Source organism: Tenrec ecaudatus, chromosome 5 (genome assembly GCF_050624435.1).
Source record: "Tenrec ecaudatus isolate mTenEca1 chromosome 5, mTenEca1.hap1, whole genome shotgun sequence".
Taxonomy (NCBI): Eukaryota; Metazoa; Chordata; class Mammalia; order Afrosoricida; family Tenrecidae; genus Tenrec; species Tenrec ecaudatus.
The window spans coordinates 1,554,285-1,615,232 of record NC_134534.1 but is presented as its reverse complement, the minus strand read 5'-3'; the positions used below and the strand labels follow the sequence as shown (position 1 = coordinate 1,615,232).

The following is a 60,948-nucleotide window of genomic DNA, read 5'->3' as shown; positions in this document are numbered from 1 at the left end:
TTACGTCCTGGTTGGGCTTCCATAGACTCAGCCTCCACTGAGTTCCTTCTGGCTGGTACCAGGCAGCACAGAACGCTGTGGGCTGCGGTGATGCCCTGGCCTGGCCCAGGCAGGTGCAGCCTTGTCTCAGGAACTGGCCTGGGCTTGCCCGGGATGGAGCCCAGCGGCCTGACTGCCTTGCTTGGATGCCCCCGACCCGACCCCTTAAGCTTTTCTACCTGCAGTTATACACGTGACCCCTCTACGGCCCCTTCCGCTGCCTCTGTGTCATGGCCGGCTGACTCGTGACTCTGGGACAGGTGCCTATATCCCACGCCCCCCATTTCAGCAGCCTCTTGACTGTGGCCCCTGGACCCCATGAAGCCCTGGTGCCCTCATCCAGATGAGCCGACTCTGCCTCTATTTGTCTATCCTGTCCAGGCCTCCATAAAGGGTCTCCGTGGATTAGATTTCAAGGCGGGGTCTTTCTCCCCGGAGTTACAACACGATTGCGCCCCTACCACAGTTCCCCAGGCAGGGAGCCTGCAGAGAGAGGGACGGTCTCCCCACCAGCCATCTCTGGTGTGTTCGTGTATTTGCAGAGTCAGACCTGAGAGGGCCTGTGCCTCCCAGGCGTGACCCAGGGGCTCCGCTGCCACTGCAGGCAGGCAGGACGGGCCTCCCAAGGGTCTGGCGGGCAAAGCCATGAGCGAGCGAGCGAGTGTGAGTGAGGGGACACAAGCCTCCTGTCCGATCTGTCCGTGGATTTGGAGACAAGCTCAGGCCGGGGCCCTCAGCCTGCTGGAAAGTTCCAGGGAACAGGGGTGGGGTCGGGCGCCAGGGGGCCAGCTTCCGCCTGAGAAGGACCCTCTGGGCCTGGCCGGTTTCACAGCTTTCCCTGCCGAGCCCCCGGACCTTGGTGTCAGCTTCTGCGTCAGGGCTGGCACCTTCCGCCTGGGCGTCCCCATCCCACCTGCACTGAGTTTTAGCCTCCACCCCACCCCCTCTCTTCTGAGGCCCGAACCCTGCCTGGCATGTGCCTGGGGAACCTGGGGGTAGCAGCCACCCTGCAGCACCCCCGGGCATTAACCTCCTCCTCGCAGAGCTCCAGGGGGAAGGAAACCCCTGGGAAGTGAAGGGTGTCTGCCTGGGAATGTGGACCGCAAAGGGGCAGGCTGGTGGGCACAGGCAGTGACGGGACTCCCCGGGCCTCAGCAAGGAAGGGGCGCCAAGGAGCCAGTCTGGCGGGGGCAAGGAGGAGAGAGGTGAAACGGGGACGAGGAGGAGGATGGTCCATTACTGAGGGCTGGGGTCATGGCTGGGGGGTTTGAATGCCGCAGTGGGCTAGACATCGGGCAGCTGACTGCAAGGTTGGCGGTTCAAACCCATTAGCTGCTCTCATGAGCAAGAGGGGCCTGTCTGCTCCCAGAGAGTCACAGTCTCAGCATCTCTGCAAAGGGTGGCTGAGAGTCGGAATCGTTGGATGGCAGAGGGCGGGTTTGGGGTGAGGGGGCCAGGACAGGGGCTGTGCACTGGGCTGGGGTAGTCAGACCCGGCCCCCAGGATGCTACACTGCCCCCAGTGAATGCTCCCAAGGACCCGTGTCAGGGGGCACATGGAGCAGTGGGCACAGCCAGGAGGTCAAGGAGCCACTGGAAAGCAGCCAACGTTTAATAATCAAACAATTGCAGTGGGAGCTGTGGCCAGCTTGGGCCGTGGGCTGGCTCAGGTCACGGATGGCTTGGGTCATGGACTGGCCAAGGTCATAGGCTGGGGTCACAGACTCAGGACACGGGCTGGCTCAGGTCACGGATGGCTTGGGTCATGGGCTGGCCAAGGTCATAGGCCGGGGTCACAGACTCAGGACGCGGGCTGGCTCAGGTCACGGGCTGAGCTCAGACCACATACTGGGCTAGCATCTGGAGGCCCTCTGACAAGTTATGGTAGAACCTGCGACTGCAGCTGTCCTCATCCTCATTCAGTGTTGTCAGGCCTGTGGGGGTGGGGCAAGGGGGCCTGCAGCCGAGATGGGGTCCTGGCGCAGGGTGGGGGGCGCGGGGCCTGCAGCCGAGATGGGTCTGGGCAAGGGGTCAGGGCAGGGGCAGGGGTCCTGCATGTGTGAGTTCCAGCTCCTTCTCTCGTGTGGGGTAGTGTTGGTGAGGAGACCTCCCCAGGGCCCTGCTGTGAGGGGTGCATGGGGGCAGCTCTGCCTGGCCACCCTTTGCAGAGACCCCCCCGCCCCTGCACTTACATTTCCGGATGAAGCTGAGGTCCTCCCTCTTCAAGTAGAAGCAGAGTTCAGTGAAGTAATCTCTCATTAACCCTTCTGGGCAGTTGGGAGGGGAATTAGGGCCCAGGACCCCTGGGGAGCCAGGGGCTGAGAAACTGGGGGCATGGTGGCACTGGGAGAAAAGGCTACTGGGGATTCTAGGACCGGATGAAGGATGATGGGCAGGGTTCTGCAGGGACTGCTGGTGAGGAGGCGGGCACAGGTGGGGAACAGGGCAGGCTAGAGGCCTGGCTGTTCCGCCTTCGTGCCCCTGTAGCCTGCAGCCAGTGGCACCCCAGAGCAGACCCAGGGTCGGGGACTGGGGCTCAGAGCTGGGCAGTGAGGCAGCCTACCAATGAACTTCATGGCCGCCCGTTTCAGGTTCTGGTGGGGGCTGCCCAGGTACTGGAAGGCCTGTGTGAGGAACTGGTTGAAGTTGCCGAAATTGCTCTCCATCTGGGTAGGGCAGGGAGAAGGCAGCGTCTGTGGTCAGCACGACCTGACACCACGGCCCTGCTCCCCGCCCCCATAGCAGAGGCCCAGGTCCACTGCACTCACAGGCTCCTCCCATCTACCTCAAGGGAACACAACAGGCCCAGCAGGACCCAGATGACCCAGGGCCGCCCCCATGGTACCCCCGCAAAGCAGGACCAGGACAAGGAGTGCTGGCAGACATGAGGACAAGGAATTCCTGGGAGGGGCACCAGCCAAAGCCTGACCAGCTGCCTTTCCTCCGGAAGTTTCAGCTTCTGAAAGAGGAGTGAGTGGGGCCCCAGGAGAGGGTGGCCCCAGAGGGTCCAGAAATGGATCCCATGGAGGTGGGGGTGTCCCCGGGTCGCAGCATGGCAGGGGGTGCTGCTCCCCTAGCATGTGGGCCACAGCGCAGGCCTCACCATGTAGATGAACACGTCATTCTGGGCCCCCTTGCCATGGCCCCAGGCCAGCGTGCAGAAGAGCTCCTTCCGGAACTCCCAGTGCAGCAGGATGGCGCAGCGCAGGAATGTGAACTTGGCCTTCTGCCAGCACAGAGGGGCAAGAGGGGAACCAGGGGTCCCACATGGCCCCTACACACACAGACATCTGGCCCCCAGCCCCATGAGGGATCCCACTGGGCCTGTGGGTATTCAGGAAGGGGGGTACCAAGACAGAGGACCCTTGGGGACAGGAAGCCCTTTCCCAGGACAGTGGGGGTCCCACTGGGTCTGCAGGACCCCTGAGGAAGGAGGTCCAGCTGCAGATTCTCCCCTCCTGAGCACAGGGGTGATTGGCTCTGAGACCCCAAAGCAGGAGTCCTCAACCTTTTTAAACAGGGGGCCAATTCACTGTCCCTCAGACCCGTTGGAGGGCCGGACTATAGTTTAAAATATATATATATATGAACAAATTCCTATGCACACTGCCCATATCTTATTTTGAAGTAAAAAACAAAGGGGGCAGAAACACCCGGCCGGCCGGATGAATGTCCTCGGTGGGCCACGTGGCTCGCGGGCCATAGTTTGAGGACGTCTGCTCCAGAGGCTCCCTTGAGACCTCCCTGGGCCCTGGGGGCTGTGCCGCCTACAGTCACTGTCCAGACCAGGCCTGGAGGTGGCCCCCTCCCCAGGACTTAGCAGGTGGGGGCACTGGGGTGTGGGGTGCAAAGCTGACAGCATCCACTCTCTCCTCTCTGTAGCACCCACAGTCCCGAGAAGAGGACCTGGGTCCCCACAGCGGCTGCAGATGCCCGGGGTCACTCACCGCCACCACCCGGGGGCACGGGTCAGCCAGGTGGAAGAGCAGGGGCACCAGAGCCTGGAAGGTGATGCTTTTGAACAGTTCACAGTGCTTCCTGCTGCGGCTGTAGATGATGTCTCCAAACAGCAGAATGGCTCCCTCCCGCACCTCTGCCCTGTCCTGCCAAGGCCGCCAGACACCACACATAGCCCGTCACCTCCTCCCCGTCCTGCTGAGCACCCCCCCCCACCACAGCTCCCAGACACACCACACACAGCCGCTCGACGCACCCCCTCCGTCTCCCCCACCATCCTCCCTGAAGCGCTCCTCCGGGTCCACACCCAGGCCCTTTCTGGTAGAGCCTGGGCCAGGTTGTCACCCTCTGCGACCTTAGGTGTGGGAGGAAGGCAGCCTCTAGAACAGGGGGCTCCATCAGGCCCCTCCTCTCAGTTCGCAGCCAGCACCCCGGAACAGATCACCCTGCAGTCCCCAGCACCTCTCTGCTCCATCAGGAATAGCTCACCCTTGACCCCTGCACTGGCATGCCAGAAAGATCCATCCCCCACACCCCCTCACTGCACCCAGCCCCCATCGAAGGCCTCCGTGTGAAGTGCTTAGCCGTGAGGGCAGCGATCAGAAACCACCAGCCACTTCACAGGAGACAGATGGGGTTATTCTCTGAAGAGCGAAGATACAGGGGCAGCTCTGCCCTGTCGGATAGGGTCACCGCAGGTCGGCTTCAGCTCAGCAGCAGTGAGTTTAGGGGGGTTTTAAGGTCCCTGAAAACGAGTCTCCCTGCCTTAGGACCTGCGTCCTTCAATCCACTTTCCCTTGTTGCCCCCACACCCCATTCACATACACACAACAAACATTGCATTGGGGCTCTCCCTCCCATCGCCCCAGTTCCACGTGCCCCCTGTCTGACCACTTTCTCTCCCTGCCTGGGCCTGACAAGGCAGCCTAGGGCCTGGTCTAACCAAATGCACTAAGAGCATCCAGAAAACCAAGCTCACTGCCACCGGGTGGAGTGTGGCTCGTGGGGACCCTGCAGGACACGGTGGAGCTGCCCCTGCGGCATCAGAGATGGCCGTGCTCGATGGGAGCGTGAAGCCTCCTTTTCCTCCGGAGGGGGTCTGGTGGCCTCAAACCGCTGACCTAGCAGCTACCAGCTCAGTGTGTGGCCCACAAATGCAAAAGAATAAAAGGGCATTGATGAGCAGGCCAGGGGAGCCCATGGGGGTCCCCCTTCCTTCCTGGGGTACAGCCGTTGTCTGGCAGGGGCAGCAGGTGTCCTTCCTTCCTAGAACCCTGTCTTCTCACATTCCAACCGGCCCAGGGCCCTGATCACGGACGGGGCCCCAACACTGACCACGGACAGACCCCAGGGCACTGACCACAGATGGATGCCCGACACTGGCCACAGACAGAACCCAGGGCACAGACCACAGACAGATGCCCGACACTGGCCACAGACAGAACCCAGGGCCCTGACCATGGACGTTGCCCCGACGCTGGCCACGGACAGACCCCAGGGCACTGACCATGGACGGACCCCCCCCCCGACACTGACCACGGACAGACCCAGGGCACTGATCATGGACAGACCCCAGGGTGCTGACCACGGATGGACCCTAGAGCACTGACCACGGACAGACCCCAGGACACTGACCATGGACAGACCCCAGGGCACTGACCATGGACGGACCCCCCCCAACACTGACCACGGACAGACCCAGGGCACTGACCATGGACAGACCCCAGGGCGCTGACCACGGATGGACCCTAGAGCGCTGACCACGGACAGACCCCCGGACACTGACCATGGACAGACCCCAGGGCACTGACCACAGACAGATCCCCGGACACTGACCATGGACAGACCCCAGGGCACTGACCACGGACAGACCCCAAGACCCCTGTGAAACAGCAGCTGCAGCAGCAGCTTCCCTGATTGGTGGGTTGGGTGAGGGACCTTGCTGGAGCTCCCCACATGACCAGTTCCCTCCCCTTCACCCTAGAGTGCCCCTGAACATACACACATCCTCACCGAGCCACTCCACGTGGCCTGGTCCCTCTCCTCTGCCCTCTGTCCCCTCTCACACACACCCTATCCAGGTACCCCATGTGGCCCAGCTCCTTCCTCATCCCTCAGGGGTACACACAGACACCCACACACACCGTCCCCACATGGCAAGGCCCGGGCTGCGTGCTCACATCCTCAAACAGGAGGAGCAGGTGCTGAGCAATCTTGAGGCTGAAGGCGCTGTCCCTGTAGGGGCCCAGGCTGTGCAGGACATAGCCCAGGATCTGCATCAGCCCCCGAGGGTCCTGGGGGTCTGGCTTCTGCAGTCTGTTCAGCAGGGTGGCCGCCCGGCTCTCCAGCAGCCTCACCTGTGGACACACTGCCTCCTGACCAGGCCACTGCCACCCAGGGGTCACCCTCCCCACCCCACTGCCCAGAGAGGCGGTTCCTGACGACAAGACCCTCACCTGGCCCTAGGCTGGGCGTGCCCCCAGCAGGACCCCCAGCGCCTCACCCTGGGGCCGGACACCCACCTTCTTGGGCTGCATCAGGAGGCTGCTCAGGCCCTTCAAGCTCATGGCCTGCACCAGCCTGCTGTGGCTGCGCAGGCCCAGGCTCAGGAAGCTGTCCAGGGCCCTGTGCGACACGTACTGGGTGAGCTCCTGGCTGGTGAGGAACTGGGCAGGCCTGCATGGTCAGCCCCTCTGCCAGCAGGGCCACTCCCCACCCTTCGCCCCTAGCTCCCAAGGAACGCAGCCTGGACCCCAGCAGGAGGGCGTGGGGCTAGACACAAGGTCCTCCAGGCGACAGGCGGAGGGGCAGGGTTGGAGCACACCGGCTGCCCCGTGGGAAGATGATGAGGCCGTCCACTGGGAAGCCCTCCACGTGAGCCCTGCCTCAGGGGCAGCCAGTGGGGTGGGCGAGGGCGTTTTGGCTGGGCTGCTTCCTTAGGGGCCCGTGGCACGGAGGTTGAGCGCTCAGCTCCTGACAGTAAGGGTCGCAGTTCAAACCACCACCCGCTGCCCGGGGCTTGGGCCTCCTCCGAGGAAGAAGGATGCAGGGGAATAGAGAGGTCTGGGGCCCCACTGGGCATCCCGGAGGTGTTCGGGGGCCCTGAAGGCAGGGGGTGGGGACCGACCTCGACCAGGAGGAAGATGGCCACCACGTTGTCCCGCTCCGAGGAGCTCTTCAGGGAGATGACCACCTGCCCCAGCACGGCGCTCATCTCGCAGTTGTACTGTGCCATGGCCCTGCGGGGCGCGAGGTGGCAGGGGCAGCAGGCTTGACCCTCGGGCTCGGCCGGCCCCGGGGCACTGGGCCCCCACCCCAGCCCCAGCTCACCTGGCCAGGAGTGTCACGCCCTCGGTGAAGGTGTCTTGGCGCTCAAACAGCTCCCAGCCCCCTGCCAGCGTCAAGTAAGAGAACACCTCCCAGTAGTTGGTGGTCCAGAAGAGACCCTTCAGGGCCTCCAGACACGTCCTGGGCAGGGGCAGGCAGCGAAGGGCTGGAGCCCTGCGTGGAGGCAGGGCCAGCCTCTCCCCCCTCCTCCCACCCCCGCTGGGCCCTCACCCTTGATGTTGCCAACTGCCCTGATCCCACCTGAGCTCAGTTGTCTCAGAAGGTCCCACCTGGAGGGGCTGAGGGGCTGCTGTTCCAGGGTGCTGGGCTCACAGGCCACCGAGATGCCCTGGACACAGCCCAGGTCAAACAGGTAGTGCAGCTCCGTGAGCAGGCCCAAGAGGATGCCGGCGAAGGCCCAGCGCACCGTGGGCTTGTATGGGGGCGTATACAGGAGCTCGTAGATGGTCCTCATTGCCTGGTGGGGGGGGGGGTTCATGAGGCCCTGCTTGCCTCCAGGCCCAGCACGCAGCCTCCCAGCCCCCAGCTCCCCAGCTCCAGCTCAGCCCCCACCTGTGCCTACCACATGGCTCTCAATGACCGCTCTGTATGTGTCCCTCCCATCTTTGGCTGCCATGGGCCATCTGAGTGGGGCTGATGACAGGTTCCAGGAGGGTCAGGTGGGGAGGGGCCGGGGTGCCCAAGGGCCCCCAGGGGACAGATCGAGCAGCTGCTCACCAGCACAGACACAAGCTGGGCCTGCTGGTTGGGCCTGACCAGCTCCTTGTCCGGCCGCAGGCTCATCTTCATGTACAGCACAGTCACCACCTTGCGGGCCAGCCTGGCATTGTCACCCAGGGCCCTCCACAGGATCAGGGTCTGCCTAGGGGTTGCAGAGCCGTCCGCCGCCGCCGGGACCGTCACACACAGGGATGTCCCGTGTGCCCGGCCTCTGCCCTCCCAGCACACCTCCCCAGGGGCTGCCAGGGAGCTGGAGGAAGTGAGTACCCCCAAGAGCTGCCAACAGAGGGGTTTGGGAGGCTCGGCCCTGCATGCCCCCCTGGAGCAGGTGGAGGGTCTGGGGCTCTGCAGTCGGAACAAGCCCACTCCCTCCCCCATCTGGGACTCGGCCTCTCTGGGGTGCTGCCTGGGTCTGGGCAGCTGGTGGGCAGTGACCTGGGGACTGCCCCTGGCCAGCCTCTGGCATGAGCAGCCCCGATGGGCCTGCTGGGGCCCTCCGGGCCCCCTCTCAAGTTCTCTGTGGGGAGTCCACGGGAGGCCCACCTCTCATTGGGTGGGCTCAGAGCAAGGACCACCTCGACCGTCTCCTGAGTGTGCTGGGTCCCCAGTGTTGTCACAGCCTTGACCATGGCCAGCTGCACATCTCGGAAGACAATGCCTGGCAGCTCCTGGAACAGGCTGTGCAGGATCTCAGGCACCTGGAGCAGGCAGCGCAGTGGGCCTGGGCACACCCTCGGGCCTGAGGCCCCTTGGCCACCGCCCGCCTGCCCCAGGCCCCACCTGCTCTTTCCTGATGCCGGGCCCCTCGAAGACGAGGTAGAGCAGCTCCGAGGCCAGGTCCGAGCACAGGTGGCTGCCACGGGCCAGGCCTTGCAGGAAGGTGAGCACCAGCTGCGTGTGCTGGGCCACCGTCAGGTTCTTGTCCAGAGCCTGCACACATGGCCATCACAGGGGCACTGTCAGGGGCCCCTCAGCCAGACAGCAGGGAGCTGGAGACCCAGCCAGAGCCCCAAAGCCCCAGGGCGGGCCCAGGGGCCCAGCAGCCTGAGTGTGGCTGCACACTGCTCCCTTCTCTGAGCACCTGTCCTTAGGAGGCCAGAGATCAGGTCCGTCCCCCCTCTCCAACACCCCCACACACATTGAACACCCCTCCCCTTCCCAGAAGGGATGCTCCCTAGCCTCTCCTGACTGGAGCCCTGCAAGGGCTCTGCTTTGGTAAGGGGGGTGTCCAGGGACCCAGGCTGGTACCCCACCCAGGTGTCAAACAGATGTCACCTCCTCCTGCCACACCCTGACCTTACAGGTCCCAGCCAGGGCCCCAGGCCAGTTAGGGGAGGAGCTTGGAGTCAGGGCCACCCTCTGGGCTCCTAGTCCTGGGGGCAAGGAGGGTGGCAGATGGGACACCCCAGGAGGGTCCCCTAGCCTACCTGTACCAAGGGCATTGTCACTGGCTGGGCTTCCTTGAGAGGACTCTGGAGGTTCACAGAGCCTGGTGGGGGGCTCTGAGCACAGTGCATGGGGTTCTCCCCCTGCTCTGCACAGCCAGTCCCCCGTGCTCCCGCTGGGGCCTCAGCCCAGCCCAGTTGCCCGTGGGGGCCCTGAGCACCCACCTGCACCAGGTTGTAGAGCAGCAGCTCCCAGTCCCTGTGGTCTTTGCTCTCCCAACTGCGCATCTTAGTCAGGTAAATGGACTCCTCTTTAGTGGGCTCTGGGTGAGAAGGGGGCTGTTGCCCGCAGGGACCACCGCCCCCACCACCCCACCTCCTGGCCAGCAGGAACCACCCCTCCCAGTCCACCAAAGACTTTGGGAACAAGAGGCCTACTGGCCCACCCGTCCCCACTGCAGGACATGGTGCCCCCTCCCACCCCCGCCCGAGCTCACTCCTTTGTTGCAGCAGTATCTGCAGCAGGAAGTAGACGCAGTGCCGGGAGTGGGACTGGATGAACTCATCCTGGTCCCTCCACAGCAGGGTCAGCAGGCCTATATAACGGCCCAGCCTGGAGGGCGTGGCACAGTCCTGAGGGCAGGAGGGCAGCCCTGAGCACCCGGGGCCTGGCCTCCACAGCCCTACTGCTGCTCCCGCCACCCCCGACTGCCTGCCCAGCTCTGAGACTGGCTCCACAGCTGACAAAGGGAGGCCCTTCCCTCTCTGTGGAATGGGTCAGGCGTGAAGGCAGGTGCCCAGTCCACCACCTGACCTCCAGGGCCCCTGGGGGATTGCTGGACTTGGTGGTCCAGCCTGGGCTGGCTCTGCTGGCTCCGCCCAGGGTGTGCGTGTGTGTGTGCGCGCACGCGCGCGCGCCCCGGGCCAGTCAGGATTGTGTCCAGTGTCTCCGGAGGGTGTCTCCTTTGAGCTAACCCTCTGTTCCACTGAGCACGATGTCTCTGTCCCTGTCCGGCCGTGGGTCTTACCTGGTCAAGGGCAGTCCCCTCACCCTGGCTCCCCAGGAGCAGCATGCTGCTTGCGTCCTTCCATTTCATCAGGGGCCCAGGGCTAAGGCAGCCTGACAGCTGGACAGGTGGATGACATCTCCCCTCCCCTGGATCAGGAATGAGTTCCTCACCCTTGGCAGTCTGGTGGTTATGCCTTGGGCTGAGATCCACATGGTCGGCAGTTTGAAACCACCGGCAGCTCTGAGGGACAGAGACAGGGCTTCCTACTCCTGCCTCGGGAACCCAAAGGAGGTCGCTGTGGGTCAGCGCTGCCTGGTTGGCAGTGCGTGTGATTTCTTTTTTCCCTACCTGTGTTACACACGCTCTCCCCTTGGCCGGGTCTCAAACCTGACCTCCCCTCCAGTGTCCTTTGATGGTCTGAGTTTTACATTTTTATCACCGTCCACCCTCACACAAACAAATAATAACACAAAGCTCCCTGTCCATGGAGCTGACTCTGGCTCATGGTGCGCCCACCAGGGTATCTAAGGCTGGAAATCTCGGGTGGGAGCAACACAGCCTTCTCTTTCCCCTGAGGAGCAGTTGGTGGGTTCGAATGGCCAACTTTGGAGTTATCGGAGGAAGGCTCACCCGACAGCCCCTCCAGGGCTCCGTAAACACTGACGCACGTCGTTGACATCGACCGTTCCGCGATGCTGACCCCTGACATGGGGTGACTGCTGGCCCCCCTGGCTGCGTTTGAAAAGCCCCTGGTTTCCGAATGGAGACTTTATGGTTCTGGCTCAGGCCATCTTGACTTGGTTTGGGGGTGCCATGGATCAGCCCTTCCTCCGTCAGCGCTCTTCCCCAGTGCTTCCCTCAGAAAGCGCTGTCCCTCTGCTGAAAACCAGCTGACCTTCCTCCCATGCTGTCCTCTCGCTCTGTCTCGGCCTCCACCTCGCTGTCCCGGCCGCTGCTGCTTTGCGGCCCTGGGGCCCGGGCACCTGCTCACTTTGGGGCCTCACACCTGTGGTTCCCTCCACCTGGGAACCGCCCACCCAACCTTCCTGCAGCAAGTCTTTGCTCAGAGGCAACCTTCTCCTCAGGACCCCCTCGGCCACCCTGTGTGGACGGCGCCCTCCGCCCAGGACTGGCCTCACCCCAGACTGTTCACTGCGAGAGCCAGTGACCGTGGCCAGAGGGATACCAGCTCAGAGAGTAGTCTTCCCCCAGTCACCCGCTGTCCCCGAGGGCTGCGGGCACCCACCGTGAAGTTCAGCTCCACGACGTACTGCAGCATCAGGAAGATGGACTGGACCACCCGCTTCCGCTCGTGGCTGTGCTCCGACTGCAGCCAGGATTCCGTGTGCTGCCGGGAGGGGCCGGGGCTGTCGCCACCAATGCCTGCCTGGCCCTGAGTGGTGGGGGAGGGGCTCGGGCAGGGTTGGACACTGGTGGGTGAGTGGGCCCCCAGGCTGAGGGACCCCGGGCTGAGCAAAACACACCAAGTGTGCCCCTGATTGCAGTGAAGGGGTGCCCTTCTGGCTATGAACCCCACCCCACAGGTTACACATCCCCAGAAAGCAACTTCCCCAGCTTTCGGAGCCTGCACCCCAGGCTGGTTCCACAGGTTCAGCCTGCCAGGGACAGGCAGTGGCCAGCACAGGCCCTGGCCCGGCCAGCCTTGGCTTTTCACTGGCACTATTGGGCCCCTGCATCCCTCAGCCCGGCTCCTCTCGGGAAGGGGCCCACCTGCAGGCAGGGCCTGGGTCCTCATGAGCCAAGAAAGCCACACACGGTGCCCCCAGGAGCCCTGGGGATGCCCCTCCAGGTGGTGCGGGGTGCACGGGAATGCCCAGCACAAGGATTCTGAGCCCCTCGTTTGCTGTGGAGGCTGCACCTAGCAGAGCAGAGCTGGGCACCCAGTATTTTCAGAGGTCAAGCCCAGACCCTGCCACCCAGGGGCCTGCTGGGGGACTTAAGCCTGAACCTTGTGACCAGCATCTGGGTGTTTACACTGCCAGGAGCCTCCACAGCACTCTGTACTGTTGGGGAGCTGGCCCACCTCCAGGGCCGGTCAGGAAGTGCCCTCCACACATGCCCCTGGCACCCACCTGGGTGTGCCTATAACTGAGAGGGTATGCTGAACTGGACCTTGTGGTCCCCGTACCCACCTGCTGAGGTACCTGCACCTGAGCAGGGCTCACACACTTTGAAGAGCTGTGTCCCCAAGCCCCCGAGAACCCTCGGGCCCTTCTAGAGGGGATGGTTTCTATTTCCTGCAAAGGCCCAGAGGGTGAGACCAACATGCGGCACTGTCCTCCGTGGGAGCCTGGCTCTCTGAAATACCCACCTGAGCCCCCTTTCAGAATAAGCGAAAGAGCCAGGACTTGGGAGTACGGGGTCCGTGGGGGAGGGAAAACCCCGATGGCCTTGACACCTCCTTTATGTGGCAAACCCCCCCCCGGGGACCCCTGACACCCAGGGTCCCTCGGTGTCAGCCCTGCCCCACCTGCAGGAGGAAGTAGATCTCATCCATGGTCTCATTCTCTGAGATGAACTGCTGGAGCAGCTGGTCCAGGGCCTGCATGGTCTTGTTGTACAGCATCTAGTGAGGACAGCGGCCATCAGGCACCAAGGCCAGCCCACACACTCACCTGCGCCCACTTCAGACACCCTCAGGGACATGGGCCTCACGGAGCGGCTGTGGAGGGGCCACCTGCCCTCCTGGGACTTCAACATCCTCATCTTCAATGGAAGGAAGAGCAAGTTAGCACCAGCAAACGGTTCCAGAATGCAGGAAAAGATCCAATGCAGCCAAACTCCTGTCATGAAGCACCTGCCACCCAGACAGCCAAACCAGGCCAAGACAGGGCCGGGCCAGAACATCACAGACCAAGACCTCTTGTGGGTGCAGACGGCATGCATGTCAACACAACTCTAGCTAACAGAACTCAACAAACCATTGTGTCACAAATTTCGATGATTATATCCATCGATGGATAGGACGCTTTTGATAAATAACATTCATTCTTGATTAAAAACACACACACTCTCTCTCTCTTAGTAAAATGGGAATGGAAGGGACATTCCAAAAGGTCGTACATGCACAGCCAACCACCAGCCTTTCTGCCAACGGAGAGCAATGGAAAGGGGGACAGATAGGGGAGTCCTTTATCACCACTCAAAGTCCCGGAGTCTCGCCCAGAGCTAGAAGACTTCAAAAATATAGATTTAAGGCATCCAAACTGTCCAAGAAGATGCACAACTCTCTCATGTGCAGGTGGTGTGTTCCTAGATGCCCAGAACCCAAAGGCTCAGCTTTTTGAAACTGCTGGAAAGCGTGGTAAAGAGACCAGGCAGTGGCCGGTAATGGGAAAGACGAGCTCCGGGGTCTGAAAGACTTGTCTTCAAACCAGCAGCCGTCTGAGTGTGGCACAACCAAGGCTACTGCAGCCGGTGTGAACAAGGACTGTAACTAATAAAATCCAAAGGCAGGGGTGGGAATGGTGTGAGAGCACTAGTTCTGAACTCTCGATGTGCAGCAGGCTGGGGAGGGCAGTGGGAGCCCAGGTCCCACTTACCTGGGTCCCCGCATGGGTTAAGGCTGTGATGAAGCCATCTGAGGCCTGGCTGCTGGACAGAGAGCACCTTCATGTGGACGGTGGGAGCTGCGGATCCTTTAAAATGCAGCGCCTTATCACTTGATCTCCCTGACTCACTTTCCATGGTACTCTATTCAGATTTCTGTTCTATTGAGGCATCCCTGATTTGCTTTGTCCTGGGTGTTGGTTTTTTGTTGTTGTTTGTGTTTTATCTTATCTGCTATGTGTGAAATCCAGGGTAGGTAACTGTTGAGACAGTACATGGATTAATAATTACCTAGAGGTGGGGCAGGGAAGGCTGGGGTGGGGGCAAGTGTGACACCAGCCTGTGCGGTCATGAGGTGTTGATGGAATCAGGTAACAGGCACACAAAACCAAGCCAAACATATTGTTGAGAAAGCTGGGCGGGGGAGTCGGGTAGAGCCCCCAAACCCCTCTGTAGACAATGGTACATCCCCTCACAGAAGGGTAACAAGGACGAGTCAGCCAGGGCACCTCAACACATGCACACACACACACCCACTGTCATGACCCTAGCCCTGCCTTTCACGCGGGCTAGACTGGAGCATGTACACTGTTACAGATTAGACGGAATCCAGGTCAGATAAACCCCTCAGGAACAGCAATGGCAGTAGTGGCTTCAGGAAGGGAGGGGGTGATGGGGGCGGGTGCAGGGGTGGGGGAGAAACCATGGGGGTAGGGAGAAATCAGTAGGTGTAAAATATTAAAATAATAATAATTTGTCATTTATCACAGGGTCATGAGGGGGCAGGGGAGGGAGGGGAAAAAGAGGAGCTGGTCCCAAGGGCTCAAGTAGAAGGCAAATATTTAGAAAATGGTGATGGCAGCACATGTACAAATGTGCTGATACAACGGATGCGTGGATCAGCATAAGCGCTGTCAGAGCCCCAATAAAATGATCTCTAAATTTTAAAAAAGTGTGAGAAGAAAACTGACTTTGGTGATGATCACACCCTTCTTAATACGGCTGAAACATTAAATTACGTGACATGGGAACGACATGGGGATAAACCCATGGTTTTTAAATCTGCAAGAGCCCCAGCAGGCCGTAGATCAGCATAAAGACCATTACAATAATGCCCAAAGGTAGAATACTCAGGGCTGGGACTACACGGAGAAGCAAAAGGCTTGCAGAACCGAAAGAGACGTGCATGAATGGAAAAGTGCCCCATGCTCGTGGTTAAGAAGACTTAAGATCATGAAAATGTCAACATTAGCAAAACCACTACAAAAACTCAATCAATCGTCATCCAAATCCCGGCAAAATTCTTCAAGGAAATTCTTCAAATTCTTCAGAGTAAAAATAACTCCCAACTTTACATGGGAAGGAAGGGAGTCCAGGATGAAGAAAACACGGCTGACAAAAGAAGCAGGGGGAGGGGGGCCCCTTCTTCCCTGATTTCAAAATGTGCTCTGCAGCTACGGTCATCACAAACATTGGTGCCAGGAGAGACATGTGGATCCACGGATCAGAACAGGGAACCCAGAAATATAACCAAACGCCAATGGCCTTCAAAGCCGGCTTATGTGGTTGTGAAAACCAATTGGTCCCAGCTTTCTTGCCCCCCCTCCCCTGTGAAAATGGTGTCATTGATTATCCCTGAGTTGGGGAGGAGGGAGAGGGAGCAGGGAGGCAGGAGGAGGGTAGAAAGGGTCATACGGGGGAGGGGGTCACTCACAGCTGCTCTGATAAGCTAGGCGAAGACCCTGTGTTTGCACGTGTGTTTGTGTTTGACAGCTGGAGAGAGAGAGAGAGAAAGAGAGAGAGAGAGAGAGATGCCAGGACCTGGAACACCCTCATGAGACCCCTTCCCATCAAGTCCAAACCCTGGTCCGAGGGGCAGACAGGGGAGGGAAAGTAGCATCCAGATGACAGGTCACTGCTTTTGTGGAAGGCGGGCTAGTTTGAAAAGAACCAACCACATGAGCAGAGAGACAGACTGGGTGCTCAGCTGTGACGGGGGGAGGGTGGGCGGGGCTGTCACCGGATGGAGGGGTCTGCCTCCAACCTCCGGGAGCAGAGCTGGGGAGGGGACCAAGCGTGCCCCCGCCCTTTGCTTCTCTGGGCCGGCCACCGCCCACTGTTCTCTCGGGAAACCCCTCCCCAGGCCCTCATCAACCCTACCTGAGAGGAAGCCCCCCACCCCCCTTTCACTCATGGGTCTGTGCGGGGAACTATGTACAGGTTCTCACCTCAGGAGGAAACGCATCTGCTGTTGCTACTTGCTAGGAAGTCCACTGGGGGCGGGGGGTGGGGGGTGGCTCAGACTCCATAGGGACTTTCAGCTCCGGGCCTGTCTTCCCAGGGCAACTTGGCTGGCCTCTAATCACCAACCTTCTGGCTGGTCGTCAAGTGCTAACTGTTTGTGCCACAGGGGGCTGTTTCCCCCCAGACTGAATGCCACTCAGATCCCATAGAACAAAGCTTCAAAAGCAGGGTCTGAGAAGATCCACGTGTCTAAAAGTAGCTTAGCTGCATGTCAGGAGAAAGTTCACGACTAATTACAGGGTAGCAAAAATATTGAGCACCCAGTAAAGTATAATTTACAATGCCTGACACCCAATTAAATGGATGTGTTTAAAATCAGCAGGCACGCCAAAAAGCAGGAAACTATGGCTTGTGGGGAAGAGAAGTATGGGTCAACCGAAAACGGGCCAGAACTGATACGGCAGGAGCGCTCCGAGGGGGTCAAAGAGGAAGACACAGCCTTGACCATCATCATTAGGACTGCATCCTATATGTTTAAGAAGCCAGAGGAAAGATCAAATGTTCTAAGTAGATGAATAAAAGATAACCAAAAGGAAAAGAGAGAGAGAGAAAACGTAAAACCCAGAGGGGTAAATTGCAGGGCACTAGAGAAAGGCGTCAGAAAGGATTAGTGGCAGTGACATCATCCCGTCAACTCACGAAGGGGTGGAGTCTAGCCTGTCAATCCGGTCACAGCTTGATGACCTCATTTATAGGTGCCACTGAGATAAGTAGCTCACTGGAGGCAGGCGCTCTCTCTATCTATCTATCTATCTATCTATCTATCTATCTATCTATCTATCTATCTCTCCTTTATCTTCCTGCTGACAAGACCCATGGAGCTATGCTAGAGCCCTGGAGCTGGAGGAGCCGCATGGGGACCCACGCCAGCACTGAGATCCACAAGACTTTCCACCCACTGGCCTGTGATCTTCCTGCACTTGGTGTCAATGCATGTGTTTCGTGAGTCTAAAGAGGACTTTATAGACTGGGATCGGACATATGGGCTAATATCAGACTTATGGACTTTATCTGGGCAATGTTCCATTGCTCTTGTCTAGAAAGCTCTGTCTTGTACACAGATGGGTCTCCCTGGATCTGTTTCTCCTGTCCACCCAGACACACAGGATTACTGGCAGATTAGACTGGCAGCAGAAAAGGCTGGTGACCTGGAAGATACAGCCAAAGAAACCATTGAAAACGTGCCCAGAAGAAAACATACAGGAGCACATCTAGAGATCCGTGAGACAAGGTCAAGTGGCTGGACGTGTGTGTGATCGGAGGCCCTGCAGAGGGTGGCGGGGAGAAGCAAACAGAACATGTGTGAGGAGGCCAGGGCCAGGGATGTTCAAGGCTGGATGAAAGTCACAAACCTACAATCAGCCTGGTCTCGTCCACCGTAAGAACAAGGAGCAAGCCACAGTGTCGGCATGCCATGGAGTCACTGCACTGTCCACGGGGCAGGACAGGGACTCCCCACAGGCCCCGGGGATGGAGGGGTGCATAGACGCGGCTACATGGCAACCACAGAATTGGACCTATTTCTCAAGAGCACCGATGGAACTGCCAAACACTGCATGAGATGGACGAAACTGGAAGTCAGTCAGTCCAAACACAGCAGGCCCTGCAGGGGCCCACCGCTGTCAACGAAAAGCAGTGTCCACACCAAAAGGAGACTACTTGGATGGGGACGGAGGGAGAAAAAGGACAGAGAAGGGATGGATGGATTTTTAGAAGACACAGAGAAATACCGATAGAGACACACACAGAGAGATACACAGATAGAGACACACACAGAGATATGCAGATAGAGACACACACACAGAGATATACAGATAGAGACACACACAGAGAGATACACAGATAGAGACACACACACAGAGATACAGATAGAGACACATGGAGAGATACACAGATACAGACGCACACAGAGAGATACACAGATACAGACGCACACACACAGATATACAGATAGAGACACACACACAGAGATACACAGATAGAGACACATGGAGAGATACACAGATACAGACGCACACAGAGAGACACACAGATAGAGACGCACACCCTCAGATATATGGGGAGACACACACATACACGTATAGAGACATGCACATGGGCAAACATAAGGGGGAAATAGTAACCCTGATAGATACAGAGATAGAGAGATGTTAAGAAAGGTTGACCTGGCCAAAAACCCAAGTGGATAAATAACTGGCTAAATAGAGAGCTCCATGCTGAGCCCAGTGATGGGCACCCGGGAGGGACTGTCTTGTGATGGGCTTTGCTTTGTGTGGGAGGAGGAGGGGACCAAGTGCGGCCCTTTCCCCTGTGAAGCTCGTGAGCCAGGACCAGACGTGTTGGCTTGGCTGTTTGCACTGCCAAGGAAGGTGGACTCACTCCCCAAATCAATCCTGGAGCAGCCGGTTCCCACCTCAACCCTCAGAAGGGCAGAAGAGCTGCCAGCAGGGCCCTGCCCTCTTGCCCCCAAACTTGTCAATTTTTCTTTCTGCCCCCCTCACTCCCCGCCCGGAATCAGCCAATGGGGCAGGTCCCACGGCTGGCCAGCCTCTGCCCCCTTCTCTTTTCTATGTGGGTAAAGTGTGTCCCACCCAATCCTGTGTGACCCGTGTCTTTTTTGGTGTCGCACTTGGAAGGACGGAGTGAGTCATCATTCCACCTCGGCTGGTGAAAGCCGGCCCACAGGTCCCTTGCTTCTTGTGATGACACTTCCCCCTGAGTTGAAACGAAAGGCATTCTCTCAGGAGGGGCGGGGAGGGCTGCATGGGGCGCTGGAGGGGAGTTGGGGGAGCAAACAGCAAAGGCTGGAGCTGAGAGGGAGCGTGAGAACTGATTGTGATGATGTCAACAAGTGTTTCGAAAAGCATTTAAACTATGGAAGTGTATGCGGTATGAATATTATATAAAATACTTTAAAAACATGGGTGAAGGTGGAAGAGTTTCTGCTTCGGGCCCATTGAGTTTAAGTTAGCAGTGGTGGGATGCTTTGGACAAGGGTCTCAGGAATGACTGTCTAACACCAGTAATGGTTGAGTATATGTCATCAATGGCACGGACAACTTGTGGCGCTGGAGTAGGTCTTGCTGCGCGTGTTTTTGCCAGAGTTAAAAACAGTAATAATAATAATAACCACACGAATGACAATTGAGTACAGGGACGGAGAAACTGTTCTAAAACGGATGGGGGTGATGACGGTACAACTCCTCCGGATCGAACTATCAAACTGTAGGACATTTGGATCAAGTGCCAATTAAAGTGGATTTTTTGTTTGTTTTTTTAAGGGGGGGTGAGAAACTAGAAGCCTCCAGGTCAAGTGCGATGGGATCAGAGCTTGGGCCTTAGAAGACCCTTCCCTCAGGCCGCCCGTCAGTGAGCCGGACAGAGACCTTCCCGGCTCTCCGTGAGGACTTACGCTGCGCTTTGCCCAGCGGAGTGGGAGTGGGCTTGGAGGCAAGCTGAAGCCAAACGGGAAGGCGTGGAGGTGAAGCAAGTCTCTGTGGACACTGGCCCCGCCTCCCTGGGATGGCCCCGCCTCCCTGGGATGGCCCCGCCTCCCTGGACACTGGCCCACAGCCCCGGATCCAGAGAAGACCCAGGCACACCCTCCAACTGGAGGGGCGACGCGCTGCTTGGACACACACGTACTTACGTAACGGGGAACAAGCAGCACGCTCGCTGCGGGCTACTGAGACTCCGGGGGTGTTCGTGGGTGCAACGGAGGCAGACCAGTGCCCAGCTGGGAACGCTGCACATTTTTACAGGTTCTTCACCCCTGGTTCCTCCCCCATCCGGATGTCACAAAAGCCCGAGCGAGGGAGCACCCCGGAAGCCAGAAGCCTTGTCGGGAGGGGGCCATCCAAGGACCTAGTGGTTTTCTAAGTCTAAGGTCCATGCAAGCCAGTGGTCCAGGGCGTCACCTAGGCCCTCAGCTCTTGTCTCAAAGGCACCCTCCTGCTGCCCTTGGTCACCGTCCTTGGCACCCAGCACCCGCCCCTGGGGTGACCGGGAGGATGCCCCAGGAATGGGAGAGTCACCATGACATCTGGGACTGGCTTCGGCAAGGCTACGCTAATCTTCATCTCCATGGGCGGAAGTGGGTACAAGCTCTGTAGGCAGGTCTGCAGGATCCTGGACTTGACCATGGGCTTGAGGTGCGGCCGCAAGGTGCTGGAAGAAGCACAAAGGAGCTGCTGCGTCTCTCTGTGGCCCGGGCAGGCCTGGGGGAGAGGTCTGGCCGACGAGGTGTGAAGGCCTGCATGTTGGGCTGGGAGGGGCACTGATTCGGTCTGGGAGGAGTGTGCGGGGGAGAGGGTCCAATCAGGACCACCCTGACTCATTGCCCACTTCTCTTTGGCCTATTGGCTCTTTTCTGTGCCACCGCACAGGTACTACCCCGGTGTCGTGGCTGTGAACTGCGTCGGCGCTCAGTCTACACCCGGGTCAGAACTCAAGGGTGGCAAAAGCCAAGACTTGTACAATCAGGGTCAACGGCCAGCCATGACCGGGCTCCGGTGTGACCGGGGGCAGGGCCCAGGGTGCGAGCAGGGTCAGGGCTCAGGCTGTGCCAGTGTTGGCAATCTGTTTAGGCTGCAGCAAGCTACATGGACCATCATCTCTAGGATGTGGGGCTAGCTGCTTCCCTACTTCACCCCTCGCTCCCGTCTCCCCACCCCACCCCACCCCACCCCCATGCTCTGAGAACCAGGTCCCGAGGAGGAGCTACCTCAACTCCAAGATGACCAGGATGATCTTTTGTCGCAGGAGGGTGGCCAGGATGTTGCGCTCCTTCTGAAGAATGCTCTAGGGCCAGAGGAGTTAGCTCAGATGGTGGTGTGTGTCCAGCCCGGTCCTTGGGCATCCTTGCCCACCCTGCTAGTCCCGGGATGCCACGCACCAGCAGGCACTGGACCAGCTCAGGAATCTGAGTGAACCTGTAGTCCTGGGTGCTGGACTCAAACTTGAGGACCTTCGCCAGCATGCTGGTCGCCGAAAGGAAGCTCACTTTTAGGACACTGTCCTGTCCGTGCGCAGGCAGGGTGCAAAAGTCGATGGAGAGTCCCATGGTCACCCACTATATGGGACCAAGTACCCCCTGACCAGGGTACAAGTATCACCGCCCCCCACCCCACCCCCCAGCACACACAACAGCATATCCACATCCTACACACACAGAGCACACAAAACATGCACACACAGCGTATGTGTACATACCACACATAAGTAACCCCACATACATGCAGCACACACACCATCTAGACAGCACGCACACCTGTGCATCACATATATGCCATACACGCCACCACCACTGCCCCATCTCACTGTCCTCCACTTTGGCTGGTTCGTAGGCCAGTGGGGAAGTCCACATTCATCCTCCTTACGCACGTGAACGGGGTGCTGCTTGAGTCTACTGGCATCCTCGTGAGACCTGGGGTGCCTGCCGGGGTCTAGCTGGGGTCAGGGCTCAGAGCTCACCACGTGACTAGTGCGCGCCCAGGGTCAAGGCTCCGTCTCTCATCAGGCTTAGAGATCACACCCTGTCAACAAAGCCGTGACCGTCTGGACTGTTTGCCCACATCTTAATGGGGCCAGTTGTCTTTTTATTACTGACTTGCAAGAGGTCGGTGTGGTTAGGTGCCATCACCCGTGTCCTACAGAAAGACACACTGCCTGGTCCTGCACCAGCCTCACCACTGTTCCCATGCTTGAGCTCATTGAGCTCGTAGCCGCTGTGTCAGTCCATCTGGTCGAGCGTCTTCCAAGCATGATGTCCTTTCCAGGGACTGCTGTCTCCTGATCACACGTCCAGAGTCCCGGAGACAGTCCCTCAGTTCCCCTGCCTTTGAGGAGCGTGCTGGCTGCAAGACGGAGCTGTGCGTCCTTCATAGTCTCCCCCCATTCAAACGCATCGATTCTTCTTCGGCCTCCTTTATTCAATGTCCAGCTTTCACATGGAGACGAGGCCATTGGAAACACCGTGGCTCGGGTCAGGCGCATCTTCGTCCTCAGAGTAGCGGCCTTTTCAATCCTCCACAAAGGCCTCGTACAGCTGAGTGCCCAGTGTCATGTGTCCTTTGATCTCTTGACTGCTGCTTCCATGACCTCGGAGGTCCAGGGACAGTCTCAGACCGGTCCCTCATCACCTAGCTTCCATGTATTTCCTGCCTACTCTGTTGGTTTCATTTCATGTTTGCAATAATGCTCTTAAGCGTACACTTTCTATATCAATAACGTTTGCCTATTGATTGCTGCTGCCGCAGTTGCTGGCTCTTCCCATGCCCCTAAGCGGCCCTTTGTGAAACCCCAGGTCGCCAGCGCTCATCTCTGTCTTCTTTGACCTCCGTCTTTTCTCCTGAGACGTCGATCATGGCAACTCTTACATTTCACCCTGTGATGCGTTTTCAGCTAACTCTTTTGTACGGTGTGAGGTAAGGATCCAAATCCATTCTTCTGCGTGTGGCCCCTCCGCTTGTCCATTTATTGAAAAGATTGCACCCTCCCCCCCCATGGAATGACCTTGGCTCCCCTTTAGAAACTCGACTGACCGTGGACATGAGGCTTTCTTTCAGGGCTATCGATGGATTCTAGTACAAGTGACCACTCTGCCTCAGGTACAATAGCTTTGTAGTAATTTTTTGAAATTCAGAACTCCAAATCCCCCTACTTTGTGCACGTTCGGTATTCTTTGGCTAGTCAATGTTCCGTTCTTTCCCGATGAATTTTAGTCAGCTTCTCAATGTGTGCGAGGAAGCCGGGCTGGAAATCGGGCGGGGATCGCATTCAACGTGTCGATCGTTTAAGGAGAATCACCACGTTGGTGATGCTACCTTCTGACCATGAATACAAAATGCCCTATTTGTTTTCATTTCTCTCAACAAGTTCTGTAGCTTCTAGTGAAAATCAACTGTCGCTTAGTTTGTTAAATGTACTCATATGCCCTTTATTCTTTTTCTGTTGTCATGGACTTGCTTTCTGAACTTCGCTTTTTAATTGCTCATTGTAATATGTTATGGAGAGGGATACCGTCGGTTTTGCATATTAATCTCTTCTCCTGCAGGATTGCTGGACACATTTATTTGTTCAGAAGGGACCAGTCCCTGGGTAGACACCATGCTTGGTGACATACACGGGGAGCCAAGCAGAGGCGGACTCTCAGGGAGCCAGGTTAGCACAGCAATGACTGTGAGGACGGAGCAGGCCCACGTAGCCCTCCACGCTCTTGTGCACCAGGCCGCCATGAATCTGAACCAGCTCCAAAGCACCTCGCAGCAGCAGCTGTGATGTCTCGGTGGCTCTTTGGGACGCCCCGCAGAGGAGATCAGATGATGTGCGGAGGGAGGAACTTCCGTTGCTTCCCTTCCCATCTGGATATTTCCCCCTTGTCTTATTGCCCTGACCAGAGTGTCCAGTGCAATGTTGGGCCGAAGGGGTGCCTTGCTCTTGATTTCAGCAGGAAAAAGCATACCCAGCCTTTCCACCATCCATTGGATATTCGCTGCGGGTGGGCGGCCCCTTTCTCGGGTCGAGAATGATGCTTGCATGTTTTTGAAGCTGAATTTCTTGTTCTTGCTGGCTTGTGATTCTGGAGGCAGGTGCGCTTCAGGGTAGAACTGCCCCCACAGGCTGCCCTCGGCCAGCCGTGCTCTTTACAGAGGTGCATCGCCGAGCCTCTCTTCCTGCCACAGCGCAGGGGCTGGGTTTCGCCTGCCAACTGTGGTGTTGCTCGGCACCTTGTGCTGCTTCTACCACGAAGGAAAGCTGCCTTCTTTGCTCTCGAGAGTGCGTCCTGCACCAGTTGACGGTTTGGGGTTGTGCTTTTTGCTTCGGGTTTCTCGAGGTGTGTTGTTGCTCTCTGGGTGTTCAGCCAACCTTGCACTTGTGGGGTGAATTCCATCCCTTCCTGGTGTTTAAGGCCTTCAACAGGTCCTGCATGTAGCCTTCTGCATTTCACTTGTTGCGCACTCTTGCGCCCGTCACCGTGAGAGACGTCGGTCTGTCCTCTTCTTCCGTGTGAGGTCCCCAGCATGTTCGGGTCTGAGGCCCAAGAGTCGGCTTCACAGAATGCCTTGGGAAGGCTCCATTTCTCGGAGCAGCTTGAGAAGCACTGGGGGCAGGATTCAGCCGTGGAGCCAGCTGCCCCGGGGCTTTGCTGCGTGCGTGGCTTATTCCGACGCGTTAGGAGTTCTGCCCCTACTGCTCACGCCATGACCGTCTATCACCCGGCATTTCCTGCTCACAGGAGGGGAGACGCGGGAGGACTCTGTGGTCATTATAAAGATGGACATGGCTTCAACAGCTGTGGAGGGTCCCCTCGCTCGCTCGCTCACTCGGGTCTCCTGGAAGTGACCTCTGGGAACCTGGCTCATACTGCCCCGCCGCTCCACTCCATGCTGCCAGCTGAGGAACCATGACCAGCTGGGCCTCTGGGCAGATGTCCAGGTGGCATCAAGTCAATGGGTGCTTTCTCTGGGTCCCCACTTGTAGATAACCTGGAGCCTTGCAGCTCACTACTGCTGTAGGGTGGGGAAGGATTTGGAAGACGTGTGGGTGTGTTCAATGCCATCCTTATCATGGTGGAGCCGGCAGGGGTGCAGCCAGGCTCCCAACAGTCGTGCAGGGAGCCCCAACCTCAGAGTGACATCCCTGCGGTCACCAAGTGCTGGGCTTGCAGGAGTGGGCTGCTCCCTGAGGGACACTCTGGCCCCGCCCAGGGGGAAGGGGATGCAGCAAAGCTGTGGGCTCGCCGTCGCACGGCCCAGCTTGGTCCAGCTAGGTCTCTTCCAAGTCCCCACAGGGAGAATCATCCAGGTCAGGATGTGTTACGGGCCCACACATCCGCAAATCTTAGCTATTACTATTTCTATGAACAGACTTTCTAAATTAAAAGTCAATCAGGCAAAGGAATGGTCTGAAAACGGGAGGTTGGGGACCCACCATTCATTTCACATCGTGCCAATTTTCACATAACGGCCTGGTCTTTAGAAGTTAGCCTTTGAACGAAATGTGTTGGTAAATGAAGCTTTCCATCTCTTCTTGCGGATTCTTCAGGCTGTTTTTGTGTTTGTGTTTGGGTACTTCTGTGTGTGTGTGTGTGTGTGTGTGTGTGTGTGTGCACGCATGTGCGCGCCCGTGTCTCTCTAGGAAGGGAATCGGGGTTTGACAGATGCAACCACACACGTCTGAAGGGAAGAGTCTGCAGGCCTCACCTGAGAACGACAGGTGAGAAATGTGAAGTGCCCAGCACAGAGCGGGAGTCACATCAGGTCTCTACCCATGTCCACAGAGGGAAGGGAGCACACAGGGACGCACACACTCACACTACCCACATCCCACCTCTCCACCCTCACATACTACCCATGCATGACACCTCGCACACACACCCCACTTACACATACCACCCCCACATCCCACCCCCACACCATTCATACATACGACCTCCTCAACACACCACCCTCACCCACCACTGATCCATATCACACCCCCCACCCACGTATGGACCCATCACAGACCACGCACACACAGCACCCGCACACCCCCAGACAGCACATGTATACCTTTGGGCCACGTAGACTACACCACACACACAAGTATCCCACGATCAGTGTGTCACGTCCACCATGCCTCACACACTCACACACATGTATTACACGCCCACAGTGCCACGTACACGAAATCGCAGGCGTGCCCCACAGACAGACAGCGCATCAGGTCATGGCACATGCACGCATGCCCAGGCACCCCGGAGAGGTGGCCACGCACGTAGCTGCTGCTGGAGAAGTAGTAGACCATGCGGGACATGATGTTGTCCACCCAGGGCAGGATCTTGGCCTTGGCCCGCATGGCCATGTGCCCAAAGCAGAGCAGCATGGTGCTGCTGGACCACTTCCAGTGCAGGCTGGCCTCTGGCTGTTGTGGGGTTGGAGGCTGGGGCCTCAAAGTGGCCGCTGGCCCCTAGAAGTGACCCGTAGCCCCCACCCCGGCCCCAGGAATATGAACCCTCAGACCACTTAGAGCCTTCTGTACAGGACAGTGGACAGTGTCCCCCAGCCCACACACTCCCACAGCCCCACACCCACCTCCCTGCCCCTCACGTCCACACCCCTGCCCTCAGAGCTGGCCCTCCACCTCACCCCCACACCCCACACCCTGTTGCGCCTCCTGGGAGACTCAGTGGCCAACACCTCCTCCAGACTCCCAGGCTCAGTGGGGATCCCCCAGGGTCAGGACCCTTGTCCCCACCCCTTAACCTGACTGCAAGCCTCTTCGACTCACATGCTCTCCCCACCCTGCCCCTGAGGCCACGCACCCCCACCCAGTGCAAGGGGGTACGGGCCTCTACCTGGCTGTTCTCGTCCGGGAAGCTGGGCTTCAGGCACCTCCTCTGGCCCAGGTGTTCCAGCATGATCCACACCTCCTCCAAGTGCGAGGTGGACGCTATGCCCACGGCCAGTGCCATGCCCTGCAGGGAGGGTCTGATAAGGCTCAGCCTAGCTACCCCTCCCCGTCCCCCAGCAGCCTCTGGGTGTCCAGCCCCAGACCTGTGGCCTCAGGAGCTCAGAGGCTGTGGGCATGCAGGTACACACCTCCCGCTGCCCAGAACCCTGGTGGGACAGCTCCAGGAGGCAGGGCAGGTGCTCGGCCATCAAGGACCCTGGAGATTCCTGCAGAAGCAGCCCGAACAGGTGGAAGGAGATGGTCTGGCCGAGGGAGGGAGGGGCCTGGTGAGTAGCTTCCTCTCTGAGGCCATGACCTGGGAGGGAAGCTGAGGAGGGACACACGGCCTAGGGAGCCCCCAGGCTCACTCTCCCAGTGTCATCCACATCTCAGGGCTGGGAGGCTGCCCCTCCCAGGTGTCCACAGGGGTCTGGGCAGGACAATGCCAGCTCCCATGGCCACCCAGGCCAACTGGTCCCACGAGCCTGGAGCGGAGCTGGGCATGACAGCCACAAGGGGAGCACAAGCCCTGAGAGGTAGCATGCTCTGCCCACCGGCCCCTTCCTGGACACTCAGAGCCACGCTACTGGCCAGGCACTGACCTCCTGAAGTGAGTGCCCAGGGGCCGTGTCTGAGGCCATCAGGAGATCCTGGATGAAGGCATCTATGGCTTCTGAGCCCAGCTTCCTCCTCCCGACACACTGCGGCAGAGCATGTTCTCAGGGACAGGGCCACAGCAGTGGGGCTCGGGGCCCGGGAAGGGGGAGGGACTAGGGGCTCGGGTCCGTGGGGACTGGGGGCCACAGGGGACAGGAGGGGTCAGGGCCCAGCCTACGGCACTGTCATCCTGGAGAGAAAAGCAGATGGTCTTCAGCATCAGTCTCCTCTCGTCTACCGTCATCTGTCGGATCTTGCTGGCCAGCTCATCCTCCCAGGGAGGGTGCTCCGCAGGGGGCTTGCCCAAGTCCATCCTGCTGGCATGATCTGTGGAGGAGAGAGGCTGAGAGGCAGTGCCAGCGGTCCTAATACCAGAGACAGGGTCCCGGCTCTGGAGGTGACAGGGATGCTCTGGAGCCCTGTCTGTTAGCCCTGGCAGCACTTCCAGAGGCTGCCCCATTCAGCTTCTCCGTGATACACCCCACCCCACCCCCAGAAACCCTGAGAGCAGCCCGATCAATGGGAAAAGGGGTCAGGGTCAGAGCATGCCCTCTCTGCACAGCTGACAGCATGTTAATCACAGGCCAGCATGCCCGCTCTTCATAGAACCCGGCTTCTCTGATGGTCTGTCTGCTCGGCAGATCGAGGAAGCCAGACGAGAGGACCCAACTGCGAGGCGCACCTGTCCTGACTGTAAACCGTGCAGTGTCCCCTGGTTCTGCTGCACACCTGCCTCTTTATCAGTGAGCAGGTTCCGCGTGAGCACAATGAAATGTTCTGGGGCCCCCGTTCTTCTCAAGGCTAACCATAGTTTGCTATGACCCACCTAGTCGCCTGCCTTGGCACAGGCAAACAGCTTCCCGGGAGCCTCTGCTTTCAGCTAAGCTCCATCTGACATCAGCAAAGAAGACGCTTGTCCCACGCCGCATGCTGAATCCTCAGGTCTGGACCTCAGGCAGCTCCCGGTCAATGCAGTGCTGCGGCTGTTGTTGGGGGACCGTCAGCAACGTTTGGCTTGCGTGGGATCGCAATGACCGAGTGCTGTAATTCTATTGGTCTCTTTTCTTTGGAATTGATAAAAGTATACATCTCTTCCAGTCAATTGGCCACGTAGCTGTCTTCCAAGTTTCCTGGCATAGATGAGCGCTGCCCAGGCTTTCTCGGCTTGTTGAAACATTTCCATTGGTGTTTGTGTCAGGCTGGGTGGACTAGAGAAACAAATCCAGGGAGACTTGGATGTGTGTAACAAAGAGCTTTATACACAAGAGCAATGTGAATATTGAGAAAACATCCAGCCCAGTCCAGGTCAAGTCCTTAAGTCCAATATTAGCCCCTATGTCTGATACCAATGGATAAAGTCCTCTTCAGACTCACCCAACACATGCAATGATGCCGAATGCAGGAAGATCACAGGCCAGTGGGTGCAAAGTTTTGTGGATCCAGTGGTGGTAGAGGTATCTCAGTGGTGTCAGGGGTCACCACTTGGTTCCTCCAGCTCCGAGGCTCTGACTGCCATCAGCCTGTCTCCAGGTGGCTTGTCAACAAGAATGTCTCTCTGGGAGTGAGCATGTGTCCCACCTCAAGCGAGCTATTTATCTCTGTGGTACCTCCAAATGAGATCACAAGCTATGACCTGACTGACAGGCTAAACCGCACCCCTTCATGCTTAATCCTTTCAAATTGACACCAGATGGTAACTACCACAGTACTCCATTGGTTCTTGGAGCCTTGCTTTTGGCTAATGCTTTCAGTGCAGCTTGGCCTTCTTCCTCAACACCGTTGGTTCTTGCTCATACGCTACGTCCTGAAGTGGTGGGATATTGACTGGTTCTTGTTGGTACAGTGGCTCTACTCTTTTAATGCGTCTTGCCTCATTCAGTATTTTGCCCACAGAATCTTTAAATGTTGCAACTCGGCACTTGAGTTTTTTCTCGAGTTCCTTGAGTCTGAGACATGCTGATACTGTTCCTCCTTCTTGGTTTTCTAACTCGGCATTCCCACATTTTATTTTCATGTTTTATTGTGCCTTCTAGAGCTGCCCTTGGAGACATGCTGTCCAGCTCTTTCACATCCTTCATCTTCGCTGCTCTGTGATTAAGAGCAGGTTCCAGCGTCTCTTCTGAGCCAATCCACTTAGATCTGCTCTTCCCTCCCGATCTTTCTAGTGACCTTGTTGTCTTCGTCATGCATGGTGTTCTCGATGTGCTCCCACAGCTCACCAAGTCTGCGGTCATTACTGTTCCACACGTCCAATCTGTTCTTGAGAGGTTTAGAAAGTGGGTGGGATCGCAATTGATGGTCCCTTCCACCGTCGGCTCCTGGCCTGCTTTTAGCTGCTGACATTGAGCTTGTCCACTGTCTCTCCCACACAGGTTGTCAGTGTGGTTCCTGTGTACTCTGTCTGGAGAGGTCCATGTCATGGTTGCCTTTTGAGTGGTTAAAAAAAAGACATGTGTCGCCAACAAGTCGCTGGTCTCCCAAAATTCCACTTCATCTCCATTTCTATCACCACATTCTCCACATTTCCCAACTTCTGTTCCTTCCTCTTTGCCCCCAACTTTTGCATTCCAATTGCCAATAACTGTCGCTGCATCTTGATTGCACACTGGATCCACTTCTGACTGAAGATGTTGGTAGAATTCTTCAAGTTCGGCATCACTCGTCATTGGTTGGTGCCTAAGCTGCATGTATCGCAACTCAGTGTAAAGGAATGCAGAATGCTTGCAGCAGTGCATTGGCAGGGAAGTGCCGGAAATTCAAGCTGGAGTAAGAAGAGGTCATGGAACCAGGGTTCTCTCTCTCTCTCTTTCTCACTTAGAGCTTTGGGGGCACCTACTACCCCCAGGTACAAAATGTGTGTTAACATGCCCTCAGGGAAGGGAGGGCTGTCTCCCCCCAGTGTTCTCCCCAAACCTAGAACAAAGCTCTGTTCCCATCCACCCTCCCTCGGATGAAAAGGGTAGCCCCGCCCTTCAACAGAAAGGATTGATGTGCAAGGCCAGGACCCCATGTCTGACCCGCGGGGTGCCTGCTTGCCCTCTCTGGGCGATGGTCTCTCATTGGGTGAAGGAAGTCAGAGACAGGGGTGTGGAAAGGGCACAATGTCAAACTCACCTGCTAGTCTCTGCTGTCAGAAAAGTGGGTCATCCCGCCCACCCCTCGGAACACTAGGCACCTTGTCCACCTAGTGGCCTTCAAAGGGCCCGTGGAGCTGGTGTCCAGAAACAGGCCCTCCTGCTGCACCTCATCCCATGAATACTCGGCATTGATGCTGTCAACAGGAGTGGGGGTGGTCCTGCGCCTTGTGATGGGACCCCCATCCCCACCTGCCTGGGCCCCAAGTGGAGCCCCCTGCTCACCCAGCATTTCCCGCTCCAGCTGCAGCTCCAGCTCCTCCTCAGGGGAGGACAAGCAGTGGGGCAGTGGGCAGTTGTCCAGGGGCCCAGGCCTCTGCAGGGCCATGAGTACCAACAGGAAGGTCAGCTCCCAAGGCAGGGAGGGTGTCTCCACCAATAGAACCTGCCAGAAGCAAATCTCAGACTCACCACCATCACCCGTCCCCACCAGGACCCCCACACCACCATCACCCTGTCCCCATCTGGGCCCCCATACAACTCTCTGAGAACAAGTCATCCTTTAAAACTTCCAACTTGTGTGCCATGAACGTGGCTACGGGGGGGGACTACCCCCTGCCATCAGGTCCATGTCAGCAGAACAGACAACCTCATCTTTCTCCCGTGGAGCGGCTGGTGGGTTCAAACTGCTGACCTTGTGGTGAGCAGCCCAGCGTGTAAACGCTATGCTCCCAGAGCTGCTGATCGTTATGGGGGAAAGGTGTTTAATTAAAACAAAAAATGATGTATAGGTTTGGGCGCTTTTTGTTTTTGTTTTTTAAGGAGAAGAAGACCCATCAGCAAAGTTTGCCTGAGCTCTGAAGAGCCTGGGTCCTGAGAGGCTGCTGTCGGCTGGGACTCTGGCTTGCCCGGCACCGGGTCTTTGAGGAAAGTGCCAGAGGCCGTGGCTGGTGAAGGGTCTGATGGGAATGTAAGTCAGGCCCACAATTGCCTGTGGGACGGCTCTCCCACTGAGAACACAGGCCGGTGGGACCACACGCTCAGTGTCCCCACAGGAGAACCAAGCAGGCCCATGACAAGGCCAACAGATACTGGGGATCCGGGACCCCTGGGTGAGGCTCTCTCTCAGCCGCTTGTCCCTGGAGGACCCTCCTACTGCTGAGGGGCAGCTGGACCGAGGGTCTCCCATGGGGCTCGGGGCTGGTGCTCCAGACTTAGACCTGGCCTCCTTCCTCAGGACGGCTCTGCCACGCAAGTGGGGCCCTGGGGTGCGGCGGGTAGATACCTCGGGAGAGACGCCCCAAGTGACCAGTCACTGTGTCCGGGGCTCAAGGGGAGTTTCTCTGGTGAAGGAGAAACCAGACCCAGGTCTGAGGCTGGGAGGCTCTCATCTCCCATCAGCCACTGGGGTGGGGGTGGGGCAGTCTCACGGAGAACTCTGCCCTCTAACGGACGCTGAGGGTCAGTTGGAGGGGCCTTCCCCAGCCAGGCTGCCTCTGTGGGGCAGTGACGGACCGCCCTCCCAGTGCCCCCACAGCAGGCCAGGTCGCCTGTGGCCTGACTGCCCACCCAGACAGGCTCCCTCCCCAGGCTTGAAGGGAACTCCCTGCAGAGACCCCAGAACAGGGCCCCAAGGGGCCCCTACTCCCAGCCACCCTGAAAGGGCCGTCCACTCACTCCCCAGATGGGGGTGCCACGGGGCCCTGAAGTTTCTCCCTGACCTTGGACCGTGGGGTTGGGTCTCTTGGGGGGCGGGTTGAAAAGCCCAGCCACTATGCCCCCCAGCTCCCGCTGGCAGACGCTGGTGCCCTACAAAGCGCCAGCATGAGGCTTGCTGGGGAAGCACATTTCTAACACCTTCAGTGGATTTGCAAACGCCCCCAGAAGGGCAGTTGAAAGGGGGGCCGTGAAGTCGGGGGGGGGGGGGGTGTTTATGCTGACTCATCGCCATCAGCGGCCTTTCTAGGGGAACGCTGAGTCGACTCTGTGGTGGTGTGTGGCCCCTTAGGCACGGGTGACCCAGGAATCCTCCCCACGGGGCCTGGCGGGTGCCCCAGCAGGATGCACGCCTCTACCCGCCTCGTAGCAGCGCCCGGGGGGTGGGGGTGGGGGTGGCTACCCAGCCCCACAGGCAGGCTTCCCTTCCCTGAGTGTCTGAGACTTGCCTGTGAGGAGTCCGGAGAAGCTGCTTCCCTGAGAGTGGCTCCCCTCCCTCTCGGTTTCTCCCCCGAGAAATCTCCCTGGAGACAGCCTGACCCACACCAGCCTCCCTCAGGGCCCCTGGGAAGACTTCTTCCTCCAGAGAGAAGGTCTCAGCTGAATAAGAATCAGGAGCCTGGGAATTTCTGGCCCAGAGCGAGCCTTTGTTCCCTAAGGATTTCCCACCTGGATGCCCCAGGCTCTTAGAGGAAGAGGGACAGGCTCCCACCCCTATGGGCAGGACAAGGGGGGCTTGGGGTGAAGTCCACCCCAGGTGGGGTTGGGGGTGTGCAGAGTGAGGCCTGTGGGTTTGAAAAGCAGAGCTGGACAACGATGAACTCCAGGGACAACTTAAAAGACAAAAACGTGAACTGCCACGCTCTGAAAGGGCGAGTGAGGGCCTGGGAACCCTGCCCAGTAACCCCCACCAGAGGGTCTTCTGCAAGGGATTTCCACCATAAGCCCCCCCCCCCCCAGACTGGTGGCTGCCCCCAGGGAGATGGACCCCAGGCTTCTGAGAAAAACAGGGTCCGTCGGGTCTGTAGGAAGTTGGGCTGAGAACCAGTCTCTGGGCCATCGGACAGTGGGTCCAGAGAGGAGGCTGGTGGACCTGGAGAGAAGACTCCCAGAAGGACCACCCCCCGCCCCGTCTCCCGGCTGTAACTACCCAGGCGGCCATTGTGAGGGTCTCTGTCCCTGAGAGGACCTGTAAGGGCAGCCTCCTCCCCGGCCCAGGAGGGGGGAGGGTTGTGGGGTTTCTGGGTTCATGCGGTGTTCTGCAGGGAGACAGCTCCACTCCTGCCTGAGCGGAGGCAGGCTGGCACTGCCATGCTCTCTGTGACCCTCAGCCTTGGTCCTCTACCAGGCGGTTGGGCTATCTGAGAGGGGAGGGTAGGACTTGGGGAAGGCAAAGATTGAAGGGGAGGTCCTGGGGGGGTTGGGGGGGGGGCTTTCCTGACCCCACAAAGCTTTCCAGTATGGCGTGGTGGCCCCTGGGCCAGGAGACCGAATGGGCCCCAGTGCACCTTTGAGAGGTGTGCCCCCAAACCTACGCAGTGTACGCTGGAGTCCCAGGCAGGCCCACCCCCAGGGAGCTGCTGCAAGTCTTGTTTCCATGGCAACAGGACTGCTGGGGGCGGGGCTCCTATGCTCAGAGCAAGAGGCCAGGGTGACTGTGAGCAGCCTCTTCAGCGGCCAGTAGACCTCATCCCCTTGGTAGAAGTTCCAGAACCTTCTCCTCCAGCTGTGCTGTACTGGGCCATCCAAATCTACAGGTTGGGGGTGGGGTGGGGAGTGGACCCTTCAAAGTACCCCCACCCACGGCAGCCCTGTTCAGTGACCCCATCTCCTCAGCTGGCTTCTCCCAGTGTGTGAGCCGCAAGCTTGCAGTGGGGGGCCGGCATCAGGCGGGGCACCTCATCCTGCTCCCCTGTGCTCTGGCTCCCTGTAGGTCCTGCCTGAGGCCAAGGAGGAGAAACAGCTGGCGATCCAGGGGCCCAGAGGTGGCAGGGGGGTGGGGGGGGCGAGGGGAAGTGGAAGTGAGGGTGAGGGTGGGGGGTGAGTATGGGGGTGAGGTGGGGTGGAAATACACGGCTTGTGTGCTTGGAAAGGGCGGGCTTTCCCTCTCCACGGGGACTCCAGGAAGGGGCCACAGGGTCCAGGGTCCAGGTTCAGGCCATGCTGACCTTTCGTATACTGAGTTTCCGGTACCTGCAGGGAAGTTCACTGTCAGCAGGAGAGGACAGGAAGGGCCAGGATGGGTCAGGCATCAGCTGTGCATTGGGTGAGCTCTAGGGGTGGCCACATTGGTCAGCTGGGGTGAAGAGTTGCAGCCCCAACAAGCTGCCCCAGACAGGGGCCAGGAACCACACTCAGGCAGCTAATGCTGGGGGCCCGAGCTACAGAAGTCACAGCACAATGACATGGCGGTGGGTCTGGGAGGCCTGCAGGGGCAGTCTGGTGGGGGCATGGGGCTGCTGTGGGAAGGTAGGGGAGCGGGGAGGAGAGGGGATGTTGCGCTGCCGGGGGGCCAGGAAAGGGTGAGGTGGGGGCCTCCCGACACCAGCCCAGCTCTGCAACCCCCCTGGATCCCCACAGTGGGGAGTGGGCAGGCAAGGGCAAGGGCTGGCAGAGCCATGACCACACGGGCAGAAACCAGAGGGCCGCTGACACCAGGCTGCCCACCCAAGGCCAAGGCCAAGGCCAAGCCACAAAGGTACGATCGTTAGCTGGCGGTCTGCCAGGTACTGCGTCCCTGGCCGGTGACCCACACACTGCTTGTCCTGGGGTGGAGGGCAGGGCAGTCCTATAACTCCGACTCCCAGTGGGAGCGCCCCTACGGGACAGGACAGGCCTGCTCAGAGGTTCCCTAGGCTGTGCATGGCTTTGGACCACACAGGATGCTTCTCTCCCTGGATCCACCAGCAGCTTTGAGCCCCGTGACCCTCTGCACCACCAGTGCTCCTGCAAAACCAAACCCGCTACCGTTGAGTTGATTCTGACGCACAGAAGCCCTCTGCGGTCCAGCACCCGAGGTCGTCCAGCTTTGTGGGAGCCAGCAGCCTTGGATTGTCTCCCATGGAGCGGCTGGTGGGTTTGAACCGCCAACCTGGAAGCCCAACGCCCAGCCCACAGTGTCACTGGGGCTTCTTTTTAGCCATCACCCACCAAAACTAGGATCGTCCCTCCCTCCACATTTGAAGAGGGAGCTGCCGGCCCCATGGACCACCACGTCCCGGGTCCTAGCAGACAATGCTGGGTTCTCAAACTAGGAAGAAGCTCACCTGGTCCCTGAAGGGAACTTCCCCCAAGAGGCGTGTTTAGAACCACCAGTACCCTAAATGTTCCAAAGAAGAAGAGAATGAGGGTCTCTCTCGCTTCTCGCATCAAGGAAGAAAATATCTTCCAGCTGGCTCTAGGTTCACCCATCCTAGGTCTCATACACTGAAAAACAGGGAAATAGATTTTTAAAAGATTCAAGAAGGCCTCCCACAGCACCGGAATATAATAGAGATAAACCCCAATATGGAGTGGAGGGCAGACACAGAAACTATTAAAAAAAAAAACAACAGATGAAGCTCAAAGTGTATCCGAGGGGCTGTCAGGTGACAAGGTTTGGACCATTGCAGTCAGATTGACCGTGATAATGTGCTGCAGTCAGTCATCTGTCTCCCCACACGCTGTCTGGCCCCCAAGCGATTCCCATCCCTCAGTATTGGTTAGAGGGAAATGACAGGATGGCTTCTTCCCTGAGTAGATCCCACTGTCACCCACAGCCCTCTGCACACCAGCATCTCACCCTGTAAGCTCTGATGTAGGCACTGCCCCCCCCCCGCCCCCATGCAGATCTAGATGATGTGATTTACAGTCCTTGGATCACTGATGTTGGTGTCCCCTCCCCACCCCCATGCCCGGTGGACTTGGCTGACTTCTCACATAGACAGCTCCCTGTTTGGAAACAAGCCTTTAAGACCTCAGACGCTATTCTGTCTGGTAGCTGGGGGCGAGTGTGATGGTGGAGTAGGTGGGCAAGGGAGAGCTGACATCCAGCAGTTCAAGAAGGAAGGAGATGTTTTAAAATGATTTTGGTAGCAATTGTCTAATACTGCTTGATGCAATTGAACTGTGCAGTGAGCGGTATGGGGTCTGGATCCGCTCCTGATGAAATGGTTGATGTCTTTTTTTGGTGGGGCAGGACCTTTTTTATTTTAATTTTACCCTGACTAAAAAATCTCTGTGAATTCATTGGTGGCCAGGCCAGAGTGGTGCTGGGGACAGTGAACAAGCCCCAGGGGCCCGGCCTCCACCAACTCCCAGGCCGCATGGCCCCCACAGACCTTAGCCTCCTGGAGGCCCCGTGGCGGAGAACTGGCCTGCCTGGACCCACTGAGAGCTCATGTCATCAGCACCAGCACCCAGCACCTTAAGCATTTGTGAAATGAGGCCCAGCACGCGCGCCTGGCCCACTTACATTTGCAAGGCTCAGGTGAGAAGATGGTGGGGCCACGGACAGTGATGGGCGGGACTGCCTTCCACCGGCATGGCCCACAGCAGAAATGGATGTGAGAGGTCCCAAGAGAAGGCGGAGCGGGGCCGGCCAAGGTCTGGGCACAGGTTGAAGGGCCTGGAGCTAGCACGGGTGGGGGCTAGCTGGAAGAGGAGGCCGCTGTGGGTGAGGACACGGGAAAGTAAGAACAACATGTGGGGTGCGGGGGCCTGAAACCTGCATTGGAGAAAGCTTCTTGCCACTCACTCCTCTCCTGCCTTCACCTACCACCCACCCATCCACCCAGCCACCATCCATTCACATAGCCACTCATTCATCTATCCATCTTATAGCCACTCATCCGTCCACTCACTATCTGACATCTCCTCAGGCCTCTGGCCCTGCCAGGGTCCCCCCTGAACCCCGTCTTTGGATCACTGACTTGTTAACCCCTGAGTCCCCCTAGGTGAAGAGCGGAGGACAGGCACGGGGACACCTGATGGGCCTGGGAGGAGGTAATATGTGAGGTCGTGGGGTACACAAAGAGAAGAGACACACATGAGCCACGGAACAAGCAGAGTGGTAGGAGTGGCAGAGCCTCCCGGGGGCCAGAAACCGCTCCCCAGCAAGCAGGGCAGGTTCTCCCCCCGAGAGACTCTGTACCAAAAAGGGACGGTCTGGCCTCAGTCCCATCCAACTCTCTCCCTGGAGGGTACATACCCCCAAACCCGTCCTCAAGCCCACGTTGACCCACATCAGCCCCCCAGGGCAGCGTGGACGTGTGTCCAAGGCCGCCAATCTTTACGGGAGCAGAGGCCCAGGCTGACCTGGCAGCGTGGCCCCCTCACCCACAGCGCCTGGGGTTCATGGAGCCGGGGAAGGAATGGCCTTTGTCCCTTACCTGTTCCTGGCATTAAGCTTGTCCTGCATGAATGAATGAATGAGTGCTGCCAACGCCACCCCATGGCGTTCTCTGTGTGCACAGTGGTATACAGCCATTGCCACTGCTAGCACCTAAACTTTCTCAAACACCCCCCCAAAAAAAACCTGTGTCCAGCTTTAAGCAGTAGCCCCGCCCTCCCTCCCTCAAACCCTAGTAACCACTCCCCCACTTCTGTCAGTACCAGGTACCTGGCTCCCCCGCTCCCTCCCGCCCCCCCCCCCCCGCCACCCCCACCCCCCTCTGCCCAGCCGCACCCCTCCCCCACCCCTGTCACTGAATGCTGGCAGGGCTTGCTGCTGTGAGCAATGTGTCCCTTGATTAAAGAGCCCGGTGACACAAGATGGGCCATTTGAGCCCACCGCCCCCCCCCCCACCAGGGAGAAAGACAAGGCTAAGGGTGGCCTCTTGGAAGCCTCTGGGTGTGGGGTGCCGGGTGCCCACCGGCTGGCGGGCATTGGACTTGAGGCACAGAATCAGCCTGAGTCCCAACTCTGCAGTCATTGGGGTTCATACTGCATTCTGTGTTGTCTGCAGGGGCTGCCTCATTGAGCATGCCCGCCAGCAGTGAGTAAGGGACCCGCTCCACCCACCCCCTACCACCCCCATCCCCACCCCTCCTACCACCTTAACAGTGTGCTTTGGTCTTTCTCCCTCTTGCCTCCAAGACAGCTGCTTCCCGGGCAGCGGGAAGGGTCTGTCCAGGGGCATTCCTCTGGACCCTTCTGGTGGGCTTCTTACTCCTCACTGGCCGGGTTCCTCAGGGAAAGAACACCAGCAGAAGGGATCTGTCTGACTCACAGTCATCCCAGGGGCCCTTCCCCGACCCCACACTGTCAGTGAGGACAGCCCAGACCCCTGGGCTCATCTCCAGGCCTCCATCCTCCTCCTCTAAGATGTCCATGGGGCAGGGCAGTGGGGACAGCCCTTCCCACTGGCCTGAGGCTGGGCTCACCCCCAGGGGCGCCCCAGTCCCTCAGAGGCTCCTAGTAAGAAGGGCCTGACAAAGGAGACTCCCCAATGCCAGATACTCAGGGACCCCCCCCCCATGCCCAGCAACAACTTACCCATTTCTGGATGTCCATCCAGTTGGGCACCCCCAGTGGGGTAGGTAGTGGTCACATGCTGGGCTATTAACTGCAAGGTCAGCGGTTCCCAACTACCAGCCATCAGTGCCTTCGGAGAAAGAGGGGGCTTTCCACCCCACGAGGAGTCACAGCCTGTGGGGTAAAAAATAGGCTGTTGTACCCCCTCCGACAGGGTCAATAGGGTCTCTCTGCAGACCAGCAAGCCCCATGTGAGTTTTGGATGGAGGGCGCGGCCAGTTGTGTCCGTGCCTGCAGCGCTCTCTAGGTCTGTCCACCACCCCCGCTGCTCTACAGTGGAAACAACCTATGGTTGGGGGACTTATTGAGAACCCCCCCCCAAGCTGGGCCCTGGGCCACATTCCTGTGTCCTGTCTCAAGGGGTATCCCCATGCTGTCCAGGGACCATCTCCCACAGGGATGAGCGGAGATGGGCCCTCCAGTCTCCTGTGAGTGTGACCCATGTCCCAGGCTCCCTCCCTCCCCCTCACTGAGGGAAGAACCTGTGTACCCTGTGATTTAGGGTCCCTGAGTCATGGAAAGCCTGAAGCGTCTTCCCAGCATGTACCTGTCATTCCAGGATGTCTCCCTAGCCTGGGTGGACAGAGACGAGACAGGGATGGTGTTTGGAGGAAGGACCCCTTTCCCAGCGCACGAAACCAAAACTCAAAGTCACCGGGCTCCGCCAGACTCAGCACGCTGATGGTTTGGGGTGGCTCCTCACCTGTGGCCAGTCTGCTGAGACCGGGCTGCACTGATTGATTTCGGGGTGTCCCCGCTGTCACCCTGCTTCGGGACTGAAGGCCGACTGGGTTTGAGGGTGTTCTTTGGAGGGTTTGCCCCCCCCCTGCCCCTCCATGTACTCTGGAGGTGTAGGCTGCAGCTTTTGCTCTGGGAACTCTGTCTGTGGGGGCGGACCTCAGAGTTGCCCACCCCTCCTCCTTCAACAAGAGGCCTGTCTGCAGTGGGATTGGAGTAGATGGACCAGGAGGAGGCCCAGACCCAGGCAATCCCCCCACCAGCCCCTCAGGCTCTCCTGCCCCCACAGCTCATTGGGACTCCAGGCACGGAGCTCCCTCTGAGGGAGCAGTGTGGGCGGGTGACAGGCCTGGGGATGCAGCTCTGGCTCAGCGGACAGGCCGCCGCCCCCGCCCCAGGGCCCTACTGCTGCTGCCTGCAGACTGCCTGGCACACCACAGACCAAGGTCCACAAAGTGCTGCCTCCACAGCTAGGGAAACCGAGGCAGGAGCTGCAGTCACCTCTCCCCTCCCCCTCCACACACACTGCTGAGGAATGAGGCAGGGAGCCCAGGATGCAGATGACAGTGAGAAAGGAGGGGCAAGGAGGGGTGGCTTCTTCAGACCCCTCCCCTTTCTGCTCCTCCCTCAAACCTGCACATACACTCACATACACACACACACACACACACACACACATACACACACTCCACCGTCCAGGCATAAAGCCCATCTACCAAGGATGCTGCAGGTACCACAGCTTTGTTGCCATAGCAACACGAGGATGCTGGAGGAGGGGAGAAGGATGGAAATGGAGGTTTAATGGAAACAACAGTTTGGACAAGTGAGGAGCCAGGGAGACATAGCAGCAGGACGCTGGGCCCAGCTGGGTGAGAGGCCCTGGCGACCGCTGTGGTCAGCACACAGATACATGGGCCTAAGGGAGAGGGCCTGTCTCTCAGGGGCAGATAGACACACAGACCACACACAGCTCCAAGCTAGGCTGACTCCACCCCACCTCCGGCACCCCTGTGGCAGGAGCTGGAAGCCTAGGGGACAGACAAGGAGACTGGGGAGTCAGTGGGAACCAGACAGTTGGAGGGGCGTGGAGCAGCTCTGGACCATGAAGTGAAAGGTGGACAGTCCAAAGCACAGGCTGCTCTGTGGAGAAAGGCCAGTCGCACAGGCAGCAGCTTCACAACTGCCCCTGCTGACACACCCCCCCCCCACACACACACACACAGACCCGGCAGGTCTCAGCAGTGGTCACGGCAGGAGTCAGCCCACAACTGCCCACTGATGGCCTGTGGCTCAGAGCCAGCAGCTGTGAGGAAAGCTGGGGCTGGGGCTTCATGCCCCAGAGACCACCCCACCCCACCCAAGGGCGACTCCCCTCTGATCGCGGATGATGAGAGGGAGGTTGCTTTTTAATTTATTGTGCTCTTGGGGTCTGGAGGCGGGGAAGGGGGTCCTGGCCCAGCTCTGCCAATCCCTCCCCCACACCCTACCGTACCTCGAGGCCAGTCCTGGGTCAGCACACCCCTCTCTCTGTGCAGCTGAAGCAGTGGGTTGCCTCGTTCCCGCATAATGCAGAGGAAGCGCCCAGCCTGTGCCACCAGCACTGTCCATTTGGGGGGCAGCGCCCCGTCCGCTGTATGACTGGCCGGGCGGCCAATGGGCTATAGTACAAACGTGTTTAATCACCACTGGACACCCCGCCTTGAAAAATAAGTTTGGAAACATCTTTGGGTGTCACGATGGGTCCAAGTGCCTAGAAACCAGTGGACACAGCTGTCTGAGCAGAGGAGCCGACCCCCAAACCCCTGTCTCCACACCTGAGAAGACTGGGAGGGCTACCATCCCGGCAAGGGGCCACCTTAGAAGGCCCTGGTTAAGAGTGGGAGGAAAAGGTAGGCTAGAACTCAAATTTGTAAAAGAATCTAGACCTCCTGGACAGATGGAGCTCAGGGCCCCCCACCCCCACCCCAAGTCTAAGGTCCGGAGCCATCGTTCACAGGCTCACTTCCATGTTTAAAATAATCAGCCATTTAAGATGAACAGGTCAGCCTGGACCCAAGGACACAGTGGAGCGGGTTAGGACAGGAGGGGGCATGGAAGCAGACTCTCAGGGAGGAGGCCTGGATGCACGGGGGGGGGGGGGGGGTGAGACAGCACCCGTGGGAACTAGAAAGCAACCCATGATCTGCTTTGCAAGGCTTCACCTATTTCATCATTTTTTTAAACTTTTCTAAAAATTCTTGGCTTGATGGCCTCTGCCGAGCCTCCTTTTCGATGCCAGGTGACGCACCCACAGATTGTGGATACTAGGACACGGGTGTCTTTGAGGGGACTCTATTCCAGCACCACTGGTAGAGGCCGGACACGCCGATTCTCCTGGTGCCGTCAAGCGGATCCTGACCCTCACACGCCTTGGAGGCCCACGGGGAGCTGCCCCGGGGTGTCCCAAAGCTGTGGTCCCCTTTTTGCTTGTGTTCATTTTGGTTGATGTGTTGCTGCGGCTGCTGCTGTTGAAATGATACCTGGTGAGATGTGTGACAAGTCCCCTTTGGTGGCCCTGCATTCTTTGAGTTGGGTGACCTCCCTCCCTGCCCTTACTGATTGTGTCTGCCCCTGCACATAAACTCACTGCCCCCGAAAGGGCCTATCTAGCCGGCGTTATCGCTCTGATCCCATAGAGAACACCATTATGGTCAAAGTGAGTTGTTTGTTTTTTTAATAGTTGAACTAAACTATTGTCTGGTCTAAGATCTCGGGTGCCAGTTTTTGGTTGAAGGGTCAAAGATTCCCACGGGGGAGTCATTCCAGGGGCTCACCCACCCTCCCTGGCTCCAGAAAGCCTGGAGTCGATGAGGATTTAAAATTCTCTTCTACATCCCCCACTTTTGATCAGGATTCGTGATAGATCTTTGATCAGAATGTTCACTCATGGTAGCTGGGCACCCCCCCAGGCCTCTGGGCTCATGGCATTGGAGACATCCTGACTCCTCCAGCTCCTGAGTCTGCAGCTTCGTCTGCTGCTCTGGGGGAGAGAGGCCGCGTGCTGTGCCTCGGGTGGCCGAGAGCAAGCTTCCGAGCCCCCAGACGCTGTGCAATGAACTGGGAAGCAGAGGAGAAGCACTAAATACGGTGTTTGGTGAATTTACCAGACTGCCCCAAACCAAACCCCAAGCCCCAAGAGGATTAGGACACTGTAGGACCCCTTGCCCCTCGGAGAGGGGAGAGGATGGTCTCCAGGAGACAAAGGGACACACAGCAAAGAGCACACCAAGGGTTTGATGGTTCCATTGATTGTGCCAGCTAGGCTCCTGTGGGAGCATGTGGGCGGAGTTCAATCGGGTCGCAGCTTGTTTGGAGGGCAACCGAGATAAATAGCTCATTGGAGGCAGCCCTCCCTTGCTGCCTCATCTTCTTGTTGGCAGGACACATTGAGCCACGCAGAGACCTGCACTAGCCCTGTGATGCTTCCACCGCCACTGGAGCCACAAAACTTCCCACCCACGGACCCTGTGATCTTCCTGCACCTGGCATCATTGCATGTGGCTCCGGGGGCCTGAAGAGGGATTTATGGACTGGTATCAGACTTATGGGCTAATAGCGCTCATGGACTTGATCTGGACTGGACTGGGATGTTTTCTTGATACACAATGACACTTTGATATAAAGCTCTTGCTTACATATATATGAGTGAATGAATTCATTTCTCTAATCCATCTGGCCCAGCACAGAGGGGGCCCTGGAGGGAAGACACACCTGTGCTGGAGGGCACAGTGCACCCCTGGGGAAGCAAGGTGGAATTCCAGGAGAGTGAGTGGAAAAGGTGTTGAAACAGAAAGCTCCGTCATGTCCCGGACATAGCTGCACCTCTGCTCAGGGCTTCCACACACCCACACGGAAAGAGCGGGCCAGCCCTGGGAGGGAGGGGGAGAGGGAGGAGGAGAGTTCATGGTCCTGCCCTGGGAGGGGGGTTGGGGGAGAGGCCATGGTCTGGCCCTGGGAAAGGGGGGTGGGGGAGGAGGCCTTGCCTGACACTGAAGTCTTTAGCCCTCTCTTGAGGCCCTGGGGATCACACACCAATAAGACACAGTCACCAGGTCACCCTGTGGTGGGGGGGAGGGGGCTGTCAGTAGGGAGGGAAGTGGGCAGTTGGGCGCCCAGGTTACTAGGTCAGATATCAGCTGACACCGGAGCACTGATGAGATGGGGGACCAGGGCCAGCCTGGGACGATCTACGGTCATCGCTGGAGGGGACTGGCCTGTGGTGGGCAGAGGAACACTCCCTACCCAGGCATTTCCTCGCTCTTCCTCTGCTTCTCACTCCATATAGAGATATATGTTCTATATGTGTAGCCTTTTTATATACACACACATACACACATGTATATATACACATGCGCACACATACATGCATACATACACACATGCATGCGCACATACATACGTAGGCACATGTACACACAAACATGCATACACGCATATATAGATTCACATGCCCACACAAACACACATACAGGACTTCACAAAGTTTATAGGAAAATAGAGTTTTAAAGAATGGCATTTTTCACAGCGTTTTCGAGCCCCCTGGCATTCTCAGTCTGTGTAGAAAGAGCCCTGAGGGCAGAGTGGGGTGAGCATTGGGCTGGAAACTTCAAGTTGACTGGTTCAAACCCATCAGCTGCTCCTATGGAGAACGGTGAGGCCGTGCGCCCCTTTACATCCTATAAAGATTTACAGCCTTCTGAAACCCCATGAGACAGTCCTGCTCTGTCCTGCAGGGCCACTGTCAGGACAGACTATGTAGCAGTGAGTACACACACACACACACGTGCAGCAGCACACACACACACAGAAGGGAGAAGGCTGCTGGGGTTCCAGGCACACGCAGACTCAGGTAGTTAGTTTATTGTGCCAGCCTGGCCAATAAACACATGGGATTAATTGAAGGGTGGAGAGATAAATGGCTCAGAGAGCCTCGCCTTTCTTGTCTCTCGCTCTTTGATCATCGGACCCGTGTACGGCTGCCCTGCTTGTTCTGTACCTCAATTTGCAACCTACATGACCTGTGGGACACCTAATCCATAGACTGTGTCACTGTAATTTGAGGTTCCTTCAAGACCTGCTTCATCACACCATGGGAATTTACATCTCTAGAGCTGTTGGTGACATGCCTTGCTGTTTGCTGCCTGTGCTGGGATAGCCTGAATCTCTCCACAGAGGACTACCTGATGGCCCTCAAGACTTGAAGGACTGCCAGTTTCTCAGCTGTCTCACAGGAGTGAGTCGCACTGAGCCATTTGTACTGCTTTATAATTTAACTGTTCATTTCTTGTATGATCTATCTATCTATCTGTATATAATTTAACTGTTCGTTTCTTGTGCTATATATCTATCTACCTGTATAAATATGTATATATATATATAATTATCAGCAATCTGGTTTTGACTCTAGAGAGCCCTGTCTGACACTCAGATGCACAGGTTTATCTAGAGGAGACGCCTGTGCGCCTGTCTCAGTGGTCGGCAGCAGATACGCTCCTGCAGTCTTCCCTCAGCCCTGCACTAGTCTGTCTGTCTGGCATCTTCAAAAAAGATCCAGGGCAGCAATGGCTCCTAAGGGCATCTGTGGGGCCAGACGCATTCAAGGCAGAGAGCGGAACTGACTGTCAAGTTCAGGTTAGAGTGACTTTCGGGATGGCCAAGGGGTCGCCTTGATAGATTTTCCTGAGGGCCTGGGCCTTTATTAGGATGAGGCTTTCGGACTCTTGAAAGCTTCCCTGGTGAGCGAAGAGGGCCAGGAAGGTGGCACCAAAGTGTTTCCTGCTCGTTCTTGAAGGACCTCGGTTCCCGACCTGCCTAACGCACTGCCTTTCAGACAGCCCCTCATGTTGTGACCACCCCCAATCATGAAACTATTTTTGCTGCTACTTCATAAGTGTCATTTTGTGACTGTTATGAATCAGGCGACCCCCATGAAAGGGTCATTCAACCCCCAAAGGGGTCGCGACCCACAGGTGGAGAACTGCTGGCCTAGGAGAGCCGCACTGGGAAGCCTACATCTTCCACTCTACAAATCCCCAAACTCCAGGGACACTGAAACGGAAAACGATTGGGGTCCTCGAGGGTGCTAGAACGCCTGTTCTGACGTGGCACACACTGATGAGCACCGAGTTCTCCCAAGAAGGCCGCGGCTGCTGCCGTGGCTGTCACCGTGGATGGTGCCGCGCTTATCGTTACGGTTGTTTCCGTGGTTGTTGTTGCCACGGTGGTTGCTACCGTGTTGTTGCCGTGTTGTCAGTTCCACCTCACAGTGAACTTGTGCACAGGGAAGGAAGCCCTGCTGGTCCCACACCATCCTCACAGACACCAGCTCCTCTGAGCCCACTATTGCGGCCGCTGTGTCAGTCCATCATGTCAAGGGTCTTCCTCCATTTGAAGACCCCCTATTTTACCAAGCACCTTCTCCAGGGAAGTGTCCCTCCTGGTGACATGGGAAGAATATGCGAGGGAGTCTCACCATCCCAGCTAAAGAGCATTCTGTCTGTACTTCTTCCCCGACAGACGCTCATTCTCCAACTGCTCTCAAACCCAACACATGAACGCTTCCTTTCTTCCAGCTTCCCTAGTGCCTACCCGGCTCGCATGTGCCTATGTGGTGCCTGAAAGCGCCATGGCCTGCTCAGGTGTCAGGGAGAGCAACATCTGGAGCACTCAAGGCTTACGTCTAAGCGAGGTGTCAGCTCACTCCACGTGGAAGAAGCACACCAGCCTGTGTGATCCAAGGATTGCGAGTCATAAGATCGAAGGTCAGACGAAGGAATGGTAGTCAAGATTAAATGCTGAGTTTGCAGAAAGCTATGAAGGACAATGAAAGCCCCAAATCCAGGGTCCCCTGGATGAAGTCGCCCCATGACCCCCTCTGACCACTGATGAGCGATGTGAGCAGTCTTGCTATTAGGCAGTGGATTAGCTTTCCCATGGAGTTAGCTTAACATCCAATACCTTATCATATGTTCAACTTTCTGACCCATTTCTAAATTTGTTCTAGTTTTTAGTATTTTCTACTTTCTTTTCTATTGAGGTTTTTCTCTGTTCCATTTTGTTATTTGGTTTTGTTTTATTTGGGGGTTTATTTTATTTTTCCCGTTAAATCCAGGATTGGTAAATCTGGAGAGACAGTGACTGGATGGAGAGTTTCTGATTTCTTCACTGCTGCTGCTAATGGGTGCTGAGTGTCGATCCAGGTGAAACGAAACCCTCCACAGCTTCAGGAGCCCGGGTGTGCTGGGTTCGGTGTCGGGAGGAGTCTCTTCTCCCTCAAGCATGATGTTGTTTATTGGCTGTGAGCATGTTTGTTTCCCTGCGCTCCCCTGTAACCCACCCTGAAGGCTGCAGTCTCTGATGATCCCCAGCAAGTGCTCTCTGTCCCCCTGACTTTCCGCAGGCAACGTTACGCTGCAGGTTGTGAACAAGCCTCCCCCAGTCCTGATGCCCTCGTGTCGCCTGGCTTCTCAGACGGTCAGCGTAGCACACAGACTGAACACCAATGGTGAAAGGATGGCAGGTGCAGCACATCTTTCCTGATTGCAAACCAGGCAGGGTCTCCTTGTGCCGGTCCCCCATCTGCAAGCCGCAGTGCTCAGGGTTCCCACGCTTCGGGAGGCTCTTTCCAGCGTGTGATGATCCCCACAGTCAAACGCCTTTGCAGAGTCACCAAAACGCGGGCTGACATCTCGCTGGCATTCTTCCTTTCAGCCAAGATCCAGCTGACGTCCCAACGACATCACTTGTTCTGTGTACTCTCCTGAGTCTGGCTTGGATTTCTGGCAGCTCCCTGTCACTATACTGCTGCAACCATGACTCATTCTCTCTCTCTCCCTCCCTCCCTCTCTCGTCTCTCTCCCTCCGTCCCTACACTCTCTCTCTCTCTCTCTCTCTCTCTCTCTCTCTCTCTCTCTCTCTCTCTCTCTCTCTCTCTCTCTCTCTCTCAGGGCTCCCTCTGTATCTATCTACCTACCCCCATATATACATACGTACATACATACATACCCAGCAGGAGCCCTGGTGCTGCAATGGTTACCTATTGGGTTGCTAACCACAAGGTCAGCGGTTCAAAACCACCAGACGCTTCGCAGGGGAAAGATGCGGCTCTCCACTCCCGTAGAGAGTTGCAGCCTCAGAAACCGCGGGGCCATGGGGGTTTCTGTGGGGTCACTGTTACTGGAGGCAGACGGCAGTGAGTCTGGGTTTTACCCACAAGCCCTCACCCGCAGGGGCTGGAGCTCTGGGCCACCGTAGTGAAAGAACCAGGCTTCTGGCCCCCAGAGTGTCCTCCAGACAGAGATGAGCCAACTGCTTCCGTGAAACTGCCCACCTTGGACCCCTACGAGGCTTCTCCTTGACTGCAGCAGGGAGTCTATGTGTGTGGGGGGGGGTGTCCCTGGACAGAGAAATCAGTTAAACACCTGAGACTGAGGCCATAGGTTCAAGGCCATTCATAGCCAGGTGCCTGGGAGCAAAGACCTGATGGCCTGTATCCAGAAGCCTCCAGGAGCACAGTCACTCTCTGTGGACGGCTCACTGGCCTCGGTGGCTGGGGGTGTGTGGGTGGTCAGTCTGCTGCACACAGGTGCCCAGATGGCAGTAAGCCCCTTGAGAAGGAGGGGTGGCCCAGTGAGAAAATTCGGGAGCTGCTCGCCTGAGGATGGATGGCCTCCCCTGAGACTCCCCGGCCTCAGTTTCTCCAAGTGCACAAAGAGCGGCCAGTTCAGCTGGGGATGAAGATGTCCTGGGCCTGGGTCTGAGAACAAAGGGTGGCGCTGCCTGGCCCCCTCCTTGAAGTAGGGTACAGGCTGGGAGCTTCCCCAGTCTCGCAGGTGGGTGTGGCGGAGCCCCAGATGGTTCACGGGGTGGGGGTGGGGACATCAGAGAGGAAGCATGGAGGGAGCTGCCAGTGACAGCCTGGGTCTGGCCTTGGAGGTCAGTGTGTGGCCAGGAGCTGTGTGCAGCAAGTAACCTGACCAGCTACTGGGTTAGGTTGCTGGCCTGGGGTCAGGAAGTGAGATACCTCCCATGGTCCCCTCCTGGACCCCCAGCAGCAGAGCCTTCCCAGTTGCCCAGAGGGAAAAGGTGTTCAGAGGAGGTGCCCGGAAGATGGAGCAGGTGTGGGTGCTGCAGCTGGACCGGTGGATGCTGGGACTCAGTCAAGCACCCCTGCCTTCAAACCAAGCAGCCTCTCGTACTCCCCCACATGGAGACCCTGACCCCGAACCAGCCCCTCTGTGGGCCTGCAGCCGCCCTGGTACCCATAAGGACAGCTCAGGGGGCCTCCGAGGTGCCTTGTCACAGAAGCGGACGGTCTCCACATTCTGCAGGGGAGTGGTGGGCGGGCTGCAGCCAGTGAGCGTCAGGCCAGCTGCCCAGTCAGCACTGACCAGCTGTACCCAGGGCCCCTTGGCTCTGCCAGCTGCAAGCAGGAAGCACAGATGTGCTCTGTCCAGGACAGCTGTGCGTTTGGCTCACCTGGAATCCTGTGTGTTTGCCTCATCTGGCGCCATGAGTCCTCCTGGGGCTGAGGGAACTTGGCCACCAAGTGTACCCTGGTCCATCTTTGCTGGCCAGGACGATAGGCCGGCCACCCCGGCCATTTCCGGGATGGCCTTCTCCCCGGGGACTGTCTTCTTTTGTTCCAAGTGTGCCCAGCCCACCTGCAGGCAGGTGTGGCCATGTGATTGCAGACACATCCTTACCAGGGCCCCCCTGCAGAGCCCAGCCTGGGCGGGGCGGGAGTGGGGGAGGGCACAGGACCATGTGAAGCAGTTCTGGGTGGGGACGTGTTTGTGTTTGTGACAGCAGCTCAGCCTCGTACTGACTGTGCATTCTCAAGTCCTGCCTCCTGGTCCTTAACCTGCAGAAGTGATGGTGACCCCAGCCCTGGTGCTCTTGGGACCCTGGAGACTCCAGCCTTGGGGGGGGGGCAACTGGAAGCTCCCTGAGGGCCCTTTCAGGGCAGCCCCTTGCACGTCGAAGGCTTGCTTTTGTCGAGAGTGGTGTTGTGCGGCATTCTCCTGGGCCGCACAGTTAGCTGGCATCAGACTGGGAACAGAGCCCACCCACCAACCATCCCTTCCCACCACACTGCCCCGGCCATTGGGCAGCCCCTCCCTCGGGCTGCGTGCCTCCCCCTGGTATCCCCACATGACACAGCTTTCCTGCTGGTGCTCAGTATGGCTGGGGGAGCAGAGGTAGAGAAAGATCCAGAGCATGCCACATCCCTGGGGGTACCCCCACCCCATCCTACCCACCCAGACACAAAACTGGAGTTCAAATAGTTGGCAGGGTTCAGATATCTCCCACAGTTGGGGGACTCGGGGTACCTCTCTGGGAGAGCCACTGCTGTCCCCTGGTCCCCACAGTGTGAAAGCGGGGGGGTCGTCTGAAAGGGGTGCTCCCCCCATGGAGCACCACACTGCCAGCCAGGGGTGTCCTCTGCGGGGTTCAGGTCCTCCCTCCCCGGCCCTCTCAGCATCCTTGGACTCACGCTTCTCCTTCCTAGGTGGCAGCTGAGACAAAGGAGTCTGGCCCTGGGTGGGACTCCCAGCAGGCCATCGCCACCTAGCTGCGCCTCATCAAAGGGCAGAACTGTGAGCAGGTGAGGAGACCATGGGACTGACCCTGGTGGCCGTGGCGGTCAGTGTGACGACCCAGTGTTGCTGGGAAGGCCTGTTGCAGTTGTGAGCCCACACACACCCCCACCCCCGCCCTCTGCCCCTGAGATTTCACTCAACTTGAAGTCAGAGGCCGCGTCATCTGTGGTGTGGGTGGGCCTGGTATCAACAGTTAGAAAACATTCAGCACACATCTGAGGCTGTTCTGAAATGATCCCTCCGTGGGCACCCTGAGAAGGGGCCGCCAACCCTTCCTGCCGCTGCCCTCCGCATTTCAGACATGCCCTCCAGCCCCCGCTGCCATATGAACCAGGTCTGCAAAGCACCACCCACTAGTGCTCCTGCTTCTCCCACTGAGCACGCAGAGGTCCTGCCACGCGTCCACAAGGGGCAAGGCTCACTCCTGAGTTCTTGAACCCTTGCGTGGGTAAGGCCAGGGACTGCTGGCCCGCTTTGCATATGAGGAGACAGGCTCGGAAAGACCAAGGTCAGGGTCCTACCACAGCCAGGACCATCAGGCAGTATCCTTTCTGGGAATCCAGCACCCAACCCTGCCTATGTGGAACCCCACCCTGCTCACCCCTCAGGGGAGGGTTTGCCAGAGCCAGGGGCCAGCCTGGCCTGCTGGTCACCCTGAGCAGGGGTGGGCACTGAGCAGGACCTGGGCAATCAGAGGAATATGGGGGAGGAGTGTCTGCACCCCCAGTGCACCTATCCTTGGTGCCTACCGGTCCTGCTCCCCCCCCCCACCCTTCACTATCCCGTGCTCAGAGAGCCCCTCCCATTGTCCCCTGGAGGCTCTCCAGGGTCATCCTGCAGGCCTCCCCTCTCCCATCCCCACCCAGGTAACTGAGAAACAGCCACAGCAGCCAGTCCAGTTTCCATGTTTTATTAACAAAGGTTATAAAAAAAATATGCTGTCTCGGGGAAGGCGGTGGGTGGACACAACCAGGACCGCAGAGGAGGCTTGGTGTGTGTGTGTGTGTGTGTGTGTGTGTGTGTGCGCGCGCGCGCGCGCGCACGCATGTGCGCACACAAGTAAGGGGAACAGTGGCCACACTCTCGGGCCTCCCTGTGGCCGTGCCAGCCTGCATGTGGACTATGGCTTAGCTGAAAAAATAAACTCTGGGTGGTTGGCAGGGGCACAGGGTGGTCTGTCAGAGCTGTCATCAGAGTGGTCCCCAGAATCTGGAGACGCCCAGTGGAGAGGCAGAAGGGGACCCCAACAGTGCCTGCCCCGGCTGCAGACATGAGGAGCTCGGCACTGGGCCCAGCCTGGGCAGCTGCAGGGCAGAAGAGCTGCCCTCAGCCCCAAGAGCAAGGCTTCTGGAATCTCTGGGGCTGGGCTTGGGGCCATGCAGCAGGGCTGGGCCCTAGCCTCAGGATTCGGGGTGCAGGAGGATAGAGCGCAGCGAGCAGGGGCTCTGGGATGAACCCCGCTCCAGCCGAGGCGCTCAGGGTGGCCCGGGGGGCGACCAGCGAGGCCGGGACCAGGCAGGCCCTGGCCTTCAAGCTGAGCTGCCTTCATGCCCAGCTCTGGGGCTGGGTGGGTGCGGGACCACCTCTCCGGTCCTGTGTTTCAGGACTTCTCCTGCGGGGCAGCCAGGGAGGAGGGCAGGGCTGTCTAGGCACAGAGCCCAGCTTCTCGGCGCCTTATCAGACCTAAGGAAGAGAGTGGAGAAGGGTCGACAGTGAGGTGCAGCCAGTTGGCGAGGGCATCAGCAGGGGCATCTGGGGACCTAGTGCTAGAACTGAACATTTGGTGGGGGCAGGGAGAGTCCTCTGAAGATAGGGGACTGGCGGGGGTTGGCTGAAGCCCCTAGGGTTCCTGCCCCCCATGGTCAGGAGGGTAGAGGGCTGGGGTCTCTCATTACCTGTCATCACTCTCCTCCGAGTCCCTCGGCTGCATCTGGGAACCCAGGTACTGGGAACCCGGGGCTGCTGCCATGAGTCACAGAGGCCTTTGGGCACGTGAGTCACCACTGCAGGGAGTGAAGGCAGTTCGTCAGAGGCAGGGGTGCAACAGCCTGTTTCTGCCTATGCCACCCCCACGCCCCCTCCCCACACAAGACCACCCAACAGGAAGGGGCCTGGGGCCCTCCCAGTCCTCAGGTAAGGGTGTCATGGGCAGGAGCTCACCTGAGGTGCCAGGACGCTGTCTGCTGCCACCTTCTCTACTTCATCCCGAGGGGGAAGGATCCTGGACAGCCGGATGGCCCTGGGGAGTGAGGCTGGCTGCCTGGAGTGGCGGCTCTGCATGGAAGGCGTCACCGGAAGCTGAAGTTCCCTTGGGCACTGGGTCTACTGTGATCTCTGTGCACACCACCTGCTGCACCCTGAGGTCCTGGCACTGAAGGAAGCAGGGCTTCCCTCGTGCACGGGGGGGCGCAGTTGATGAGTGGAGCTTCAGAGGGGCCTGAGAGTGTGGGAGGGAGGACCAGGAAGACAAGGAGGTGTGTGTGTGTGTGTGTGTGTGTGTGTGTGTGTGTGTGTGTATGTACGTGCGCACAGGGCAGGGGCTCTGGCATGAGGTGTTGTGCTGTTCTCAAGGGGGTGCAGTACAAATGACAGTCCAAAGTCCAGGGGGCACCCAGGGAGGATTCCCCATAGGAGCGGGGTCCCAGCTCTCAAGTCCCTGGACAACTGCCCTGCAGGTGGCAGGTGGGCTGGCCCAGCGCCCCCTACTCGGCCTGAGTCCGGTCGCTGGCCACGGACTCATTGGTGAGGGCAGGTGTCAGCACTTCGGCTGGGTCCTCAGCGGGCAGCGGCTGCCCAGTGGGCTCTGCGCCCTGCTCCAGCCCATCCTGCACCTCCAGGCCCTTCTGGATAAGCTGCTCCAGGGTCTTGGGAAGTGGGTGTCGCAGAAAGCGCTTGAACTTGGGCTGCAGGGTGCCCACCACGTACTGGATGACCTCCTCCTCTTCAGCGTCCACATACAGGGTCTGGTAGAGGTCCCGCTTGCGCCAGAGGAACTGGTCAAGGGGCTCGCCCTGCTTCTGCGGCAGGTCCAGCTCCCGCTGCATGGCCTCGCGGGACAGCGTGCCCTCGCTGTACTGCAGAAACTCCTTCTTGAACTCCGCCCAGTTCCGGACCGAGCCCTGCTTGAACTCCCACCACTTTGTGGCCGCCCCGTTCATGTGGTTCTGGATCTGGGAGAGCCAGTACTCCTCCGTGCCGCCCACCTGCCGCAGGTACTCCTCCAGGTGACTCAGGAACTCACGCGGGTCCTCGAAGATCTGCGTGTCCACTCCGGGGCTGGGCTGCCCGTCCTCGCCGGGGCCCCAGGGCGGGTACTGCTGGGCGTCGGGGGGCTCCTGGCCCGGCAGCTCGCCGGCCGGCGGTGGGGTGATGGCGTAGGGGCTAACGTTGTAGTCATAGGGGTCAACCTCTTGGCAGTGGCTCTCTGGACCCCCGACGCCCACGGAGACGGTGCGGCGGGCCGGCTCGCTGCCCACGGGGTACTTGGCGCCCATGGCCTCCAGGCGGTCTGCCCAGCGCTCCAGCCGGTAGAAGACCTCCCGCCACACATGCACCTCGCGCTTGACCCAGCGCTCCAGGTTGGCTACCGTCTCCTGGCAGCGGCACAGGCAGGCCTTGATGGACTTCTTCCAGCGCTGCGAGTCGCCGCTGGGCACGTAGTCATCCAGGTTGCTCTCCAGCTTGCCCACCGACCGGTGCAGCCCCTTCAGCTCACGCTCCACCTGCTGGGTTACCTCGGCCAGCAGGTGCCGGTGGGTCCGGCGCACATGCTCCAGCATCTCCGCGCGGCACCGGCCGATCTGCAGCACAACGTTGGGCTTGCCGGCCGGCGCGCCCCGGGGCCCGGGGCAGGCGTGGAGGCCGCCGGTCGTCCTGTAGTCCAGCTCCATAGCGGGCAGGCGGGGCAGGCGGGCGCGGACGGCGGCGCGGCGGAGGCAGGAGGCTGCGAGAGGAGGCAAGAGGCCGTAAGCTCCCGGAGCGGCTCTGCGCCCTGCTGCCGCGCCGCCGGCTTTTATGCTGCAGCGCCGGGCCGTGGGCGGCCGCTCCCGGAACCCCGGCGTCCATTGGCTGAGACTCGGCCCCGCCTCCGCCCCGCCCCCGCGCGCCCCTGCCTGCGGGCTGCGCTGACTCAGCCGCGACTGGGCTCCCGCGCTGAACGACCCCCACTCGGGCGCGCCCACCCACCTGGAGACCTCCGCGGCCTTGGCACGCGCTGGGCCGGGAGGGGGGGTGTGTGTGAGGGGAGCCGAAACTGGCTTTGACTTGTCACCGACTCCCACACACACATCCCAAGCAGGGTAAGGAGGAAAGCCCCTCCCCACCAGGGAGGCTGGAGTCGGGGTGGGGGGTGTTGTCCACCTCTTGTCCACCTGGGGCGGGGGTGGCTGGTCGCTGCTAAAGAGCCCAATACCCAGGACCTGCCGAGTAGGGCTTTGCAGGGTGTGTGGTCACTTCCGACGCCCCAGCTTAGGGGTTCTGGCGGCCGTCGTCCGGTTGCTGGCCTTCTGTGGCCTCATGTTCCGGTCGGGGGGGGGCTCTTCCCAGCGGTCCTGAATGGCTCCCTACCCTGGTGTGAGTGTGTGACCCTGAAGTGTTTTCCTGCCTGGACAGGACTGCCGCCCCTTCCCCCAGATCTATGGTGTCTCCCAAGACTTCGGCTGAGCAATTCTGGGGTTTCTGCACCTGAAACTTGGGGTGGGAGCAATGACAAGGCCTTAAGACCACGGAAGGGGCTACCTCTGGCCCCTCAGAGTCCCAGCCTCAGCCTCAGGGGCGCCGGGGCAGCTGCAGGGGGAGGGGAGGAGACGGGAAGCAGGGCGGGGCTAGGGTGCCGCTGCCAGCTCCGTCACCAGCAAGCAGCACGGAGGCTCTGGCCATATAAGGAGAGGAGCACCGGAAGCCAGGTTCCCTCCCAGGGAGGCCTCACAGACTCCTGGCGGCCGGTGGGGAGGGGCGCCCTTACCTTGTCCCAATATTGGAAGATAGGGCTGGTCGGGGCCTTATGATGGTACTTGGGGACTGCAATGCACTCCCCACCCCCACCCCCACCCCCACTCACACACTTCATCCATCCCCTGCAGTTAGTCACTCTCACTACACACTCATGCCCCCACGCTATAGCAGGCCCACAGGTCCCACACTCACTGAGCACCCCCTTGCTCACCCTCATCCCCCCTTACTTCTCCCTGGAGCCCTACCCTTCCCCCGCTTACCCAATCTGTCTCTTCTCTCTCTGGGCATCCGCCCCTGGGAGGGGGGGGGAGTGTCTTTCTGGCAAAATCTCCCAGAAATTCGCTCTCCTGGTGTGTCTAATTAAAGGCGAGTGGGTGGGCAGAGAAGAGGAAGGAGGGGTGGGGGATGGGGGGCAGTGGAGCTGAGAAGCTGCCAGAATTGGGCCTGGAGGTTTCCCTGCTGTGGAATCCCGCTGTCCTAGTGAATTTCCCGTGAGGGAGCTGTGAGCTGCAGGCTGGCATGTGCGAGTGCCTGAGTTGCATGCATGTGTCGTATGCATGTGCATGCACAGCTATGTGTTCATGTGTGCACATGGATAGGTGTATATGTTGTGTGGCGTGCTGCATGTGTGTGTGCACATGTGTTGTGTGCACCCATATGTTGTGTGCCTCCTTGTGTGTACGTGTGTTGTGTCCGCACGTGTGTCTCTGTGTGTGTGCACGCGTGAGATTGTTTCCGAGACCCAGTTAGTGAATATAGCCGTCATGGGGCCCCTTCCAGCAAGCCTGTATCTGGGGCCTCGGGGCGTGTGTTGTGGAGGGTAGCTGGCTGCTGTGTGTATGTGTGTGTGTGTGTGTGTGCACACGTGCATGTGCGGTGACCATGAGCTGCCACGCACTCACGTGGGCAAGTGGGGGAAGGCCCACAGTGGCCCGGTCAGGGCAGGGCTGGGGCTCAAACCTTCTGCTCAGGTGCTGCCCACCCCCACCCCCTGCCCCCACAGGTCTGATGATGCTGGCAGTCCTGGTCTCCATGTGACGGCCCGAGAGATGGGGGTGTTCACACAGCATCCCCCGCCCAGGCAGGAGCTGCTCGGGGACTGCACACTTTCCGGTGACAGGTGACAGCCACAGCCATTGCTGCTCAAGAACATTTAATCGCTGCCCAATTATCACCCCAGAGGCCTCACCAAACCCCGCACTGTGCCCAGGGCCCCATTCTTCCCCTCCATAAGGAAGCCGTTCTGCCGCCCCCACCAAAGCACAGGGCTTCCCCCGCCCTGCTGCCGCGTGGCCCTCCACTCCTGGACCCCAGGGCAGGTGGGCATGGACAAGCAGGGGCACTGGACCTGGCTTCCAGCTCTTGGCTGCCGCAGCCCCCCAGCTTGTGCTCTGGATGAGGCAGCAGGCTGGTCTACCAGGGCCAGGAGCCCAGGTTCCTAGCCCCAGATTCACACCTGGGTAGTTCTGATGCTGACCTAAAGACGGGCCCTCCACCTGCCCCCACCCATGCCAGCCTGCACCCTGGCTCCTCTCCAGTCACAAGGGCCAGCCCCTGGGGACAGGGTTCACCCCCTCCACGCTGCAGCCCATGAAAACACACACACACACAGACACGCACACACACCCTCCTACAGCTGCCTTCAGTGACCCTTCTGATTGCTCCAAAGCTGGGGCTACTTCCTCCTCCAGGCAGGACCCACCTGGTACCCTTCTGGGGCCTGTCCAGGTCCAGATGTCCCTGCTGGGTGGTGAGTCACCTCTGCTCAGCCCTGTGCTGACTCAGCCCTGCCCCCTCTCTCCTCTGGCCAGGAGCTCCCAGGCGCCATCTCCAAAGATGTGGTCAATTTGTACTTAGCACCCCTGGGGGACAGCTAGCCTCTTTCAGGGGGGCCGACCCAACATTCACACAGTACACCCACGATGCATGCACACACACATGTGCACATGCAGCTGTATACATGCTTGCACACTCATGTACAGGAGTGAACCTATTGACACACATGCATATACATGCACACAGATGCACAGATGCATGCATATAAACGTGTGCGCGCACAGAGAAACTTGCACACATGCACGCATACACATACACACACTCCCAAATCCAAACTCACTGTTGATGTCTACTCATGGCGGACACACACACACACACACGCACACACGCATGCACGCACAGCTGCATTGTTTGCCAGGCATCCAGCTGTGCTGCCCCCATGGGGGCTGAGCCTCATGCCCTTGCTCTGCACCAGGGCCACCCCATCCAGGGCTGTGTGAACCCAAAGGCAGGCCTGAGAGTGTGCCCAACATGGTCTCGTCCCCATCCTGTGTGCTGGCTCAGGCTGGGGACTTCCTTCCCCGGCCCAGCGACTTGGGTTGAGGGGGCAGAAGATCACAACCGCCCCCCCACCCACAGCCACAGGGACTGTGTGCAGCTCAGGGCCTCCTCAGGGGTGCTCCCATGACTGCACTCTGCTAGGGGAGGGCTGGGGGTTGGGTTGGGGAGGGGGTGGATTGCACTTCCCCTGAGGCCCCAGCCATTCCCTGGCCAGGCCATGGCTGGCAGATGCTGTCCTGGCCACCTTGTGGCCCACATTCTCCCAGGGTGGCCCCACTTTTGGCTTTCTGCTCAACCCTGGGCTCTAGCTCCTGGCAGCTAGCCTGCCATGTTCTTCTCAAAGAGTCGGGCAAAGTTTCTGGTGGGGGGGAAGCCAGATGACAGAGTGGGGTGGCGGTGGGCCTTCTTGGTCTCATCTGCTCCCTTACCGGCATCTGCCCCCAGGGACGGGTGAGGTTGGGGATTCCTGTCCTGCCCTGCTGGGCCCAGCCGCCCAGGCACCCATCCGCCCATCGGCCTGCTCCCAGAGGGGTCATCCTCAGCCACACCAAAAGGCTGGGTGAGAAGAGGCAGCAGACCCTGTGTCCTCAGGACCCATCACAGGATCAGGCCCCTGGAGCCCAGAGACAAAGGGCCGAGCCCTGACGGTGGGCCAGCGTCTCTTGAACAGGGCCTTGTTCTAAAATACAGTCTTTGCCTGTGCCAGCAGCCAACTAGGGCTTGCTCTGAGCACCAACTCAAACCCACAGCCGCCAAGGCTGTTCTGACTCAGGGGCCTGTGGACAGAGCCAAACGTCCCCCGTGGCTTTCCCAGGCAGTCTCTGTGTCAGTGGTGTCAGGGTGGACGGTGAGTTTAAACCTTCTGTCTTCTGGTTTTCAGCCTAACCCCACAACCATAGCACTGAGGCGGGTTACTGATCCCATCTAGAGGTGTCCATGCACAAAAGGAGGACAGACGACACAGGAGGGACAGAAGTGACACATCCACAGGCTAAGGGACACCTGAGGGACTTCCCCTGGATCACTCTGAGGCTGCAGGCCCCCAAAACCCTAGCCCCCGACTCCTAGCCTCTGCATCCATGAGGCCACCACTGGTCCTACAGTGCTGAGACATGGGCACTGTCTGCCCAGGAGTCCCGGCTAGTCTCCTTGGCTGTCCCAGCCCAGGGGGCCAGCTGCCTGCTCACCTGCAGCCCACCTACTCCTGAGACCTGGACCTAGGCTCCATCCCAGGGGCCCCTCCCTCTGTGCCTCTTCTCCCCAGATGATTCCTCTGGTGTCAGCTCAGAGCTGGGGCCACATGTCCCCAGCTGTTTGGCCAATAGAGATGGACTGGTCGCAGCAGCCAGAAGTCCTGCAGGCCCTCTTCCTCCTCCCCTCTCAAGCGAGCAGATGTTCACTCGCTGGCTGCTTTGCAGGAGGGCTGGGACAGCTGCCTCGACACTCCATCTGTGAAACGGGGTGACTTCTGGCAGTGGGGATTCAAGGGCTGCAGCTGGGTCCTGGTCAGTGTCCTATTCGGGGACCTGCTCTCAGTCTCCTGAGGCCATGTCGCACTGAGGACAGGGCCATTGTCCATGGGGCAACTCTGGCAAGCAGGAGGTAAGTGGCAGGGAGGGGTGTGTGAGACATCTGCGGTAAGAACTCCCGTCTGGGCCCCCTGCTGTCCACACCATCCCACTCAGGCTCTGCCCCACACCTCCATCCCCTGATGGGACAGGAGGCCTGGAGACACAGGCTGTGGGACAGGGGCTGGGCACTACCCTGCGAACTGAGCTGGGGGGCGTGGTGGGTGTGGGGGGGGAGAGCAGGCAGGATGGGGCCAGGAGGCCATGTGAGTCCCTTCTCATTCCACAGGGAGCCCCCTTCCAGCCTCTGAGACTCCAGAGGGAGACAGAGCAGCACAGAGGGGAGGGTCTTCCTAGGAGGACCCCTCCAGGGAAAGGCTTGAACAGTGAGATGTCTGAGTGCAGAGAGCCAGGGCCTGGGGGCTCCAACAGACAAGGCCAAGCCAGCCCCACCCCCGGCCTTCTGGGACTTTGGGAACATTTTCTCTTTGAGGTGCCGCACCCCGCCCCCCCCCCACTTCCTTCCTTCCTTCCCTGCCTCCCGCCTGCCTCTCCGGCTTGGCGGCGTGTCCCTGTCCCTGGAACAGGCAGCCTGCTTGTTCCGGGCCCCCACACAGACCCTCCTCCCTCCTTCCTGCCGCCTGCTTCGGCCCGCCACCAGCAGCCAGGGAACATTTGTAATTTTCCAGTGAGCCTGGCACCTTGGCCGGCAGCTCTCACGCCCTCGGATGTCCTTTCCGGCTGGGAGGCAGCCTGCAGGCCCCAACCTCAACCAACCCTGTCCCAGCCTTCTGTGGGAAGAGGAACTGAGGCCCAGAGGGGAGGGGGCTGGCCCAAGCCACACAGCAGGGAGGCCAGAGCCCACAAAATGTCAGGTGTGAGCTCCAAGGGCCTGAGAAAGCCCAGGCCCTGGAGCCTTGGCTTCTCAGCCTCTAGTTGGCCCACCCACTCAACCCCTGACCCCAACTCAGTGACTTCACCTGTGTGCTGGGGCACAGTTGTGAAGGAGGGGGCAGCATGAAGGCCCCACCATCCTAGGGGCATGCCTGCTTTTGCCCCTTGTGGTGCCAGCCTGCAAAGCCTTCAAGGGACAGGCTCGAGGGACTAGGGGAGGGGCCCCTCGCCCTCAATGATGGGACTTCAAAGATGGTGGGGTGAGGACACTGAAAGGGCAATGGACCCAGGGGGCCCTTACTGCCCTGCCCTGCCCACCGGTGTCTCCTTTGAGATTTTAGCTGCCCCGTGGGCTCTATGTCTGTGTGGCCCAGTGCCTGACCCCTCCCTGTAGGGCCTGTCAGCGACCCTGAGACGACAGGTCCTTCTCTTCCCTCCCCTGTGTCTGCAGGCCCAGGCCCCTGCCTGTGAGTGTGAGTGCACACACGTATGCTGGGAGTGTATGTGATCGTGTGCGCATGTGAGTGCGTGTGGGTGAGTGTGTATATGTGTGTGTGTGTGTGAGCATGTATGGGAATGGATGGGAGTGTGTGTGCATGTGTGTGAGCAAGGTGGGTGTGCCTCCCTGACAAACCCAGGTCAGCACCTGTCTGACGCCCGCCCAGCAGGGCCCAGGCTGACCTGGCCTGGACGCAAGATTGAGTGAAAGCTGAGCTGACCAAGGTTCCACTCGGCCTCCAGACTGGGCAGACCTACCCCCTGGGCCGACCAGTCACTGTGGTCACTTGGCTCAGCTGCTGTCGTCTGTGTGCACACTACATTGGCCGCTTGGTCAGAACCCTGGTGACCGTGCCCTGGGCCAGGACAGACGTTTGCACTAGCATCCTGTCCTCAAATCCATCATGTGGCCTCTCCTGGCCAGGCCCTGCAGGCCTTTGCTGTCATTCCTGGGGCCAGTCCCAATGCTGTGTGCACCCTTCTGGTAGTCAGGTGGTTTAGGCTCCACCCAGTCCCAGGCATCAGGAAATGGCTCTAATTCTCTTAACAGAGTTAGAGGTGCCCTGAGAGCAGGGTGGGCTAAGTGACAGCAGTTG

General features: G+C 58.8%; 2 protein-coding genes across 2 annotated transcripts; both read right to left on the bottom strand.

Moving 5' to 3' along the window:
• Positions 1 to 1,874: 1,874 nt before the first annotated feature.
• LOC142448570 (maestro heat-like repeat family member 5) lies at positions 1,875 to 30,882 on the bottom strand. Its single transcript, XM_075550526.1, has 27 exons — positions 30,780 to 30,882; positions 27,599 to 27,747; positions 27,366 to 27,464; positions 26,913 to 27,026; positions 26,669 to 26,788; positions 25,997 to 26,235; positions 23,533 to 23,623; positions 21,227 to 21,403; positions 21,056 to 21,132; positions 20,367 to 20,499; positions 12,950 to 13,045; positions 11,705 to 11,851; positions 9,946 to 10,081; positions 9,674 to 9,771; positions 8,844 to 8,993; positions 8,607 to 8,761; positions 8,061 to 8,205; positions 7,613 to 7,800; positions 7,326 to 7,463; positions 7,123 to 7,234; positions 6,518 to 6,661; positions 6,176 to 6,352; positions 3,986 to 4,141; positions 3,142 to 3,264; positions 2,602 to 2,704; positions 2,231 to 2,341; positions 1,875 to 1,972 (listed from the first exon to the last, which is right to left on the bottom strand). The coding sequence occupies exons 1-27, from the start codon at positions 30,880 to 30,882 to the stop codon at positions 1,875 to 1,877; spliced, it is 3,579 nt and encodes a 1,192-aa protein (XP_075406641.1).
• Positions 30,883 to 51,046: 20,164 nt separating this feature from the next.
• On the bottom strand, positions 51,047 to 54,016 carry ARC (activity regulated cytoskeleton associated protein). Its single transcript, XM_075550564.1, has 3 exons — positions 52,263 to 54,016; positions 51,998 to 52,105; positions 51,047 to 51,785 (listed from the first exon to the last, which is right to left on the bottom strand). The coding sequence occupies exon 1, from the start codon at positions 53,990 to 53,992 to the stop codon at positions 52,805 to 52,807; it is 1,188 nt and encodes a 395-aa protein (XP_075406679.1). The 5' UTR covers positions 53,993 to 54,016; the 3' UTR covers positions 51,047 to 51,785; positions 51,998 to 52,105; positions 52,263 to 52,804.
• Between the last annotated feature and the right edge of the window lie 6,932 nt (positions 54,017 to 60,948).

Coding starts and splice junctions, on each gene's coding strand:
- ARC (XM_075550564.1), bottom strand. CDS start 53,992: ATGGAGCTGGACTACAGGACGACCGGCGGCCTCCACGCCTGCCCCGGG.
- LOC142448570 (XM_075550526.1), bottom strand. CDS start 30,882: ATGGCCCTGCAGAGGCCTGGGCCCCTGGACAACTGCCCACTGCCCCAC. Junction 7,464..7,612: donor CAGCCCCTCAGCCCCTCCAG/GTGGGACCTTCT, acceptor GCCCCTGCCCAG/GACGTGTCTGGAGGCCCTGA. Junction 4,142..6,175: donor TGCTCCTCCTGTTTGAGGAT/GTGAGCACGCAG, acceptor CGGCCTTGGCAG/GACAGGGCAGAGGTGCGGGA.